Source organism: Pinus tabuliformis, chromosome 1_2, assembly GCF_031772625.1.
Source record: "Pinus tabuliformis cultivar Carrire ecotype Pingquan chromosome 1_2, CPIR1, whole genome shotgun sequence".
NCBI lineage: Eukaryota > Viridiplantae > Streptophyta > Pinopsida > Pinales > Pinaceae > Pinus > Pinus tabuliformis.
The window spans coordinates 1086207150-1086279238 of NC_142298.1; the positions used below are offsets into that span (position 1 = coordinate 1086207150).

The window sequence follows — 72089 nt, forward strand, 5'->3', positions numbered from 1 at the left end:
GTGACTGTTTTTATTTTCTCTCATATCTAGAGGTTATGAGCGATTGTTTTTATTTGCTTTCATATCTAGAGGTTAAGAGTGATTGTTTTTATTTTCTTTCATATATTTTCCTATGTGAGAGGTTATGGATGATTGTTCTTGCTTTTATTTCATGTTATGTGGTTTTGATTATTCATTTCATAGGATCCTGATTTGATAATGCACACATGATCCCTTAGAGTAGATTTCATTTCATGTAATTTCAATTCCTACAAGTGTGGTAGATTAAGATTTCATTCCTGCAAGTGTGATAGATTAAGATTTCAATTTCGAACACTCTACTATAACTTTACTATAATTTCTTTTGAATTGATTGTTGAATTAGAATAGGTGAATTTGGTTTGTTGTTATTTGGTTTCATAGTCAGATTGATCTAAATTGGAAGTTAATTTCTAGCATATATAGTGCACGCATACTTTGCAAGTTTTACGAAACCCTCGGGTTGACAATTAAATGATAGGTAATTAATTTGCCTCAACATTTTGGCGTAGTTGCTAGGGAAGTATGCATAGGAACTAGATTTCAGTCTAGAGTTTATTTTTTTCAGCTTTTTTTCCTAGATGCATGATTAAAACATGTAGATGCATAAATAATTTAGCTGCATATCATTTTTACAATCTATATATATATATATATATATATATATAACCCTTCAATCTCCTACAAGCTCATCCACCATTTATGCAACCAAGAAGAAGATGAAATTCTACATTCTATTCCATGATCCAGTAGCATCTACAACTTCTCTACATATGCCCAGTTTGTCCACTTGCTAGGTAAGTAAAGGTATGCTCTTCTCTATATTTTAATCATATAATTCCTTGAATACTGAAATTATAATTTTTTGAAAATACTTCACCATATTTCCTTTCTCATTCGAAAATAAATTGTAAATACCTTTAGTTTGTGGGGGAAGGGACATCTATTTACTATCGCATCCATATCACTTCATTCCATTTCACTTCATTTCATCCCAACATACTTGTACTAATCAATTATGGTTGCATTATGGTTCAAAAGTTATGTGATTTGAAAAAAATTCCTAAATGATGAGCATATTATATGGATGATTCAAAGATGCATTCTTAAATATGTTCAAAGAATCTTGCTGCAACAAAAAGAAACAAGGTATTGATACACAAGAACCAATACCAATTAAGATTTGGTTGTCACACAAGAACCAACCAAACATGTTGGAATTCAATGTATGACAAGGAATACTTTGAAAAAAGAAATGAAATTGTCAAAGGCAAAGTTTAAGGATAATTGATATAAACCAAGCTCATTCAAAAGCAAATCATGATTAAGCAATGCAATAGATTGCATGAGGACATGAAATAACATCAGTTGGGGGGTATGTAGAGTCTCCAAAATGTATTCAAAATATCATTCACTTTCACCTTTATCGTCACCATTTCACTCACATGTCGTAACTCCATGACCATATAACCTTTCATTAGCCTCCATTTTTATAATTATATGGGTTCCATTTTTGTTTTCCAAAAGTTAATGATTTCTAGTATTATAAGTGAATTAAATGGTTAAAACTTATAAAAATGACATATAATTGCTAATAATTAAAAGTGGCTTGAGTTTCATGACATTTGTAGAACATTTGGAAGCTTCCAAGGCACCCTTATGTGGCATCCAATGCTCAAATTCGAATTCCCTTCAAGATATGGAAGGAGATTTGGATAAAGGTCAAAGAGGATATGTGTCTCATCATAACCTATTTGAATTGTAACTCTACAAAATTTTCTAGGTATCTAGGGAGAGAATAATGGACCTCCATTATTGAGGTAGCTTATGTTTTTGTATAAATAGGAAAGCCTACTCCTTTCAAAGGCATGTGTAATGTTGGGGATACTGTGGTGTCCAAGTTAAGATTACTTATGAATGGAATTTATATTTTGCACCATTATCATGAGTGATGTTCACCTCTTTCTGGTAATGCTTGCATTGGGAGCCTCTCAACTTTCCATCTCTCATGCTTTTGGATTGGCCACCTACAATGTGTGAGATTTATTGTTTTTCATAGATTAAGATTTATTGCTTTCATAGATTAAGATTTATTTATTTCATATCTTTTGTTGTGTGAGAGGTTAAGAGTGATTGTTTTTATTTTCTTTCATATATTTTCCTGTGTGAGAGGTTAAGAGTGATTGTTTTTATTTTCTTTCATATCTAGAGGTTAAGAGCACTTGTTTTTATTTGCTTTCATATCTAAAGGTTAAAAGTGGTTGTTTTTATTTGTTTTCATATCTTTTCCTATGTGAGAGGTTAAGAGTGATTGTTTTTGCTTTCATTTCATGTCATGTGGTTTTGATTATTCATTTCATATGATCTTGATTTTATAATGCACACATGATCCCTTAGAGTAGATTTCACTTCATGTAATTTCAATTCCTACAAGTTGTTGGGTACAATATAGGGTCTATAAATGTACCAACATTTACTTTGTCAATCCAGATTGTTCGTGAACTTTGAGATGCATCACTAGAAATGCCAGAGAAATCCCCTGGCAACCTACAAAACAAATGCTAGTCTATATTGCATATTAATCTCATAAATAAATGAAATCCTTAACTAAAAGAGAATTCGAGAAACACCAATCCAAAAAATTAAATCATGCGGGAAATAAAAGGCAAACCAATGTGAAAGGAAATTCCAAGTACGAGCAAACAGAAAGGGAATCATAACTGGAAACCAAACATTGTTGATGCAATATCGAGAGACTGTAAATGCTGGAAAGAATTCAAAATCATTATGCCTGTACTAACTCTTCTTGTACTAATAGTATAATTTTATGTGAAATTAACTTGAAAGCATCGACAAGTAAATCTACTGCGTAAATAACTTATGAAGGAAATTAAATTAATATGAATCTCGCCTTCCTTGTCCCTGAAAATAAATCATGTAGGACTGTCCATAAGTTTAATGAAAAGTAAATATTATTGTTTTTAACATGATACAATTTGTTTTCATTAATATCGGCTCCACAACATACAAGTAATATATGGTTTTTGTAAGCATAGATTGATTGAATATGTCAATATCTCAAAACCATAATCACTCACATCATTTTCATGTTCTGGAATATAAATCAATTATAGCTCATCAATGCATAAGCCGATCTTGTAACTAAGAACAACTGGAGGGACACAATTTGATATGAAGAAATATCCCAAGTGTAAGCACAAATCTCAAGTATAGGAAAAATTTAATAATGCGGAAAATCAATGAAATTTAGCGCTGAAAGGAAAACATTGCAGCAAATTAAATAACATCAATCTGGAGAAGGAAAGAGACTATAAATTATTAAATAAACTTCACACAGTAAATGAAAATTTAAATGCTAATTAATTTAAGAAATGAAGAGTGGTGGTGAGTTGGTCTAGAGGCCAACCCAGCCAGCTCACACCCTAGATTAACCTAGTTCACACAACAATCAAAATTGTTAGATACAATAAATAAATAGGCAGAACATGGAAGAAAATTGCTTCAATTAATTCCCGAAAAACAATATTTACATCAAGCAGACAATGCTCAACTCCAGCAAGACAAGAGGAGCGATCCACCAGTTATGAACTGCAGGCTACATTGGGACATCTCCTCTTCCCTTCTGTGCCTTCCCCTCATGCACATTGTCCCTGGCTTGATCGATTTCCTTCCTTACTGTCTAATTTTCTAACTAATTGACTAATTTATGTTTGTTCCAGTCAATTTCTTATATAGACATTGAATTACATACTGGGCCTTTTAATTCAACCAATTAAAATATAGAATATTATTAGTTTTAACAATTTTCCGAAATAAGAATTAGTTTGAAACTGAGTGTCGAAAGAGGGAACACTTCTGGTGAATCGTTTCTCTTTTCCTGGAGTAGTTGTGGGTGGATCAACTTCTTCGTAGAATTCCATGTCTCTTTCTCATGCAACAATGCATCGTATTAGGTAATCTAGTGTTGTGGTCGAGCTGGAGTCCAATCACAGACTCAATCCCTTCCCTCTTTCATGGTACTGTGCTAACTTGGAGCTTATTCCCCTTGTCTTGGAATTCATCATGTGATTGCACTTTCCAGGAGCCAAGCATACTTTAGTTGTGAAGAAATTAACACTGTCCCACACGAAGAGCAATGATATCCAATAAAACCACCAATGTTGTGTAGTATCTACGGCAAGTTATATTTCCTTGTTGTAAATCATTTTCTCGATTTGATAGTCTCTAACCGCTTCAAATCAGATGGATTTACCAAAGCATGACAAAGTGGGCATGTCCTCTCCCTTTCAAACCATTCTGAGACACATTCCTCACAAAATATATGTTTATAACGTAATAATATGGGAGCGTGCATTTTCTCCTCGCAGATTGCGCACAAGTCTCCAGTAGCAAGAACCTCCTCTATAGTAGCATATGACCCATACCGGACTTCTTTGCGGGATAGTGCCTTCAATGCTGCAAAGAATTATTGCACCTTCTCCACAATTGATGTCAGCTTAAAGGTAAGGTACAACCCTGTTGTGAGAGATGAAAACATGCTACCATATTCTTTGTTCAAGAAGAAGCGATACCAAATAGGTGTAGGAAGCAATACATGATAGAGTAACAGAATGTATTCAACCAAAGTCAACATCTGGCCCTGATTCCGATAGTTACGGCCTCGACTATTCTTATAATATACTGAAAGACCATATTTGAAAACCATTGCGGCTTGCCACACCATTATATCGTTGACCACAATGATGAACATTGCATGCCAAAAGGGTTGTATTGTTTTTGGAGGAAGCATAACAAGTGGATATAGTAGATCATCCCTTCTATACCACTGATAAACTCCAACCACATGTAACATAAAAACCAATATGATGCCGATGAGAACTGAAAATGAGTGCAGTCCAGAAACTATTCAAAGTGCAGGTAGACATAAAATGGTGCAGACATGTAAATGCAATGGTGCAGGCACATAAATGAAATTGTGCAGGCACATCCCAAACTATAATCAAACTGATTTTAATCCTGCAACATACAAACCTTAATTAAACTCTCATTATTGCTATTTTAATCCAGTTAAAACAAAGAAGTAACAAATACTCTTCGAAAATAATCATTTAGCCCATTGACATCATGAGATAAATAAATAAAAATAAGACAAAAAGGAGACCCAACATCCCCCCATGTTGACCATATTGCATCTCCTCATGCAAGGAAATCCAGTACTGTTACTTCCTCACAAAAAAATAAAATTAGAAACATTGTAGGCGTTCAAAATGATGTTGCTACAATTTTTCATGATCACATTTCCTGCGCTAGATAAAGATTGCTCTAAAACAAAGTGTCTGTTGGACTCTTTATTTGGTTAAACTGATTTCAAGAAAACCTAAAATAAAAGCTGCCATGAAAAGCTAAATTGCACGGATGGTGTTATGACTTGAATAAAATAGCTAACTTTTAAAATTTCCAAAAGAATATCTCGGAGGCATCCCTTATCAAAAGTTTCACTTTTAATATCCTCGTTGTAAATATGAGTGACCTGTTTTTGTTTTTTAACCATAGTGTTAAAAGTGGACATAGAAATACCTTCCTACAGTGATTATCTTACCATTATCCATGTATAAGTAAAGCTCTCTTGTTTGGGCATAATGAGCTACCTGCACTAAGGGTCCCATGCCCATAAAAATCATTCCGAAAAGATATAAATCCAAGGCATAACAATAGAAGGATGTTAAAGCCATTCTGGAGGAGATTAATAGTGAGTTTAGGGAAAGGCAAAAACAACCAAGTAAATCATGGTGTAAAATTAACTTTAATGCTTCAGGCATGGCCGTGGTGCCAGCAAGCATCCATAGCCTCAACAGGGGTACCTTTTAACCTTATGAAATGATTTTGTCCCACCTATTAGATATAGATTCGAAGTTGTTTAAAAAGATTTTATTTTTTCTCCTTTTAGAAGTTAATTGAAGGCCATTGTCCTAGCTTGGTAACCAGCTATCGATAGTGCCATTCACGAGAACTAACAAGAATGAACAAGCCGACTCGCGATGAGACCTCTCGTCTTCCAGTTTTTCAACTCAAAGCCATTACCTTGGCTTGGTGACTAGTGCAGTAATGTCATTCTCCTTAGGACCCATGATCATAGTAGGTCAACTTGCAATGAGACCTCCTATCCCTCAATTAATTCGTTTATGATTTTTTTTTTTTTTGAGAAAAAAACTCTAATTATGATTAACCTCAGATGGGTTACTTAATAGGTGGGGAAGAAAATCTACTCCTTAAGAGTGTAGGATGGCGTGAAAAGTTTTTAATTACTATTCTTTACTGGTTGGTCATGCTACCCTAAGAACTTATTTAAAAAACATCTTGGATAATGACCAAAATATTCCTTGAGTTGATCATGCCAGGGTTCTTTATGAAAGCTTATTATAGTTTTGTAGGCATGGTCCATCATACGAGGTTTTTTTATTTATTCCTTCGAAGAGGACTTAAAAATATGTTTTGAATAATAGTTTCTAAGAATAGGAGAAAAGTATTACATGTAACTTATAACAATATCCTTGTCTGACATGTTAATCCATAATCAAAGTCACTTTAAAATATGGCGTACTAAGTGTAAATTAATTCTAACAAGTCTTACCATGAGAGTGCATGATAATATAAATTTCAAAAGCTATGCTTTTGGGGAATCACACGTTCAAGAGTGTTGTTATGCATATTTATTCATTATTCTCCTATTATCCTACCCTATTTTTAAAGAAAGAAATATCACCTTTAAGTGAAGGCATACTTCCAATGAAGCCATGTGCGTAACAAAATGTTGATTATACTCACACTTAGTTTTAAAGAATATACTTCAAGACATACCAATGCATGAGAAACCAGTTGCTTCATTTGATATGGTACTAAGAGATTCTGAATGATGAGGAAATAAGGTGGCTTGATGATTGCTCGAAACCAGGATTCAAGGGAATCCACATATGTATGATTCTCCAACTGATGCATGTCTTCCACAATTTGATAGTCACTCTCTTGGAGGCACAAAGGATTTGGTGAAAGAAAAAAGATAATTCCCTCAAGTTCAGGCTCAAATATTTGATTTTCAAATTGACAAGAATGGTTGAGAGAGATTCTAGGGCTTTGAGTTCCAACAACATTTTGAGAACAAGTTCCAATGAAAGATTGTTCCTCTGCTAGTATTTGAATTATATCTTCATTGGGTAGATGTTATATAGTAATGGGGGAAGTTTCCAAATTCATTCCCTTTCCAAACATGGAATATGTATCATTTCGTTCAATGGGAAGAATAGGTGTTTGAAACTACTATGCAACCTAATGGTTTAGATTAGGGTTTATGATATGGTTTGGGCTAGGGTTTTGGTCAATGCTTGGAGTAAGGTTTGGATTTGGATTGGGATTAGGCTTTGGGCTAGGGTTAGGTCTAGGTTTTGAATTAGAACTAGGGTTAGGTCTAGGGTGTAGATTAGGGTTAGGTCTAGGGTATGGACTAGGACTAGGGTATGGATTAGGGTTTGAATGAGAGCTAGGGTATGGGTAAGGATAAGGAGTAGGGTAAGGATTAGGATAAGGGGTAGGGTATGGATTAAGGCTAGGGTAAGGTTGCACATGCGGTTGGGACCATGGAGGAGGATAACTTAATGGTGCATTGGAAAGAAATTGTGGTTGTTGTTGGTGCTCATATGATTGAATTTGCATGGGAGATTTCCCTAGAGATAAGGATCCAAATGATTCTTGAGGCCATGGTGATATCTGGCTCAAGGATGAGGGCCAAGGAGAGGGCCACTACGACCATGAAGTAGGATATTTGATTGGAGGAGGATTAAAAGTTTTCCATGAAACTGTAGGATTATAAACATGTTGATGAGCCTGCTCAGGAAAATAAGAATTATTCCAAGTATCAAATGATAATGGGTTTTGAGTTATACCTGGTAGTTGATTTGATTCCTTACTTGATTTCCTAAGTACCTGCAGTAATCTTGGTAGTGATGGGAACATTTTGTTGGATGATCGTCTTCACAAATTTTGCAACTTTCCAAGCTACTAAGTGGACACTTTCCAAGGAGGTGTTTCTTTCTACAGTTGGCGCAGAAGATAAGCGGTGGGTTTTCATCCTATTTCCACTCTTCCTGCAAATCATCCAATTTGGAAATAAAAGATTTAATAATATAATTTTTATGTTCAATCAAAATATTAAATTTTTCAATTGTTAATTCTTCATTGGATGAATTGTATGTCTCTGTAGCAGCATAAAAATTCCTCATTAGATGATTCCCCAAAATACCATTTTCCTATTTTTAACAATCCAACTAGTACATTCATTAGCACATGAATGGTGTGTGTGTGTGTATGTATGTATATATATATATATAGGGTGGGGAGTTCTTTCAACATTAGATAAAATGAGAAACCTTAAAGAAATAATGCAGGAAAGAAATACATTCAAACAACATAAAATTGCAAGAGAAACTAGGTGAAGGAAAAAAACCAAATGCGGCAGATCACCAAGGTCAATCCCCTGAGCGCCTCCCCGGAAACCATGCCAAAATCTTGGGTGCAATATAGGGTATATAAATGTATCAACATTTAATTTTTCAATCCGAATAGTTCGTGAACTTCAAGGCACATCACTGAAAATGCCAGAGAAAGCCCCTGACAACCTGCAAAACAAATGATAGTCTATCTTGCATATTAATCTCATCAATAAATGAAATCCTACACTAAAAGAGAATTTTATAAACACCAATCCAAACAATTAAATCACACGGGAAATAAAAGGCAAACCAATGCGAAAGGAAATTCTATGTATGAGCAAAAAGAAAGGGAATCATAACTGGAAACTAAACAATGTCGACACAATATCGAGAGACTGTAAATGCTGGAAGGAATTAAAAAGAAATTCAAAATCATTATGCTTGTACTAATTCTATGTGAAATTAGCTTGAAAGCATCGGCACATAAATGTACTGCGTAAATAACTTATTGAAGAAATTAAATTAATATGAATCTCGTCTTCCTTGTCCCTGAAAATAAATCATGGAGAACTGTCCAGAAGTTTAATGGAAAGTAAATATTATTGTTTTCAACATGAAACAATTTTCTTTCATTAATATCGGCTCCACGACATACAAGTAATATATGTTTTTTGTAAGCATAGATTGATTGAATATGTTAGTACCTCAAAACCATAATCAATCACATTGTCTTCATGTCTGGAATATAAATCAATTACAGCTCATCAACGCATAAGCCGATCTTGTAAATAAGAAAAATTGGAGGGACACAATTTGATATGAAGAAATATCCCAAGTGTAAGCACAAATCTCAAGTACAGGAACAATTTATTAATGCAAAAAATCAATGAAGTTTAGAGCTGAAAGGAAAACGTTGCAGCAAATTAAATAACATCAATCTGGAGAAGGAAAGAGACTATAAATTATTAAATAAACTTCATATAGTAAATGAAAATTTAAATGCTAATTAATTTAAGAAATGAAGAGTGGTGGCGAGTTGGTCTGGTGGCCAACCCAGCCAGCTCACACCCTCGATTAACCTAGTTCACACAACAGTCAAAATCATTAGATGCAATAAATAAATAGACAGAACATAGATGAAAATTGCTTCAATTAATTCCTGAAAAACAATATTTACATCAAGCAGACAATGCTCAGCTCCAACAAGACAAGAGGAGTGATCCACCAGTTATGAACTACGTGAGGCTACACTGGGATAGCTCCTCTTCCCTTCTGTGCCTTCCTCTCGTGTGCATTGTCCCTGGCTCGATCGATTTCCTTCCTTACTGTCTAATTGTCTAATTAATTGACCAATCTATGTTTGCTCTAGTCGATTCCTTATATAGACATCAAATTGCATACTGGGCCTTTTAATTCAGCCAATTAAAATATAGAAGATTATTAGTTTTAACAATTTTCTGAAATAAGAATTAGTTTGAAACTGAGTGTTGAAAGAGGGAACGATTCTGGTGAATTGTTCCTCTTTTCCTAGAGTAGTTGTGGGTGGGCCAATTGCTTCCTCAAATTCCATGTTTCCTTCTCACGCGGCAATGCATCGTATCAGATGATCTGGTGTTGTGTTCGAGCTAGAGTCCAATGACAGATTCTATCCCTTCCCTCTTTCAGGCACTTCACTGACCTGGAGCTTATTCCCCTTATTGTGGCATCCATCATCTCATTTAGCTTTACAAGAGCCAAGCGTACTTCAGTTGTGAAGCAAGTTAACATTGCCTCAAAAGAAGAGCAACAATATCCAATAAAACCACCAATGTTGTGTACTATCTACGCTGAGTTATATTTATTTGTTGTAAATAATTTTCCTGATTTGATGGAGTCTCTAACTACTTTGAATCAGATGGATTTACCAAAGCACAACAAAGTGGGCATGTCCTCTCCCTCTCAAACCATTCCAAGACACATTCATCAGAGAATATATGTTTACAATGTAACGATATGGGAGTGTGCATTTTCTCCTGGAAGATTGCACACAAGTCTCGAGTAGCAAGAACCTCCTCCGCGGTAGCATATGACCCATATTGGACTTCTTTGCGAGATAGTGCCTTCAATGCTACAAAGAATGATTGCACCTTCTCCACGATTAATGTCAGCTTAAAGGTAAGGCACAACCCTGTTGTGAGAGATGAAAATAGGCTACCATATTGTTCGTTCAAGAAGAAGCGATGCCAAATAGGTGTAGAAAGAAATACATGATACAGTAATAGAATGTATTCAACAAAAGTCAACATCTGGCCCTGCTTCTGATAGTTACAGTCTCGACTATTCTTATAATATATCAAAAGACCAAATTTGAAAACTATTGCAGCTTAGCGCACAATTATATCATTGACCACAATGATGAACAATGCATGCCAAAAGGGTGGTATTGTTTTTGGAGGAAGCATAACAAGTAGATACAGTAGATCGTCCCTTCGATACCACCAATAAAATCCAACCACATGTAACACAAAAATTAATATGATGCCGATGAGAACTGAAAATTAGTGTAGTTCAGAAATTCTTCAGAGTGCAGGAAGCCATAAAATGGTGCAGGCAGCTAAATGCAATGGTGCAGGCATGTCCCAAAGTATAATGAAACTGGTTTTAATCTTGCAACATACAAACCTTAATTAAACTCTCATTATGCTATTTTGATCCTGCTAAAACAAAGAAGTAACAAATACTATTCAAAAATAATCATTTAGCCAATCGAAAACTTGAGAGAAATAAATAAAAATAAGACAAAATGGAGACCCAACACAAGTTTGGTAGATTAAGATTTCATTCCTGCAAGTGTGATAGATTAAGATTTCAATTCTCTGCGCTATACTATAACTGTACTATAATTTATTTTGAATTGATTGTTGAATGAGAATAGGTGAATTTGGTTTGTCATTATTTGGTTTTGTAGTTATATTGATCTAAATTGGAAGTTAATTTCTATCATATATAGTGCACACATGCTTCGCAAGTTTTACGAAATCCACAGGTTGACAGTTAAATTATAGGTAATTAACTTTCATGAACAATGTGATATTATTTCCACGACTAGCCCCATGTGCATGGGAAAACCCAAGGATGAGTGGATACAAGTATGGGGTGCGAACCCAAAGATGGTGGGTGGACCCAAAGATGGTGGGCAGGCCTACCCATAGTTTTACACATGGTTTCACTTGTGGTTTTTGGCATAATGGTTTTTTTAGATGGTATTTTGTAGATTCAGTCGAGGGAGATATGGTTATGTTCTAATGCAGGGTTATTGGATTAGGGTTTACGAATGCTTCGACATGTATATATATGTATTTCAACATTGAAAGGAATATAATGATAAATCAATTTGGTTATCCCGGTTTAGGTTCCAAGAGAAAATCTCGGTGTATATTTTATGTTCTCACCATTATTTATTTTTCTATTTTAAGAATTTGTTTGCACATAATATTTTTAGAGGGTTAAAACCTACAATGTCTAGCATGTTTAGCATTACTACAACAATAGAGCTTGTAAACCTCCAAATCCCAAAAAACATGCATGGGACAATGTTCCTCCTTATTACTCAGCTACTTAAACTCCTATATTGACACATTCACACTTTCTCCCCAATCCACATCAATGGATTAATCTGGGCTTCATTAAGTAGCGACTAGATGTAGCTGCCACAACACCCTCCAAAGTTTGATCTTGCACTCAAATTTTGGGGCCTTCCTTGGCCTTCCCCTTGATTGTTGCAAACACTTAAGCTCATTTCACGAGCTTTCTCCAAGTTCTTTGAACCCTTTTTCTTGTTGGATTAATTGTCGTCTTTTGGCATGTTTTATTGTTATGTCATGTTTAAAAACCTTTTCTGATGGTTTCGATGGTTGGACTTTGTGTATACGAGTTTTCCTAGCCATGTAAACATTTGGCGTACTTCTACACAAATTCTAGAGCACTATCGCACAAGTGTCGTCATAGTCGTCCTAAAGTCTATCTCAATCACTTAGAGGGTAATGCTTCATTTTTTGTTATGATGGTCTATGTTGTCTTGTTGTCGAAGTATGGTAAGTGTGTGATCACAGTTCAATTTTATCATGAGTCTATCTCCTTCCCGCACTTAGCCATTTTTGGAAAATCTTTTTGACCAGGCACCTCAATTTCATCAAGCCCCAACTGAGCTATGCATTCCATAGTCTCATCCCTCATTGATGTGACCTTTCTCCCTGGAACTACACAGTGCATAGTCACTATCCTATAGGAATGGTGTACCACACAATCCCAAAGCCCAACAACCTTCCTTGACCTCCAAAATTATGCAGTTGTGCCTCCCAGTATGCCTTGAACTATGCACTTCTCACTTTCAGTACTCAATATTTTCCCTTGCCTACTGGAACCTTGCAATACGCAAAGATCCCAACCTCCCTTGGCCTTTAGAACTGTGCATATGTGTCCTCCAGTGCCTTTCCTTCACTGAGAGCTCACTACGCTCAAGAACTATGAAGATTTGTCCTCAAGGTCTCTATGCTACCCAATCCCCTTTTGCCTCTGAAAACCATGCAGAATTGACCTCTCAGGGCCTCATCCCACATCAGCCATTTATCGCTTGAACTATGTAATCCTAACTCTCAATCGCCACTACGCAATTTTTCTCCCTAGTGGGGACTGTGCTGAAAATTTCCTCAATCAAACCTGAGATATGTTGTGTGCAATCTCAATGATTAAGCTCTCTCCTTGTCACCTAGAACTATTCAATGTGTAGTTAATGGGCCCTCCCTCCTAGCCTATCACTTGTCCCAGACCGAGTTCATGGATAATAATGCATCATCTTAGGATACAAAGTTTTCGGATTGTTGTCGTCCCGTCATGAGTGAATTGCAAGAACATATATATTATCAAGTCATGGATAGATGATGTAGAGGGAGAAGAAGGAGGGAAGAATTTGTAAAGACTCACTTGTAGTTGAACAAATGAGTGGACCTACCAAGAGAAAGAAAAGGAACACAAGTGTGCAACCACCTTCCACGATGGAAGATCATTGAAGACCCCACATCACAAGGCTATATAGAGTAGAAGAAAAAGCATATCCAAGAAGATATCTAGCACTCAACAAAAACAACGACTTGACATTGCCACATCATCAAGCTATTCCATGTCAGAAATGCCATGTGAAGTCATGTCATGAGTTCTCATATGCCACATCACTATTGTGGGCCATGTATATTGCAAATAAAATGTATTGTAAAGTGGAAGTCCAATGGGCACACACGAATATGAAGAGTCATTCAAGTTGAAAAATTCATAGGAATTTGAATAGTCATAAGGGTAGTCAAAGAGTCACAAGGGGTAAGCATCACCCTTTGGTTATATATACCCCCTCATTGTATGGGAAAAGGATTTTTCACCTTGTCTCCTCCCACAAGGCATTAGAGAGATTAGTTAGCTCTTTGAGGAGCAAGGAGTGGCTCTAATGTCCCACTATTGGGGCTAGTGATGTATAATATATATATGTGTCTTGGATCTTTTTCTTAATAATAGAAACCTTTTCAAGCTAGCACATTCTTCATGCATGAACTATGAATGTTTGTAAGACTATTATGTGGACGTATGTAATTCAGGTTTGCTTTCACATGTAGTAAGATAATTGAACTATTTCGATATTTTAGTGTCTATCTTGTTGAGAATGTGTTGTAATGCTTGTTATTGTTGTCTCATCCTTATGGACTATTCTACAGAATACTAGACAAATATTTCCTTGTTTATTGGTTATAACAATTATCACATCTGCTATGGACTATTCCGCTGGATGTTAGACGAAATCCCCTTGTTTATTGGTTGTAACGACTATAACGTCTGCTTTGGACTATTCAACTAGATGTTGGACAAGTATTTCTGGTTCATGTGTGTCTCTTCCTAGGTGGTACTATTACCCCTCACTTAAAGGCTCACTTTTCTCTCCCCCTTTGTAGTAGAATAACCTTGACATAGTTGCACTGCACACTCACCAAGCACACTCCCCTTGCTTTTCGAAGATACCATTGCATCACTCTCTTGTGATGACAAATAGAGTCAAGGAAAATATTTAAGGAATTGGGAACTAGGCCTTTATACCAGATTGGACTCCTACACCAAAGAGTGTAAGATTTGATTGGGACCTCATATATGGGAGATCCCTTGAATGTTGGTGAGTCCAACACCGTTAACATGTCTGGTGGTAGAAGGAGGGAAGCTGGTATTTTATGGTTGATTTTCCTGTTGACCCCACTAATCCATATTTTGGTCAAGGAAACAAGGTTCACTCCCTCTCCTCTACTCGTAATTCTAAAGTTGGTAACTCTTCACCGCCAAAGCCTAAACTTGAAATCCCCTATCATCAGCTCCGGTTCGTTCACCCGATCACCCATTAGTTTGCAAAAGTTGTTGGGTTGATTCTGGGAGTAATGAGTCTTCAATATTCTCAAAAGAAGAATAAGACCACCCCCACAAGAGTAGTGGTCTCATTTGTTGAAGAATAGTTTCGCGCCACTCTTGAAGAAGTATCAGACATTGTGGAAAGGGGAGAGTATCCTCCACTCTTTCAAGGAGGAGAAGGAGGTCACCCCTTACTGTCGGGCTCAACTTTCGACGGGATAGGCGGAGAGGAGGAAGAAGAGGAAGAGGAAGAGGAACCATCAGATTCAGAAGAGGGAGAGGAGGAGAACGATGAAGAAGACATGGGAGAGAAGAATATGGATTGGATGACTTAGGGCTCACTAGCACTTCTGGATGTCCTACACAAGATTTTGAGGCATGCAAAGAAGCTCTTGACAAAATATGACCTTGACAATTCAGTGAAGGCTGATAATCACTAGGACAAATTTTACCTAAATCTGCAAACACTAAAGGTACATTAAGAAGATGTTGGACGCATAATTTTTCCATGTACCTTTGTTGGTAGAGAAGTTGTATGGTATCGCAAACATCCTCCAAAATCCATCTAAAATTGTAGGGCCTTTAAAAGGATATTTTTCAAAAAAAATTCTAAAGACAAGACCCCGCCATGTTATTAAAGGAGCTGGGTAGTCTTAAGATCAAGTAGAATGAAAAAGTTAGAGATTTCAATAAGAGGGTCAGTGACATCTTGAAAAAAAAATTGACGACACAAAACCTCGTGAATCCATCACCATAGACTACTACACTTATGCATTGCCGAGAAGTATTGCACAGTTTGTAAAGAAAACTGCGAAACAAAAATTGACAGAAAAATATGAAGATGCTATTTTCGTTGAGAAGGAATTGCGTGCTATTGGAGTCATCACAGATTATGAGTCAACAAAAGACTCTAAGGACATGGCCAAAAGGTCCCATGCCTCCATGAGCAAGGCTAAGGAAAAGGAATCGAATGATCTTGAAATCCTAACTTATCTTGTGAAGTCCCTGACCAATGGAATGGTTGAACCCAAACAAAGGACAAGAGAGATTTCCATGAGCAAAAAGCCCCCCAAGTTCATGCTCAGAAGGAATTCAACTTATGGCGGTAGCAACCATCAACCGGTAAAATCTACACAAAGTTCTAATGTGGTCTTAAATATCAAAAAAACTGGCACAGATTCATATTACATGTTTCATAATGAACATCATATGGAAAAGATGTTCCCATAGTGGAACCAACCCATGAGCAGAATGGTTGTGCAGTTTTTTAACTCAGTAATGGTTGAGGAACAAGCTAAGCTCGATGAAGAGAGAGAATAATTTTTTGCAATTGATGAATCTCTAATCATTGGGCATGCAATCAACATGTACCATTGTGTTCTCACAACCCAAATGAGAATTGCTGATAGGCAGCCTCCAAGTGATGGTCTGTCCCAGAAGCAAAACAACCAACATAACTTAAGAACCTGATGGCCGACCACTATGATTGAGGTTCCAAAATAGGAATTCAAAGAAAAATTTGTTAAGAAAACTCAATCCTCTGGCTAAGTCAATGCATAACACTCAAAGAAAGTCCAGTAAAGCAGTCTCAATGAAAATTCATTCCGAGAGCAATAAGGATAGAACCATTCCCCAGGAAACCACAAACCAAGTTCCATCCTCAGACACCTCAGTCAAGCTTCCCACTGTGGATGATAACATTGTAGAGGATATGAAGAAGGACCATAAAAATATCTCCTTGTTCGAGCATACAAATATCATGAGCCAATGGGACATCCTTCTACGGGCACTTAGGAAAACCTCTACCGATAATGCTACCTCCTCAGACAAGGGATCTAGTTAGTCTCCTGATGCTCTTGCATTTGTACTCAATGCACTCACGATGGAGGAAAATACACTCTTCCCACGATTTTATCTAACATTCAAAATCTTAAAATTCAATGTACATAATTTCTTGGTCGATTCCGGTGCATCGGCGAATGTGATGCCACTATCTGCGACCAAGAGGATCAATGATAAATGGGAGAAGATCAATGCATAGATCATTCAACTGGATATAACTCATGTCCAGGAAATTGGTGAACTCAAGGATGTCATCTTTTGGTTATCATCTGACGAGCGAGTTCACCAATGTATCAATATATCGATTGTGGTCATTCCAGAAGCATACATAGTGTTACTTAGCAGTGACTGGTCAAGAAAGCTTCAAGGATACTTTTCCATAGACTGGTCACACTTATGGCTTCTGTATAGGGGTAGGAACAATAAGATCTAGGTAGATTCAAAGAGATACATCAAGCACATGGTGACTCCCTTGAATGGCCATAATGATCCAATGGCTTTCAGAAAGCTATTGTTTCGAAATTATTTTGTGGAGACACAATTGGGATGCTATCTTGCAGAGCCATCTCTAGTTCCACTAGACACAGTTGGATCTCCTTCCATGTCCAAATGGTGATAATGAACTTTGTACAATTAATAGTAGTAGTAGTAGTTGTAGTACTAGTGCAGTGAGCACTCCCTATACAAATGATCTATGGACTATGTACTTTGATCGATCCAAGACACACGAGGGCACTAGAGCTAGTTGTGTTTTAATAGATCCGTTGTAGAGAAAACATTTGATCTCTAGTCTCTTGGAATTTGAGTGGACGAATAACACTACGGTGTATGAAGCACTCATCTTGGGCTTACAGAAGGCCATTGATCTCACTGTTGTCATTCTGAAAGTGGTAGGTGACTCTGAAATCATGGTGCGTTAGGTATGTAACACTATACATTGTGCATCAACTCATATTAAGAGTTATCAACAAGAGGTATGGTGACTTATCTCTCAATTCCAAGCTTTCAATATTATTTCACTACCAAGAATGCATAATACAATAGCGGATGCCTTGGCAAACACTGTTTCTAGGATGTTACCATTACGGGATGGATTTTCTATTGAAATTTCATAGAAATCATCTCTCTCAGAAAATATAACTAACTTACACATTTTTTATGACAACCAATAGATATTGTAATTTGTGGCCAATGCTAACATATTCAAAGACAGAGCGATTGAAGAGGACAAGCATGAAAAGGCAGTGCAGGATGCATCCAATACAACTAAAGGAAACCTCATCCCCAAGGGTGTGGTTTCATTAGAGAAGTTATATGATCTGCATAATCACTTATGGGGGCCCATTAATGCCAAGACCCACATTTCCACTATGTTGCATGAGAAAATCAAGTTGGGAACTGAGAAACTTCTAAATTATGTTAATCTCACTACTTGATGCACACCAGAAGAGCAGTAATCCTTCATTCGCTTATTGAAGCAGTACCATGATGTCTTCACACGGATGTATGATGAACTCAAGACATATGACACACAAATAATCCAGTATGTGATACCAATCAAAGAAGGGGCCAAGCAATTTCAACAAAAATTGAGGAACATTCACCCAATGCTTGAGCCCCTCATACATATGAGTTGAGAAAATGTTTTCATGCTTGGATCATCTATAAGGTGCAACATTCAACGTGGGTATCAAACTTGGTTCCCATAAGAAATAAGTCAGGGAGATCTGCCTGTGCGTAGATTCTCGCAATCTCAACTGCGCCTCGGACAAGGTTAATTACCCTATGCCATCCATGGAGAAAATACTACAAACAATATCGGGGGCCGAAATTTTTTCCTTGCTTGATGGATTCTCAGGTTATAACCAGGTTTTGGTATGAGATCCCGACATATTAAAAAATATGTTCCAAAAAAAGTGGTGCACATTCGCATTTCAACGAATTCCATTTGGGCCAGTCAATGCTGGTGTGACATTCCAATGTGAAATGGACATGGAATTTCATGATCTTATTGGACAGAGTGTAGTGGTCTAGCTTGATGACATGATAGTATTTTCCAAATATAATTCAGACCACTTGCACCATAAAAAGAATATTTTTGAGCGATGTCATAAATATGAGATATCCTTGAATCCTAAGAAGAGTATCTTTGCAGTCCTCGAAGGTAATCTCCTTAGACACATCATTGCTAAAAGTGGGATCAAGGTAGATCTGGATAGGTTCTAGACCATTAGGGAGATTCCCTACCCAGTGAACAAGAAAGTCATGCAGTCTTTCTTGGGCAAGATTAATTTCCTCTGAAAGTTCATCTCTGACTATGCTCAGATTGTTAAACCAATACAGGAGACGATCAACAAGGATGCAGTATATAAATGGAATAAGAGGGAAAAGGATGTGTTTTCACGTATTAAGCAATCTATGGCAAAAACAACGACATTGTACAACCCTGACTTTGGTAAAGACTTCTTGCTCTACACTTTTGCTTCTGACACTTCTCTTCTAGTTGTGCTAACTCAGAAGGATGAGTTGAACAATGAATAACCTATCTCCTGCATGAGTGCAAGTCTACAAGGACCAAAGCTCAACTACCCACCATGGAAAAACAAGCTTATGCTGTGTACAAGGTGGTAAAGAACTTCAAACCCTATTTTTTAAAGAGCCATTGTGTTATCTTTGTTCCACCCCTAGTAGTAAGATCACTGCTCATTAGACAAGAGATGGGTGAAAGAAGGAGAACTTTATGATAGGTTTACGAGATTATGATCTAGATATTGAGATGGTTCACACCATCAAGGGTCACAGTATTTTTCAGTTAGCGGCAGAGGTAATAACCGCTAAAGAGGAAGAAGAATATCTTGCAAGATAAGAGAAAGAAATTGAAATGTACAACGTTCAGCAAGCCACCCCCACTATAGATGGAGACTCTTGGTATATAGACGTGCGCCAGTTCCTCGAGCATGGAACCATGCCCTCCCACTTCTCTACATGGCAAAAGAGGGAACTTTGACTCAAAGCATTGTCATATTAGTTGGTGCATGGGGTGGTGCTCAGAAAGAACAACAATGGAGTACTTCTCAAGTGTTTGAAGCCAAACGATTCATAAAATGTTTTACGTGATCTCCATGACGGACCATCCACAAGACACTTCATAGGCAACACTACATCAGATAAGCTAATGTGGGCTAGGTTTTACTTGCCTACATTATTCAAGGATGGTCATGCTTATGCCTACAAGTGTCCGGTCTATCAAAGGTGTGCCAATAGAAATTAGGAGTCAACAGCCCCACTACATCTCTTTATAGTGGAAGGACCTTTTCAACAGTGGGACTTGGATATCATTGGGGAAATTTTCCCACACTCATCGAAGAAGCACCGATATATCCTAACTGCTACATATTATTTCACATCGTGGACAGAGGCAGTTCTGCTAAAACATGTAAACAATCATGAAGTCATCAACTTTCTGCAACAAAATATCATCCCCAAGTTCGGCATTCCTACGTCACTTATTTTTGACAATGCAACATACTTTTCCTCATTAAAACTTTATGATTTTGCATTGGAAAATGGTATTATCTTGAAATATTCTGCTAATTATTATGGCAGTGAAATGGTCTTACTGAATCCAAAAATAAGAACCTCATCAGTATCATAAAAGAGACCATATTATCTAAACAATGAAACTAGCACTCTAATTTAGTGAATGCCTTATGGGCTGACCGAGTCACGCCTAAACCTTCTATGAACACCCCGCCTTACTTCCTAGTGTATGGAAAATAAGTCATCCTCCCATCCAACATCTACTTGCCCACTCTCAAATTATCCCAAGAATCCCAAGGCAAGCTGTGTCTTTTAGTTTAGCATAGGATGGACAATTTGCACAAGCTACAAAAATAAAGGATGAAATCTAAAGAAAAAAGGTAACATCACCAAAGTCCTATCAAGAGATGGTTTGATAGAAAATCTACAGGGAAAAATAACTTCAGTGTGGGTGATTTAGTCTTAAAGTGGGACAAAGCCCATGAGGAAGAAAGAAAACACACTAAATTTTAGTCCCTATGGATTGATCTATACATGGTTCACGAGAAGCTTGCCCAACACACGTATCGTCTTCAACCACTTGACGGGAAGATTGACTCTCTCCCTATCAATATCCAAGACCTAAAGAAATATTTTCAATGAATATCTAGGGTTGTGCAAAAAACTATGTACATAGTCTTTTATTGTTTGTTGTTTATGTATTTACTTTAGTCTTGTGTTTTTTTGTCATGTGAATAAGTGTTGTTCTTGACTGCGTTGTGGCTTCGAAGTGTGTGTGTGTGGCTAAAGTCTAAAGAGCCTTGTGACACTCCAACATTTGGCTAGCATTTTGTTTGTCTTCCTTATATTGGTTACATCTTTTGACCAATGAAGTTCTGACTGAAAATATGATCAATCTGTAAGGACATTTTGGTCTAACTTGAACCTGTGTCTAGTCTCGAAACTTCATGCCTATAATCAATTTTCTTCTTTGGTGTTTTCAAGCATATCCAACTAGTAGAAATGGAGAAGGGGAAAATATAAACGAGAAATCCTAAATCAAGGGTATTTATATGCTTCCCTAAAGGAACAACCTCTCTTTCTCTCAATAAGTCGGGATCCCTCTTTCGCCTCAACATAAATAAGTGTCGATGCACAATTCTCTTTAAATAAATAAATAAAGGCGAAAGAAGACAAAGGGTTCGGGCGTAGATAGGTGAAGCAAGCAACTCTGTTGGGGTACTTTCTAGGCTCGCTGGAAACATAGTAATGTTTGTGTTCCTATGTGACACTGGCTATTTTCTAGGCCTACTGGCAACAGAGCGACACCATAGATGAAAAACTATACTACGAAAATATTAAGCTCGCGAGCTAAACTACCCTTCACAACTTGAAACATTGTGATTGTTTTGAATCTTATGTTGTGTTCAACTAAGAAAGTATAGAGGGGACCATGTCTTCCATGGGGTAAGTGGGGAAACCAAAGTAATATGCATGATGAGTCAATACTCCCTAAAGAACCAAGGCCCTGCACAGAAGAGACCAACCAAGACAGAGAAGCTGGAACTCAACGAGTGTGCCGCCAAGTGTTGTAGTTGCTGCAACACCCTAATTTTTTTTGGCTTGCACTCAAATCTCGGAGCCTTCCTTCGTCTTTTCCTTGATCTTTGCAAACACTTAAGCTCATTTCATGACCTTTCCCCAAGTTCTTTGAACTCTTTTGCTTGTTGTATTAATTTTCATATTTCGGAAAATTTGACTGTTATGTCATGTTCGCGAACCTTTTTAGGTGGCTTGAAAGGTTTTTTTTGTGTATACTGATTTTCCTATCCATGTAAACATATGTCGTACTCATACACAAATTCTTGAGCATTGTTGCACAGTTGTCATCTTAAATTCTACCTTAAATGTCGCACTTGTTTCTTCTTGTCATGGGACAATCACTCAAAGGGTAATGCTTCATTTGTTTCTCTGATAGTTTATGCTATCGTGTCATCGATGTATGTTAAGTTTGTCATCACAGTTGAAGTTTATCAATTTGCATCTCAGCCCTCATTGATGTGGCCTTGATGCATGTAACCGCGTACTGCACAATCACTTTCCTCTAGGACTATTATTCTATGCAATCCCAAAGTGCAATAACCTTCCTTAACCCCCAAAATTGCGCATTTGTGCCTCTAAATCTACCTTGAATTGTGCACTTCGCACTTTCAATCATCAAGATTTTACCTTTCCTATTGGAACCCTGCAATGCATAGAGAGCCCAACCTCCCTTAGCCTCCAGAACTATGCAAATGTGTCCTTTGGTGCCTTTCCTTCAGCCAAAGGTCACTGCCCTCAAGAACTTCGCATATTTATCTCTCTGCTGCCCACTCCCCCTTGCCTTTGAAAACTACGTAGAACTAACCTCTCAGGGCCTCATCCTACATCAGCCACTGCTTTCTTGAACTACACAATACTGACTCTCATTGGTCACTATGCAATTTTTCTCCCTAGTGGGGATTATGCTGAAAAGTTCCTCAATCAATCTTGAGTTGCACTCTGCATAGTCTTAGTGATCAAGCTCTCTCCTTGTCACCTGGAACTATGCAATGCATAGTTACTGGGCCCTTTCTCCCATCCTATCATTTGTCCCTAGCCCATTTCATAGATAATAATGTATCATCTTAGGATAGGTAGCTTTCGAATTGATGATATCCCATCATGAGTGAATTACAGGAACATGTACATTATCAAGTCATCAATAGATGATGAAGAAGGAGAAGGAGGGAAGCATGCCTAAGGACACACTTGTAGCTAAACGTACAAGTGGACCTACCATGAACAAGAAAAAGGAACAAAAGTGGGAAACCACCTTCCAAGAACGAAGATCATTGAAGACCCCACATCACCAACTTATGCAGAGGAGAAGAGAAACCATATCCAAGAACATATCTAGCACTTATAAAAACAACGACTTGACATTGCCACATCATCAAGCCAGTCCATGTCAACAGTGTCATGTCAAGTCGTGTCATGCATTTTCATATGCCACATCAGTGTTATGGGCCATGTATATTGTAAATCAAATCTATTGTAAAGTGGAAGTCCAATGGACACGCATGAATATGAAGAGTTGTGTAAGTTGAAAAATTCATTAGAAGTTGAACAATAATGAGCGTAGTCAACGATTCAAAAGGGGTAACCATCACCCCTTGGTTATATATACCCCCTCATTTTAGAGAAAAGTAATTTTCACCTTGGCTCCTCCCACAAGGTGTTAGACAGATTAGCTAGCTCTTTGAGGAGAAAGGAGTGGCTCCAATGTCCCACTACTGGGTCTAGTGATGTACAATGTAAATATGTGTGCTGGAACCTTTTCTTAATAACAAATGTCTTTTCAGGCCAACACATTTTTCATGCATGAACTATGAATGTTTGTAAGACTATTATGTGGACATTTGTAATTTATGTTTTCTTTCACATGTACTAAGATAGTTGAACTATTTTGGTTATTTTAGTGCTTATCTTGTTCAGAATGTGTTGTAATGCTTCTTATAGTTGTCTCATCCTTATGGACTATTCCGAAGAATACTAGAAAGATATTTCCTTGTTTATTGGTTATAACAATCGTCACATCCATTATGAACTATTTTGTTGGATGTTAGATGAGCATCCCCTTGTTTTCTGGTTGTAATGACTATCACATCCACTATGGACTATTCCCTTGGATGTTGGACAAGTCTTTCTAGTTCATCTGTGTCTCTTCCTGGGTAGCGCTGGGACAGTGGGTTGAGTCGTCTCATAGAAAGCTAGTGCTCTATTGTCTAGTACTACTTTTCCCTGTCATCTCATGCCTCATGTTATCTGCCATGTGTTATCTCCACACATCTATTAATTCTATGTTGGACTGTCTATGAACAATAATAATTATAATGATGGATGATAATGGATTTGATTGACATTCAAAGAGCCCTTAGAGCATTGAAAAGTCATTTAGGAAATTTTAAAATACAAATAATAAATAGAAAAAAAAAAATAGGAGTTTTATAATGCAACATAACACCCCCTACATTAAATGTTGTTTTTCTTATATAAGTTGTTCTAATTCCTTTTAATTTAACTAGTCATTTTCCATTCTATTGTTGGACATGCACACAAAAGACTAAAAAATTTGCCTTAACAACAAATGTCTTCCTTGTGCCCATATCTCCCATAAAAAACAATTGTATTGATTCATTTGGAGCCCTTTACATTTTACTCCAGACATCTTTCAATATTGTTTTTTCTTTGTTCAACTATTTTCTCATGTTATATAATTTTATGTTTCCTAATATATGTGGTTGCTTCACAACGTGGTAAGGTCTATCAAGTGACATTTCTATCTTTTTTTCATGTTCTAAAAATGTGGAGATTGAGATCAATATTATATTGTTCGTATTACTTATTGTCATTTGAGAGAATGCCATTAGAAATTAATTGGTTCTCTTTAATTACATCTCTATTAAACACTACATAATCTCTACCTTCAACAATGCTCGATGCATCATCAAAATTACCCTATGTTATAGGCACTGTACTAGTGAAATTTTGTTCATTTTGTTTTATGGTTTCTTTCATGCCTATATAAGCATTCTCTCCAATTAAATATTAATCCTTAAAATCATGTCATCAAGTCTATATAGAACATATAACATCAATTGTTCTCTACAAAAATTGTCATTGTCATGTTCTATAAGTTCACTATATCTCACGGATCTAATCACCTATAGCAAATCACCATCTCTTTGTTTTTCACTGCTAGATGCAAATTATGCCAATAATACATGTTCAATGTTTGTAGGATGTTGTAAATAATATCAATTATTGGTGCACATGAATGCCTTCTAAATTGCCCGATTCTTGTTGCAAGCCCTTTGTTTTTTAAGGAAAATATTCATTGATATTTGGGTAAAGTACTAATAAATATACATTTTTTTTAACTTATATTCAAAGGTGGAGGAAGAACAATATATATAATTCGTTATGTAAATAATTGTTGCAAGTTTAGCTGTCGTCTACAGAATATGTACTTTTGGAAGCTTGTCATCTATTCAAAGATTAAATGCAACTTCAACGGGATGGTAAACATTAATAAATCGGTTATTTATTCCCACCACTTTGAAAATCCCCTGTCATTTCTCATTTTTCAAATTAAACCTTGCTCGGCTAAGCCTTTAATTCAACTCATGTATAGATTAAATTTTACAAAAATTTCATTCTATATTAGAATTTCTATAATAAAAAAAAAAGTCACAATAACCTTCGAGTCTTAGATTTTAACATTTTGAAAAAAATTCATAATAATCTTCGAGTCTTGGATTTTAACATTTTGAATTAGTTCTTAAAACTATAATACAGTCTTAAGTATAAATTAATCGTTTTGTAACTATTACTTTTATTTTAAAATTTAAATTCCAAATTAATTGTTATCTAATTACAAAATTAATCGTTTTTTAACTATTACTCTTAGAGGTTTACGAGGAGCTCCGGAGCGCGTCGGGACGGGAGAGCCATGTTTCAGTGTCTCAGCCAACCAGCAAGCGCCCACGCCATCAGGCACGAGATCTAAACAACCAGCTAGAGCTAGGACACGTTTCATGGGAATAGGCCTACAGGCGCCCATCCATGCAGGGAGACACCTAGTGTCTTCATCCTAGCCATTCTTTTTGTTGCGTATCTCTTCATATACCGCTTCCCGTGGGCCGTTTTCGGTTTCCTCTCTGGCCTTCCAGGCCAGAGGAAAGGCTGCAGAAGTGGGTTTCTGAACGTAATTCTTAGCTCGCATCTCCCTTTCTCGCTGGTTTTGTCAAGCTTGGTTTTTCTCGATATGGCTCCTTCGGTTCCTGATGCGCTTGCGGACTCCTCTCACGGGTCAGTTTTCCTTTTCTCTGCTGTTTTTTACATCCATTAGTTGCACTATCATGATGTTTTAAACGAATTTGGAAAGATATCTTCAGCAACTTGTCCATGTTTTTGATTCCGCTTTAATCTCTGTGAGGAATGTCTGTGCTTAAGGATGATTTAATTGTGGTTTTCTGAATATTCATGCTTAAAATATGTTGAAATCTATTATAAATAAGATTAAGGTGTCTATCTTCATCTATAGCCCATGCTCAGACATCAGATTTCATATTGGGAGATGGTGGTGCATTATTCAGATCTACTGTTGTTGTATTGATTGTCAAAATGAGCCAGTAGAATAGGTTTTACCAAGCCTGATGCCCTAGTTCGAATCTACTCGGCTCTAAATGTTTTTCGGCAGGCTTTTTTCACCGGATTTTTAATTTCAAATCTCTTCTCCGGTGTCCCAGCGGATTCATAAAGTCCTCTGTCCGTTCTGAGTCGGCCTTACAAGAGAGTATCCATCATCCTTTGCTCAGAAGTTTCTCTCCCCCATGCTATTTGACATTTTGACGGTGGGGTTTTTTCCTTCTCTGTCGTCCCTCAGCATGCTAGTTGACCATCGAATTTAATCTTCCTAGTCCTTGAAGCTTCCTTTTTGAGGTTTCGGCATCTTTTCCCTGTGGTATCTTTAATTCCATATCTAGCCCTGTCAGTCGTTATCTGACATAATCTAGGGGAAGTCTACTCGTTGTACTTTTTTCCATAGATTTCCCTTTCTAGTGATCTTTTGATCCAGGTTCACTTGCAGAACGTCCCCTTTAGGCTACGATTTCCAATTGCTTCCGTGCTGTACTTCCTTTCCAGCACCTTCTGAGCATTCCATTTGTTTCTAGGATGTCGGTTGATAGTGACTCTCCTGCCACGCAAGCTCTTTTCAGAGCTGCTATCGAGGCTGAAAATGCACGTGAATTTGCCAACCATGGTTCCAGTTGGCATGCCACGGTGGACGAGATGCTTCCTTCTCACTTTCGGGCCAAATCGCCCCCTGCCCGACCGATGCCGGATTCGGACAAAATGGATCCAGACTCTTCTAAATTTGGTAAAGCGCATGACAGGGCTGAGCACTTTAACAAATCCAGGAACCCGGTCAAAACGATCCCTCCGCCAAAGGCTGTCTCTGTGACTAGTGCTACATTGTCCGAACGCATCGATAGCCTTCAAAAGCTTGCACTGATCGGGAAATGGCATTTCCCGGAGATGACCGAGGAAGAAATGAGAACATGGCTATCCTCAAAATGGACTCCTCTGATTGGATACACTCCAGTCATATCTCGGCTGATGAAAGACTGGTTCTCCTTCCACTTCTTAAAAGCATCGGATCTTGAAATCATCCTTAATAGACCTTGGGTGTTTGGTAGGAGTTTCTTGTCATTATCTCGATGGTTCATGGGCTTTGACCCTCTTAAAAACACGCCATCGAATTGTATGATTTGGGTAAATCTTCCCAATCTTCCGCTGGAATTATGGTCGGTTGAAACCCTCACGGAGATTGGTAACTCAGTTGGTAAATTTATCTATGTTGACCCCTGGGTCAGAGGTGAGAAGGATAAAAGGATTGCTTGGATTTTGATTGAAAAACCATACAAAGGGGGTTATCTGGATCATATTGAGATAACTTGGGAGGGCACCAAAATATGTCAAAGACTTGACTTTTGGGGCATCCCCTTCCGTTGCTCCCTCTGTCATCGAACATGACACCTCATCAAAAATTGCAGTCTCCGTTTTAATCGCAAGCCAAAGCGGCACTCTCTCTATAGGGGTAGAATCTTCGGTGTTGATTCTCCTTCTGAAGATGCATGTAATCTCGACAATCACGCACCTTCACAGGTCAAGGCCTCTCGCTATTCTCAACTCAACTCTCATGATCAGCCCGATGCTCCGCTCTCATCGGATTTTGAATGTCCTCTTATCCCCGAGCCTCTAGAAGAGAATACGGTGCCCTCTCCTTCTCCCATGAAAAAAGGGGATTTTGTGGTGGGTTCTCATCCCATTCTGATAAACTCTTCGACGCCCTCTTCCGTAACCCCTCCCGCTGGCCTGTCTAGAGGTAAGGAGCCTATGCCTTCTCCTACCCCTTTTAATTCCCCGATGGAATCTCCTGTGAACAAATCAGATAGTGATATTGATCTTCTCCTCCAGAGGAATCCATCGGTTCTTGAACCTTTAACCATTCATAAGCCCTCTTTTCCTTCCATCAGCCCCAATTCTGCAAAAAATATCACCGTTCGAAAAAAGCAGAGAGGAGGAAGTCGTCACTTCAGGGGCAGAACAATTGTTTCCGATCTTGGTATCACAAACCTTTCCCTAGTAGAAGTTCCAATCTTAGATTCTACTGACTCCCAGCCGCTTAGAGCATGTATGGCTGGTCAGTCTTCAAAATGACATTCCTGACTTCCTTGAATATCAGGGGATTGGGCGCCCTCCCTAAATTTTTGGCGCTAAAAGAGATTTTTGTTTCGGCTCACTCCCATATTATTTTCATCCAGGAAACAATGCACTCAAGCAAGGTTTCTTTAGCCTTTTTCAGAAGAATGTTTCCGTCTTGGCATATGGTTGCTTCCGAAGCAGATGGTTTGTCTGGCGGTCTGGTAGTCTTGTGGGACCCATCATGGGTTAAAGCTAAAGCCTTTAAATGTTGTGCTGGCATCCTTATCTCAGCTTCTATCAGAGGTCGGCCTATGATACTAAACATCTTGAATATTTATGCGCCCTATAGGAACAGATCCTCCTTCTGGGATAATTTGCTCGCCTCGGAAATCCTAGACATTAAGTCATTATTGATTGCAGGTGATCTGAACGTCACTCTGAATTCTGATGAATGTTGGGGCAATTGCAGGAAGAATGATTCTTTGGCTGATAGACTCCGTCAGGAATTTCTAAATAGGAATCTGGTTGATGTTATTCCTGTCAAAATGTCTCCAACATGGGATAACAATAGAACAGGCCCGGCCTTCATTGCTAAAAGACTCGATCGTTTCATCATTAATGCCAGTATTATCGCTCAATGGGGAATGCCTGTTGCTAGTACAGGTAACGATTATACATCGGATCACAGACCCATCTTTCTTGAATGGAAGGATATTGAATGTAGGCTGGGCTATTCCTTTAAATTTAATAGAATTTATTTGGCCGATAAATCTTTCAACGAGGTCATAACAAAAAAGTGGGAGGATTTAAAGAAATCAGAGAAGGCTCCTTTCTCCACTTTCCGAGAAAAGATCCAATCTTTAAGGGAGGTGGCCAAGGATTGGCAAATCAAACAGAGGAAGAAGGATAAACAGGAGTTGATTGACATTGTTATCACTCAAGAAAATTTTTTTTAATTGTTCACCTCAGTTCGATTGTTTTTCAAAGGGTTGGTGTCAATTTTGGGTCTAGTCTTTTCATCTGGTTTTAGAGTCTAAATAGTTTGAATAGGAGTCTTGTTAAGAGTATTGTTGGTATGTATAAAGGGGTCAATTCTCTGTTTTAGTCTATCATTGGTCTCACATCTCACATGGATATCATATGTCCAAACTCGTTTCAAAGCTGAAATTGTCTAGGTGATTTCGTAGCGCCTGTAATCATTTTAAAGTGGTTTCGCAGCACATAAATCCTTTTTATCAGTTTCGCAGCGCAACATGTTTTAAGTGATTTCGTAGCGCATAATTCATATTTTGTACTCGCTGCGCTATGAAATTGGGGATTTGTCCTAATCCCTAGCCAATCTTACACAGCTGTCATATCCATCAAAATCCATTATCAGTGATCAGCTTATACCCTTTGCCTGTCAATTCGACCGCTTATCCTTATCATTAGGTCATTAGGTGTCGTCGTAAGCTCAGATTGCAAGTTTCAAAAGAAGATATAGAATCTCGAAGCCTCAAAGTTCATGTAGCTGTGAGTACATGCTCACACGTTGGTGGTCAGAGCACGATATGCAGATGTTGAACTAAATGTATACAATTACGCTAAATGATAAGTTTCATTACTTCAAATGGGAATCCAGGAAGGTGATTGACTGAGTTTCAGAACAAGGGGTATAGAATTCAGGTAAGCAATGAATTTGACTGCAGAGCGAGGGGACAGATACGGTGGTTGAGACGGACAGGTATGATGTTGCACAAACATGAGGATTGCCATCTGCATAACACATGGGATACCATGATTGCAAGATATGCCCGGCTGCGCCACTGCGAGGAGGCTTTGAATCTATTCATGCAAATGCAACAGGCTAGCGTGAAACCCAGTAAGTTTACATATGCGAATGCACTATCTGCATGTGCTCACCTTACAGCTCTGGAATGGGGTATGCAAATCCATGCTCATATCATTCAAACTGGGTTCCAGTCTAATGTAATTGTTGGGAGTGGCCTTGTTGACATGTATTCTAAGTGTGGGAGTATAGAGGAAGGTTTCCAAGTGTTTGATGGAATGCCAGAGAGAGATGTAGTTGCCTGGAATGCAATGGTGGCAGGTTATGCTCAGAGTTCTCGAGGTAGGGAGGCCATAGAAATATTTCGCCAAATGCTGCCGGTGTACAATAACTTGGACCACATCACCTTTGGTAGCATTCTCAGTGCATGTGCCAGTGTAATGGACCTGGAACTGGGCAGACAGATCCATGCTTATGTCTTCAGAACTGGATTTGAATCAAATGTTTTCATAGGAAATGCCATCCTTGATATGTATTGTAAGTGTGGGAGCTTAGAGAAGGCACGCCGAGTGTTTGACGAAATGGTTGAAGAATAACCTCATTGCTTTCTTCTGGTTCTATAAATTCTCTTTCGTACCCAGACATATTACGATAATAGCAGAAGCGAAAGGGTATTATTGTGTTATTGTTATTGTCGGTCGAGAGAAAAATGCAGTCGCTCCAGCAGAAAGCCGCAGAATGGAGCGGTGTGGCTCCAGAGGATGCATTTGCTATAGACGGCACTAACTTATATCTGAAGCTTGGGCACCAAACCTTCGTTGATCTCTCTACGGGATTCTACAACAGGGTCTACGCAGATGATCAGCAGTGGTTTCAATCAATCTTTTCCAACTCAAGAAAAGAAGATGCCATCCAAAACCAATATGAGTTTTTTATTCAAAGGATGGGAAGTCTGCCTCTTTATTCTCAACGGAAAGGTCATCCAGCCCTTATAATGCGTCACAAACCATTCCCTAACACAAGAGAAGCAGCAGAAAGATGGCTTCAGCACATGGAAAAGGCACTAGATAGTGTTTCCAAAATTACAAGATGTGGTTTTGTGGAATGCTATAATAGCTGGATATGCCCTAAATGGGAGTAGCGAAGAAGCCCTCGAACTGTTTGAACACATGCTACAAGCTGGAAAGAGGCCAGACTACATTACATTCATCGCTGTCCTTAATGGCTGCATCAAAGAAGGCCTCGTTCATGCAGGCTGCCGCTATTTTGAGTCAATGGATAGAGATCATTATATCACCCCAAGAGTGGAACATTATGCCTGTATGATTAACCTCCTTGGTAGTACCGGGCACATGGATGAGGTAGAGAAATTCATCGACAACATGCCATTTGAACCCAATGCTATTATGTGGAAGTCACTGCTTAATGCTTGCAGAATTCATGGTTGAATAAAGCGGCTGAGGTGATCAAAATGATGAATCAGAGGACGTAAAAAGGTACAAAGAATGCAGCTTGGTTAAAGTTTAAGGAAAGGGAGCTTGCATTTGAAGTGAAAAGATCACACTTACAGCCAACCGAGGTCCATGTAGTGCCTGAAATGCGTGCCACAGGTCCTAATGATGGTTTTGACAATTGTAACAGTTACATTGTCTCTGTATGGCATTTTGGCAGAAGAAACATTACACACTTTTCTCAAGTGTGATGGTTCAGTGAATTCCAACTTTGGACCTAGAACAACAAAATGAAGTGGCCCAGATTCTGGCATGTTTGGCTCACTGAGAAATGGTTGTTGGTTCTAAATATGTATATTTTGTGATGATGATACCTCTAGAATGGAACCTTGGACAGGAACTATGTCAGCCATTGTATTTTTCTATGAAGATTAACTGCAATACCTTTGACGTGTGTTTCTACTCGTATATCTCCTACAAGAAGCTCAAAAGAATTCACAAATTGAACACTCCAGAGGAGATTGCATTTCCAGGTAACGTTACAGAATGTAAAAACAGTCAAGGTTCAGGGAAAAACAACTGAATTTTGACTCTGATATAAGAGACCATGTCCAATGGGCAGGGAGTGATTCACCTAGGCAGGTTTCTGGAATTTGGGAAATGTCATATGCTGACCACAAGTTTACTCTCAAAGGGCACCACAAACAGGTGGAGGAAACATATATTCAAAACCAACTCTAGACTTTTGTTCTAAAGTGATCACATTTACTACAGTTCAAAATATGTCAAAACAGCTTAAAAGAGTTTTTGCCCTTACACATAAAGGAGGTGGACAACACATCAAGGACGTGGCCATCTGTTACATTTTGGATAATCAAAGATAAAGGACATGCCTCTTTGGATTCGAAAATTGTAAGGCAAACTAAAAACCGATGAGCAAGGGTAGTTTCCTATGTTTCAGGACATTGGAAAACATGTGCCATTGAAGACAACCATGGAGCCTTGAAGACCATCACAGCTAAACTAGAAGGGAACCAGGTGTCAAAGAACGAGGATGATTGTAGACCAAGGCTGTTATGGAATTAGAGTCCCACTTGATTTAGATGTCTAGAAAGGTCTGGTGGAAGTTTGTTACATTAAATAGGCAGTTGAAAGCATAGAACAGAGGCAGTTTCCTGTTTCTCAGCAAAGGTAAAAGGATACGACATCAAAGTCCAGCAAGCAGCTACAAACACCTACCACATCCAAACTAAAAGGGACCACTTGTCAGGGAATAAATCTTGATTGTAATAAATGCTATTGTTCAGCATCATGTAGAATTAGAATCCTAATTGTTTTAGGTTTCTAGAGCTGTCAATTAGTACTCAGTTGTATTTATTAGTTAGTTAAAAGGTAAATAGGTGTCATTAGAAGTAGTTTTCGAATTCCCCTCATGCTTGAGGAGGAATATCGATCAGTTAGAATAAGAGCCCTATATATAGCTAAAACAATAATGTAAAGAGGGTTGGAAATTTTATAACAGAGTACTGTTTTGGCTTATGTAAAGACAGAGTTTCAGTAATATAATTTGGCTGCTTTTCTTCTCAGGATTCATGAAGGATTTCCATGTTCAGAATGTGTGATTTTATTCTTTCCTTAATGTCTTTTACAGTTGCATAGATGTGTAATCACTCAGAATTCACTGATTGTGCTCTGATTTCCTGTATGCATTTATGAACTGTGGTTTTATATGAGTTGTGTTCTGAACATCCAAATGCTAAATGCCCTGACTTCTATGTAAAGGCAGTATCATTGTTTACTGAGGTGTTATTGACTCCATAGGCCCAATGGAAACCTGTTTAATGTATTTCCAGCATTCATTTTTATCACTGTTATTTCACAAGAGTTAGCCATCTTATTCTTAATCAAAATCAATAACCCTATGAGAGAGCCCTCTCAGGCTAAGGAGGCTAAGCCTTAGTCAAAAGATTGGTTTGAAATAGTTACTTGAAGTCTTCCTGGTCTGCAGCCTTCCAGGGCCTGATTTTGAGATAACAGACATAAAAAAGGAGATAGGTATCTTCTCAGCCTCAGTAAATTTTGACTGCTTGTCTTTTGATAAAAAAAATCATATCAGAACTTTGGAAAAAAAGAAACAAGCGTTGCTGCTAAAAGAAGAAGCATCCTGGAGGCTCAAAAGCAGAGCGACCTGGCTTAGGGAGGGTGACCGAAACTCAAAGTTTTTTCATAATTTTGTAAATGCATGAAGGTGTAAAAATTCGATCTGGAAGATTGAGGATGGTAATGGGGGTTTCTTTTACTCACAGCATGACATATCGGTGGAGGCCACAAGATTCTTCTAGAATCAATACCAGCGACGGCGAAGTGAGATAAATGACATTTTCTGGGTGGTTGACCTGGTGCCTGTTATGTTTGACGAAGATGCAAATGCAGAGTTTTTCAAGCCTATTACGGAAGAAGAACTACATGATGCTATCAAGAAATTCAAAAAGGACAAAAGTCCTGGGCCAGATGGCTGGCCGATTGAGTTCTTTTCTCACTTCTATGATATGCTCAAAGAGGATTTGTTGGGGATGGTGGATGCTACTCGTATATCTGGGAATATAAATAGCGCCCTCACTGCTACTTTCTTAGCTCTTATCCCCAAAAAGGATCATTCAGAATTGTTAGCGGATTACAGGCCTATTGCATTATGCAACATTCTTTTCAAAATCATCTCTAAAATTATAGCGGAGAGGATGAAACCTGTTCTCAACTCCTTCATATCCAGGGACCAGCATGCATTTTTAAAAGACAGGAACATTCTCGACGCAGTCGCCATGACACAAGAATGCTTATTTTCAGTTTTATCAAAAAACATTGATGCGGCTATTCTAAAGATAGACCTGGAAAAGGCGTACGACTGTGTCGATTGGGGGTTCCTCAGAATCCTACTGGCCAAAATCGGCTTGAGGTCTCAGGGAATAAACTGGGTGATGGCATGTGTTGAAAATGTTAAATATTCAGTTATCATCAATGGTATCCCTTCATCTTTCTTTCAGGCGGAGAGAGGACTGCGCCAGGGATGTCCTCTCTCCCCTCTCCTCTTTATTCTTGTCATGAATACTCTCAGCACCCAGATCAATAAAGCAGTGGCCGATCAACGATGCATGCCGATCAAGATTTGCAAGAATATATACCTTTCTCATAATCTGTTTGTCGATGACATTCTTATCTTCGCTATGCTATGCAAATCAAGTTGGCTCTGCCTCAACGAGATCTTTCAAAAGTTTCAATCAGCTTCGGGCTTGGTCATAAACAGGATCAAATCCATGTTGTATCACAACGACTCTAATCAGGAGATGGCTCAATGGATTGTCGCGTTGTTTGGCATCAATCTGGCAACAATAAAGGAAGGCTTTAAATACTTGGGTTTCTTTCTCAAAGCAAAAGGGAACCGTAAACAGGACTGGTTATGGCTGATTGATCGTTTCTATAACAAAATTTCAAGATGGGAGATGCGTTTCCTATCTCTGGGAGGCAGATTTATCCTGGTTCAGACTGTTCTATCACAACTTGCGGTCTATTGGGCCCATCTTTATTTTCTTCCCGCCTCTATTATTAGCAAAATGGTCTCTTTAGCCGCTAATTTTCTATGGGGAGGAAGATCTTATCATTCCAAGATCCACTTAGTTAAGATGGATTTCATCTCAAGACCGAAGAAGGTGGGTGGATGGGGCCTTTTACATATGAGGTCTTTTGGCAAGGCCCTCCTTTGCAAATCCCTCTATAGAGGTATCTTCGGTGAGGGCAAGTGGAGCAACATTATCAACCAAAAATATCTGAAAGGAAGGAGCTTGGTGTATTGGCACAGGAGGAAAACTCTGGGCACAAAAAGGGGGTCAGCCATCTGGCAAAGCTTCAGAAAGATTCAGGCTTTCTTCTTGGGATTCTTAAGATGGCGAATCTCTACTGGCTCTAGCATCTATTTTGGTATTGATCCAACTGTGCATGGATTGGAATCGTGCTCACTCCCGAACTGATTTTCTTCTTGCACTCAAAAGGTCTCTTTACTTGGAACAAACTGATAAAATCTTGGTCCTCATCTTCTCCAATATGGAAGGATGGAGATGATTTATGTCTGCCTCTTTCTCTTCGTCCCATTTGGTGTTCTGCTGTTAACAATCTTGCAGGTAAAGGTATCAAGCAAACAGGTACAAAAGATGAGCTGGTATGGTCTATGCGGAATTCAACTCAGCCTGTTCGTGTCAAGGATCTATACGCTGCTTGTTCTACTAGCCTTTCTCCGCTTCCCTCTCCCATCTTTCCTTCCAAATTCTGGAAAGCGTCGTGTCCACTCAAGACGATTTTATTTTCATGGTTAATCTTTACCAACAGGAACCTCACATGGGAGGTTCTTCAAAGGAAGGGATGGATGGGTCTGGGAAGATGTCCCATGTGTTGTCAGGCATCCGAAACAATGCTCACATGTTCTTTCAGTGTGCTGCATCGTCTCAAATCTGGTATGATCTGTCATTATATCATGGTTTTCCTCACCGGGTTTTCTCATCTGTACAGGAGGGCTTCAAATGGTGGAGTGAACAGCGCCCAACATGGCGATCTTTATTCATCCTTACATGCTGGTTTCTGTGGAAATGGAGGAATGCTCGCATCTTTCAGGAGTCCAAGCTGCCCATTGCCACTGTTCTGGTCCATATATCTGCTGTGCTCGAACCTGTTGGTTAACCTCCAGTCATGGTTTTCTCTATTTTTCTCTTATCGTTTCCATTTTGGTTTATGTGGATCCTTTTTCACATATGATCTACCTCTCTATTTTTGGATGGTTTTTAAATATTGACTTATCATGATATATCTGTAGATATCTAGACAGTTATTTTTGTTAGAGCTCAGAACTTTTTGTAGTATCAGTCCTATCTGTTTTATCTCCGGGATGAGATGGCCATATTATGTATCAGATCTTTATATTCTCTTAATATAATCCATGATGCTTTTCTCTCTGAAAAAACTATTACTCTTATTTTAAAATTTAAATTCCAAATTAATCGTTATCTAATTACAAATTTTATTAACCAAATACCATGTTTAAACATCACAAGTTTGTAACTTTTAAAGATATACATTTTAATTAAGCCTCCCAACTACTATAAATCAACAGTTCATTCTACAAATTCATTTTATATAAAAGAGTGTGGCAATAGTCAAACTTAAAATAATACCCATAATGTAGAGGATAGAATATGAGTATTTGAGATTACTTTTACTATGTTTAAACCCCATTTTATATATAAGACATTTTAAAATGCTACACTATATATGAACATTTGAGATTATTTTTACCATGTCTAAACCACATGTTTTATATATAAGACATTTTAAAATGTCACACAACAAAAATATGAATAAAAACAAGTGTTACATAGTAGTTACTCCTTGTCATTTAATTTAAACATAGTTGAATAAAGTAAAAAACAAGATTCAGTTTTAGTATGAGTATGTGACATATTGATAAACTTATAATATGTATATCATTTATAATGGTTTTGAGAAGTTCTCTAATTTTTTTTCAATTATTTATAAAAAATTAGATGTAAATTAGTCATTTATTATTTAAAAGTCTCTTTGTTATTCATGGCTGTCAATATTTAACTATATATGAATATGGTTGTCCATGATAACCATGGAGGAGCATTGTGTCCATGATAACGATGGAGGAGCATTGTGTCCGTGATAACCATGGAGGAGCAACTATTGTTGAGGTGGTTTAAGGATGGATGAATATGGTTGTGTTGTTGCCCATGATTGAGTTTATTTGACCATGGTTAATTATAGTCAACCATGGTTGATTATGGATGAACATGGTTGGCCATGGGTGACTATGGGCTAATGTGGTTGAGTATAGTTGTTGATATTTAACTATAGATGAATATGGTTGACAATATTGACTATAGTTGATAATGGTTGAACATTGTTGAGTTTGATTGACCATTATTGAGGTGGATTGACCATAGTTGACCATTGTATAGTTTGACCATTATTGGGCTTGTTTGACCATCGTTGCCAACATGTAACTATAGATGTATATGGTTTACCATGTTGACTATAGTTGATTGTGTTTCCCATGTGAACCATGAATAACCATGGTTGAATATGATTGAACTTGTTAACCATGTTATACTATAGTTATGACCTCATTGATATACGCTACATAAATCTCATCAATAGAAGTAGAATTGATTATGTTGGGATTTTGAAAAAATATTTATTTTTGTGCAAAATAAAACCTAATAAAACTTTAAATTTAATTATATTAAATTTAAAATTTAATAATATCAAATTTTATATAAAATAAGTTATTAAAGTTAAATAAAAGTTAAATAATTACATTAATTATAATTATTAATTTTTTTCTTCCTGAAAAGATCATTATTAAATTATTATCACATTATGATTATTAAAAATATATTTTATAATAATAAAAAATATAATATTAAAATTTATTTTATAAAAGTAAAATTATTTAATTGTTGAAACTAGACTACCAAACATATTTATGAATTTTGTATGTGATTGACCAAAACTTAAAAAAATGTGACACATTAAAATTTGTAGACCTCAATCTGCAAGGCTTTGTATTTTCCTAGGCTGAGCATGGGCAAGTTAAACAATATATGGAACTGTTAGGATTCCAGGAAACTCTCCTAGGTTGTAGCTCGAAGATGCCTGGTAACATATAAATTCAACTTATTGTTGCAAATGGATGAATAGAAGGAATGATGCTTGTCCAAGCCAGATAACCACTTCTACTTTTCTTGACTCCAAACATGCGTGAACACCCCCAGACTACAAGGATTTAGACCACCAACTACTCACAGTTTAAGATTGGGTGAATATGGAGAATACTGACCACACCAGCAGATGCACAAGACCATGTGATGGTCGGCTGCAACCAGTAAAGAAGTCTGCAAATCTAATCTACCAATGCACAGACAGGATGATAGCTCTTTGGCACCAGATGAAGAGAAACCTGAATAACTTATTCAATGATACATACAAGACTTTAACACAGAGATAGGATGACAGCTACTCTAATGCTAAACATCAAGAGTTCAGGAACACAACATATCAGGCACAGCTTGGAAGAGAAGATAAATGGAAAGTGAGCAATTAACAGCAAAAGAAGCTTGTATTAGCTGAAAATGAAGACGAGACGTTGCAAGTGTCAAAATAGTTACAGTCTCCAGAAGTTGAACCTTACATCAAAACATCAACCATCAACCCTAATTACATCTTGTTTGTGGGTATATATAGAGTTTCATTACAAAGGCACTTGGCCATTTCAGGTATGGAGGGGTCATAATTGACCACCAACTGCATTTAACTACCTGATGGAGTCTCTGAGTGCGTTTACTTGTCTTAGTGGGTGAATCTGATCTTCTCGGGTGCTCTGTTGTCCTCTCAGGCAGCTGGAGTGTTCGTATCCATGAAGTTCCATAACTGCTAAATGCAGTTACACGCTCAAGCTCTGTCCTTTTCCTCCTCAGCCATACTGTCTGTTAAATGTGGTTGTTGAGGAGCAACTGCAACTGGTACTAGTGAGTTGATCGCCTTCGTCCTTCAAGTGCATGGAACGATCAAGGGACGTGGACTGCGTGGTGGATGGACGAGCTGGATGAGGGAGAAAGGTCGGCTGTCAGATCGGGAGGACAGACGGCGGAGATGGCTTGGCGAAGGGTATCGGAGGAGGTGGAAGCGAAGCGAACGTGGGCCATTGGATCTCAGGCGGACAGATCCAACGGTGGTCGGGCGGCGAAAGCGCACGGCGGTTATCGGGCAGGGTCATGAGGTGAAGCGATAAGCGGTATCAGTTGCACCGCCTTTGGGGCGTTGGGCGGTAAAGAGCGAGGGAGCGCGATTCCATTCAGCGCGTGATGCGTGGCGGCGGAGGAGAGAGGAAAACCACTCTCCATCGCGTGTTTATGTTTCATCGCTTTGTGGACGTGGGGAGAGCGACTGTCGTTGGATCTCCGGTGGGGATGATCGAATGGCGAGGATTCAATCGCGCGGGTCTCTTTGTCGGGTGCGACAAGAGCCGTTGGATCGACGAGTGGAAATCAACGGCTGAGGCTACGATGACGAGCTTACGAAGGTGCAAAGTCATATTGGTGCTGTTTTATGAGGTTTTGGGTTTTAGCGCTCGGGGCTTAAGAAACAGGGGTTTTATATGGTTTTTAAGAGAAAAGCATGGGAAAGGGAGATGAAGGGAGGATGAGCAGGGTAAAGGAAAAGGCAAGAATGACCATTAGGAGCTCGTTTGAAGCATAATCGAACCAACCAAGCTTATTTTTGATCCTCCAATATCAAAGATATGTAGCAGAGCTAACAGGAGCAATGCTTGCTTAGGAAGCCAACTTGAATGAAAGACAACATACATTTATTGATGTTATGGTTCAACACTCATATTGCTTCGCTCTTGCGGGTTTGCCAAGGCATTTGGCAATAATATGTTAAAATGAACCACCAATCCAATAATAGATAAATAAAAATAAATTATTTCACAAAAATTAGAAAATATTTTTTTAAAGTTGCACTTTGCACGGTTAATAATATGTTAATGTAAAATTTATTACTTTATTTGCCTTAATAAAAAGATATTTATTCAATTATTTTATATTAGTATATTGATATAAAATTAAAATTTTAATATTAATAAATATAAAATCACTTGATATGAAATTTGTATATATTCCATCCCATCCCACGATGCAAATATTCTCTTTTAAGCTCCAAGAAGTATATGTTCATCATTACTCTCTCATAAAGCTCATAAACATGTTTGTCTGATATGATTGAGAAAATTGGTTTTGTTGTGCTAAAACTCCTTTTCAGAATATATTAAAAGCGCTCGAGGATTTATGAAATTATTTGCAAGTTTAAACATGGGTTTTTGAGTGTTTTTATGTAAATTTTATGTGCAAATTAACATAAACAAATGACTGAACAACAACATATAACAGACATAAAAATCACCATAAACAATATCACAACAACATATGATGAAGGAGTTCACCCCTCCTGGGCTACGTCTCCTTGGTCCAACTTCCAATGGCTTGGTCATCTCTATTATGCTCAAAAGTGCGAATACATTAGTTTACGGTGCTCAGAAAGCTCTGAAACCTATTCCAATGGGTCCAAAATGCCCAAAAATGCTTGTGTAGCCTCTTTCTACTCCTGATTTGGTAAAAAACTAAAGAAGTTATGACCTTTTCCAATCCTATGTTAATTGCACCGCAAATTCCCCAAAATCCGACACCATCCTACAATTTTTCCCCAAAACGCGCTAACAGAGTGACAATTTCACTGAAAGTCGGGTGAAATTGTCAGAACCTTTAAATATCTGCTAACGCCTGAATTCTAAAAATCATGGCCATGTGGGGGGCTAAGGCTAACAACCCGCCCCCGCACTGCTCTCCGCCGGTGGTCATGTGTTGTTAATGCGACCAAGGGCCGACCCCCGTGGGTTGGCCCTACCCCCAAATGGTGTGCAAGTGTAATTCAAATGAAACCTGCGACTATAATGGTTAGGCAACACTTGTGATGGTGTATTATCGAAGACTTTGGACTTGTGTTGGGAGGTTGCGGGTTCGACCCCCACTACCTCTGCCCGGACTTGAACAATAATTTTGGTGGCCCCTAGCTGCCACGTGGCGGCCTCCAGCTGGGTCATGTGTCAGCCCTGTGGTTGGCCACCAATCCGACCAATCAGAAATCGTCGAATTGCACCAATAACAATATGCCACTTGTCAGCACCCCATTCGTTGAAGGAGCTTGTTCACCAGTAAACTGCCACATACTCTTGCCTAGTCAGCGCCACGTCAATAGTACGGACTGCTGACTAGGCTGTCAATTTTTTTGAAAAAATCGCATGTTTGGGAAAGTGAACAGAACATGATTCTGGGAGCATATGGTGTCTGTTTCGTGCGAAACAAGTTGTGCCAAATTCAGGATGACGAGCACTATGTGGTCATCCAAGTTCCATACCAATCCAACAACTTTGATTTTGAGCTATTTTTTTGAGCACCTGATCATTCCTCCCCACTGGAAGCCTTTTGGACCCCAAAATATTACTTTCAATTGTCCAACAGGTGAGGGTACAGTTCCCTCACCTTTCGAATCTCGATCCTTTCAACACCAACTTGGAATTTTTGATCTACCCGATGCTTGTCGTGACTTGATTTGTACTTGCCTTTGCTCTTTTCAAGCTAATCTTCCACTGTTTGATGTACCATTTGGAGTAGTTCAATGGACTCCTTGGCTTTGTCCATGTTACCATCAATAGCAACATCCTTCTTACCAAGATGATACAACACATTATGATTTAAATGGTAAACAAATTCCTCTACTTGATTCCTTTGACTCAAGCTTGAATGTACATCTTGAAAGTATGTATTTTGTTGATCATAACTTTCATGTAAAACAAAATGATGCTTGAGGAAAGTAATTACACAAACAATAGGACTAGAAAGTACATCAACAAACTTGTTGCTTATACCTTTCTTATTCCTTTTGACCAAGTGGAATAGTAGAAGAAAACCCATCCAATGAAAGTGCTTTTGTCACTGGAACTTAATCACTGCACCATTGAAAATTTCTGAATGAAATGAAATGGGCTTACCATGTTGCATAAGGATTGCGCCCATGGCATAATTGCATACATCAACCTAAAACTCAAATGAATTTTTCAAGCCTAGAAGAGCAAGTATAAAAGTTGAACTGATCTTTTGTTTCAAAGCATAAAATGCCTCTTGTTGTTTGCCTCCCCACTGGAAGACCTTTTACACAACTACCAAAGAATGCAAATGAGATACAATAGAAGAAAATTTAACAAAAAATTTCCTCCAACATTGAGTCACTCCCAAAATACCTCTCATCCAAATGACTATCTTGAGCATTGACCAATCCATAATGGCATCAATCTTGGAGAGGTCTAACTTCAACTCACCTTCTCCAATATTATGGCCCAAGTACATCAAAGAAGTTTTATCCAACTCATACTTTGACATCTTCAATAACAAATGTTCTTGACATATGACATCAAGTATTTTTTTCTCACACATGACATGTTCATAATGAAATTTTCTGAAAATGAAAATGTCATCCAAGTAGACTATCATGTCTAGAAATGGCTTCAATACATCTTTCTTCATATGCATGAAAGTATAAGGAGCATGGCAAAGACCAAAAAGCATAACAAGCCATTCAAACAAACCTTGCTTGGTTTTGAATGTCGTCTTCCATATGTCTCCTTCAACAACTCTACTTTGATGATAGCCACTCCTTGAATCCCATTTAATGAAATGCTTTCCATTCTTCTTGGACACCAAAACAATAGGTGCACCACATGGTGAAGGAGATGGTCAGATGATCCTTTTGTTCAACAACCCTTGGATTTTCTTTGTTATTTCTGCACTTTCCCTTCTTGACATCCAGTGCATGTCAATTTTAGGAAGAAGACACTTTTGTTGTAATGGTATTTCATGTTGGATTCTCCTCTTGGGAGGAAATCCCTTTGTTTTATGAAACACCTCATCATCATGGTTAACTACATCAACCAAATCAATTTGCAATTTTGAATTACAACCATCAAATGTTTCATAATCAACATCAACATTGGGTTTGATCATAAGAAGCACTAAATTCTTGCTTGAATTCACTAGTCTTTTCATTTTCCCTGCATTAACTAATGAAAGGTTTAGTTTCTTGCAATGAGCTCTCACAATATACTCCACACCATCTTTGAACAAGTGGTACTTGTTTTCATGACGATAAAAGATTGATTTTCTATCATAGAGGCAAGGACTACCCAAAACAATTCCTGAAATATCAAGTGGTACAACATCTATTTCAACTTCGTCACTGAAGTTTGTTGTGATTGCAAACCGAATAATACATTTTCTTGTAACCTGTAAGTTTGTGTCCCTGCATATCCAACCCAATGGATATGGCTTGGGATGTAAAATGGTTTCAAGATTAAGTTTCTTGACTAAGTCATCAGATATCAAGTTGGCTTGAGACCCACTATCAAATAGTGCGTTGATTTTTGTATGTTTTGAGATTACCCTCACATGAAATAATTCAATCTGTGTTTCTTCATTTGGAGTGCTAGTGTGACAATTTGATATACTAGTGCTAGCAATGGATTCTTTTCCTTTTATACCCATGGCTGTAATTTTAGTTTCATCACCCGAATCGGATCCCAAATCCTCTTGAATGATGGCAGTTGTCTTTTCTTTTCCTTTGTTGTTGAATTTCTTAGGCCTCATCTCAGGATGAAGCTTCCAACAATTAGCTTCATCGTGACCCTCTTTGGAACAATGTTTACATATTGTTTTCTCTCCTTCCTTTTTAATGGATGCATTTTTCTTTCCTTTGAAACCCTTTTCTTTTTCTTTACCCTTAAATGGCTTTTTACTACCCTCTTTTGGAGTATTTTTCCCTCTTGCCTCAAGATGAGTGGCTTGCACACACACCTCATCTAGATTATTGGGATTAAACATAAGGATAGTATGCCTAAGGTAACTATATAAAACCCCCCATACACTTCAACAACATGTCTTGTGATTGCAAATCTACACCTAACACTAGAGACCTTTTTCTGAATTATTGGGTGTAATCTTGTACATTTTGACCATTAAGTTGTCCAAAGTTTTTCAATTCATGATGACTTTCTGCATATAAGCTAGAGGGTAGAATTGTCTTTTAATTGCAACAATGAAATTAGACCAAGAAATTGAGATCTTACATGTTTTTTTATCTCTTCTTGTGTCTTCTAGTGTTGCACCCTCCATCTTCAAGGAAGCTAATTGAATCTTTATGTCATCCTATTGAAGGTTTTTAATTCTATAATAGACCTCCAACTGACGAACCCAATTGTCAAGCTTCTCTGCATTCACTTCACCATTATGGGCAGTTCAAATTTAACTTCAAGTTTTAATAAGGGTGATTAATCAGTTCCTTTTGAGGTATGTTGATGAGTACGAGTAAGGGTTGTGTTAGTGGAAGATGGTGAAGATGCTTGTGAAGAAGAAGATGAAGAATATGGTGGAGAGGGTGGATCTTTACCTCCATTTCCATTACCGCCTCCTCTTGAATAACCTTCTCCTTTGGGAGGTTTGGAGCTTTCACCCTGTAGTTTGGTATTCCCCTCTTCATAGAGGACCTTCACCATATCTGTCATATCAAAGAAAGCCTTCTTGAAGACCTTCTCATCCTCTGTCATGCTTGTAGGTTCTCCTTCATGAGACATGCTTACTGGAGTCTCAACTGCAACTTGAGGAAGAACTGGTGGTGGAGATTGTGGCAACCTTGACCTCCTTCCCCTTGACCCAACTTCAAGGCTTTCAACCAGCTTCCCTTTTCCTCTCTTGAGTTTCAACCTTGTAAGCATGACATTCACTTGCAAAACAGTTAAATCCTTCTTGCACAAATAAAACCAAGAGCTCTGATACCAAACTTGATATGATTGAGAAAATTATTTTTGCTGTGCTAAAATTCCTTTTCAGAATATATTAAAAGTGCTTGAGGATTTATGAAATTATTTGCAAGTTTAAACATGGGTTTTTGAGTGTTTTTATGTAAATTTTATGTGCAAATTAACATAAACAAATGACTGAAAAACAACATATAATAGACATAAACATCACCATAAACAGTATCACAACAACACATGATGAAGGAGTTCACCCCTCCTAGGCTACGTCTCCTTGGTCCAGCTTCCAATGGCTTGACCCTCTCTATTATGCTCAAAAGTGTGAATACATCAGTTTACAATGCTCAGAAAGCTCTGAAACCTGTTCCAATGGCTCCAGAATGCCCAAAAATGCTTGTGTAGCCTCTTTCTACACCTGATTTGGTAAAAAAAATGAAAAAGTTATGGCATTTTCCAATCTTCTGCTAATCACGCCGCAAATTCCCCAAAATTTGGCACCATCCTACAAATTTGCCCCAAAACGTGTTAACGGAGCAACATTTTTGCCAAAAGTCAGGCGAAATTATCAGACACTTTAAATGTCCGCTAACGCTTGAATTCCGAAAATCGTGGCCACATGGGGGGCTACGTGCCCAAGGCTAAGGCCAACGGCCCGCCCCCGCCAGCCAAGCCCTTGCACTGCTCTTCGTCAGTGGTTGTATTGCTAATGGGGCCAAGGGCCGACCCCCCTGGGCTAGCCCTACCCCTAAACGACGCAAGTGTAATTCAAATGAAACCTACGACTATAATGGTTAAGCAACACCTGCAATGGTGTATTGGTGGAGACTTTGGACTTGTGTTGGGAGGTCGCAGGTTCGACCCCTGTTGCCTTTGCACGGACTTGAACAATAATTTTGGTGGCCCCGGGCTGCCATGTGGCGGCCTCTGGCTGGGCCACATGTCAACCCGTGGTTGGCCACCAATCTGACTAATCAGAAATCATCGAATTGCACCAATAATAATATGCCACTTATTAGCACCCCATTCGCCGAAGGAGCCCATTGACTAGTCAATTGCCACATACTCCTACCTAGTAAGCACCACGTTAGCAGTACGGACTGCTGACCGGGGTGTCAATTTTTTTGAAAAATTCACTTATTTGGGAAAGTGAACATAACATGATTCCGGGAGCATACGGTGTCCGTTTCGTGCGAAACGAGTTGCGTCGGATTCAGGATGATGAGCACTACGTGGCTGTCTAGGTTCCACACTGATCCAAAAACTTTGAATCTTGAGCTATTTTTTTTAGTACCTGATCATTGTCTATGCATATTCACAAAATTACTGTAAGGATTCTATAAATTGAAGTTATTATCATTATTTTTAAAGCTAAAATAAATTTCATTTACAATGGGAATGTGTGGGCCCTAGATTTTAATAACACAATATACATTGGTGTCTCTACATGGTCTATATATAGGTTTTGAAAAACAAAAAATTAATTAAAGAAATAAAAAATAATGTTTTTCTTTAATCTATGTACATAAAGAATTAATGTGGCGTCATCAAAGAGAGATATAATATTTAAAAGAAATTTGTCGAGGATATTGCGAGATGGACGAGTGAGATAAATGCTAGGAGCAACAAAAAAAAATTGACATCATAGGATATGCTATGTGGAATGGTACGTCAGAACTATGAAGTCTGGATCATTGTCATCGAGACTTGTGTCCTATAATCTATTGTACGTGATAAACTATATTCACAGCTTTTACATCTCAGATTGGTTGTTAGCATTAATCCACAAAGAATAACATTTAATGTTTCCTGTGTGTATAGTGACGCATCAAACTTTGTTCTTGAGATGTGCACCTTGCCGCCATTTATAAATGATAGGTTATGGTATATTACATCGTCACATTTTATAACATGTTGTGTTTGAAAATGCGGTGATATATAACAAGTACATCATCATTATTGCAAAGGTTCATTAAACGAGGCAATCAAAAATAACATGTTCAATTTAACAACCAATCAAATTAAATAATTTTTTTTTTTTTTTTTTAAATAATAAATTCCAATTTGTAATGTTCAACTATAGAAATTTTACAAATTTTTTTGGTCGAACCCAAACTAATATGGGTTTGACCAAAAATTGAATGCAATATCCCCTGGCCTACTGCAGAGACTAGTTAAATTATGGTGTTAATAAAAATTGATTGATTTTTATTAATAAGTATGTGCATTTATAGAGTGTAGATTGAAGTGTGTTTTTATATGAAAATGTATATTGGTTTTTCAAAAAGATTTTATAACTTTTAAAAATATACATTTTAATTGAACCTACCATTTACTACACATCAACACTTTATTTTACAAATAAGACAATAATCCACTTAAAATGAAAACCATATTTTACAAATAAAAGAATAATCCACTTAAAATGAAAACCATATTATAACATAATAATCCATTTAAAATGGTACCATTTACTACACATCAACAATTTATTTTACAAATAAACCAATAATCTACTTAAAATAGAAACCATATTATAACCAAATAATCTACTTAAAATAAGACCCATATTATAACCTATAGAATATGAGTATTTGAAATTACTTATACCATGTTTAAACCAAACCACACAGGGAACAAACCACACATGGAATATTTTAAAATACCATTGAGTATTTGAGATTACTTCTACTATCTCAAAACAAAATATTTTAAAATACCATTGAGTATTTGAGATTACTTTTACTATCTCTAAACGAAGACATGTTAGATGTAAAAAAATTAAAATACCATATAATAAAATATTAGTAATTGATTAACACATTTTAAATTTAATTCTATGATATAAATATATAATTTAATTTTCAAAACAACAATATACAATTTCATCCACATTTTACTAGCCATCCTCATATGCACTTTTACCTATTGAAAAAAAATGCACTTTTACATAATTTTCATTTTTCACTTTCTTAACGTAAATATTTATAAAAATATAAATTTTTTAATCTTTACCTATGCAAAAGAAGATGACTGGTTAAAATTATATAATGTTAACATTTCAATGTCTATCACTTTATCCATTTAAAATGATTTTTTTCAAATTATATATATTTTTTCTTCATTTTCAGCAACAATAAAACCAATAGTTTCATAAAATATTGGGCTACTAAAAACAAAACATACATTTATATCAGCAATGTAAATAAATTTGTAAGAAAATCATATTATCAACCATTTTGAGAATCCCAACCACAATATTGATGAAAAATAAGCACAATTAATAAAGTCAAATGATTCCGCTCTTCCTCTTAACAAGTGAAGGAAATCTGAACACATGGATATACGGTGGTATCAAGATAGCCACACAGTCTGCCCTTTAGGGTTATGTTCGCCTACATATAAGATTGTCGGCAAATTCCGCTGAATTGTCAATGAAATCTGCGTTGCAGCTTGCTGGACATTGAAATGGCAAATTCCGCTGAATTGTCAATGAAATCTGCGTGGCAACGTGCTGGACATTGAATTGGCCAGAGAATTCTAGAATAGCGTGAAATCGACTCCACCTAATGAATCCCCTGTGAACATATCACATAGATTGCACTAACTGACAATCACTTCCCCATCAATCCTAATGGAAGAATTGTAGACATACGCCTCCATAAGCGGAGGTCATTTCTGATCCACACGGCCATTCCTATGGCCACGATCATCCTTCAACCAAACAAAGGATAGACAACTCCAAGACCACCATTGCCACATCTTCAAAGCAGATTTGCTCCAGGATCACCATTGCCACACCTTCAAATGAATATTTTTCCTCATTATCCATTCGATTATTGACCCTAATTACGTATTTGATCAAGGAATCCCGCCCCAGGGCTTTGAAAATCGTTCCTATTTATTCCCAAGGGCCTCTGTTGCTTTCTATTCCTTTTTGCATCAGGAGGGGTTGTACTTCTTAGCCTTAGGCCTTTTGTAAGGCCCTTCAGCGCAGGCACTTAGTGATAATCTTCTTGGGTGTTGTTGTTTTGGCTAGATAGTACGTAATTCGATAAAAATAATCTCTTTTGTGTGGCTATTCTTGACAGGATAGCTGAATTCAGGCCCATTTGAATTGCAGTTCCTCGTTGTTTTTAGGTTATATTGATCGCTATTGTTAGTATTTCTCTGTAATTTCAGTGCTATAGCCTCTTACAATGGCTTCTTTAACCACCATAACAGCGCAGAGAATAACAAAACGGACAATAGATTTCAATAGCCAGACCAATAGGACCGTGTACTCTGTACAAGGGCTCTCAAATTCTTCTCTGAACGTCTTGAAACCGAACAGGCCAAAGCATGCGGGCAGAAAATGTCAATTGGGTATAAGGGGTCCAGCTTTGAATTGTAAGAGAAATTGGGAAACAAGATCATTAGCAGATGACCTAGATGTTATTCCTGTAAAAAGCAATGATACCGTGGACCAGCAAGAAGGTGTTGGGTTCATGTCTCAGGAAATGGAGAAGCGGCCCACAAGCCAGGTTGGAGGATTCAACGCAGACGGAGGGTTATCATTAGAAACCGCTGGTGCCCAAATGCAGATTGGCTCGGGTTCTCCAGTTTCTACGGCGGAAAAAACGGAGGAGATGACGCATATTGACAGGGCTATCAATGCCGCCGTTGTATTTGCTGCTGGATCTTTTCTTGTCACCAAGATGCTCACCATAGACCATGATTACTGGCATGTGAGTCTGATTCATCCCCGCCCCCCTTTTCTTTAAATTTTGAAAAGTTTATCGCTGAATTGCTTTTTGGATTCGTCTGAGTGCTTTGTTCTGGAGTAAATTTTATAAATGGAAATTATGAAGTTCTACGTCATCCTAATATATGCAGACCAGATTGGCTTATTGGGATTTAATTTGGCACTTCGTAATTACTTCTGTGAATGACTCACAACTTTGCTTTTCTGGTTGTTTTATTTTTTGATAAGTAGTTATTTGGGTTTTTCCTTTTTTTGCAATTCTAAATTTATTTCCCTCGGTTAATCGGTTGGTTTCACTTAGTGCAAAGCATTGCTTGTATTTGGTGTATTTGGTATTATCTATTGTTTTTTGTCGGTGCGGTTTACTTTATTCTGATATCCTTTGTCCTCAATTTTTGAACGCTTTAATTACATCCCCTTTCTCTGTAATCATTTGTGAGTTGTACTGCTTTCAGATTTTTGTACTTAGTTTCATTATCGGACTGTTTTCTTGGAATATGAGATCATCTTGTACAAATATTTTGATCCGCTCCAGTCTTGATCATTTTTGAGGTCTGGTCTTTTTAAATTTGAAGAGGTTTTATGCTATGATTAGTTCTGTTTCTTCATTCTATTGCAATTTAATTTGTCTGCTCTTCCTAGCCCAGATTGTTAACTACAATTATAGATGCATTGTTACCTTCTCCTTTTCATTCTTGGCTTGCTGTGTCTAATAAGCTATCTTGATTTCTGATCAGAGGACCATAGCTCCTTTGCTGCTAAATTCAATAGCATTTCGATACATATTATGATTGCTGTACCTTTCCTAGAGAATTCGACTTCTGTTGCTTAATTTCATCTATTAATATTGTTTGTTTTGCATATATTTTTCTTTGCATGACCGTTTAGTGATTGAATATCACCTTCAAGTTTGAATGTTACTCTTCCGATTCTCATATTAGTCTTTGGAGTTTATATTATTCTCTTAGATGCTCGTCAACTCGGTATTTGGTACTTTTTCTTTTCTTTTACAGTTGTGTTATATTGATTGAATTTGAGTGCCTAGTAATTTGCAATTATGTTTATGGGATTTTATAAAGATTTGTTATTTCTGTTTTATTATTTTCTTTTCTTCCTAGTGGTCATTCTTGCTGTTGACATCCATCCTGATTCATTTTTGAGCTTGTTTATTACCCGCTAGTCAAGTAATGACACTTGATTTCATGGCTAATTTCCTCAATGATGAGTGCAGCATATAATGATTTTGATAGGGATTGCCCATCTTTTTTGTAAGTATGAAAACTGCAACCTAGAAAATAGTTCTTTGATTAAATAAAATTCTGGATGCAAAAATCTGCATTTTCTTGTCTAAGGAAAGGAGCTGCTGTGTGTAGATTTCTTTAGTTATAAAACACCAACAATTCTTTTGTTTGTGGGAATCTGTATCAATATCATTTTTCCTCATCAATGGGAGAGATGGATATGTGCATAAGAAACTGAATTAAAGAAGGGCTGCATTACATGGAAGCCACAAAGGACAAAAGTTCTTCAGTTTTTGGGAAGTGACAAATGAATTTCTCTCTTCTTATATAAAACCTCAAAAAACAAATGATTACAAAAAAACAAGATGCCATAGGTAAAATACTAAAAGTATATAGGTACAAAAATCTACAGTTTGTCATCCTTGTAGGGGGCAGTTCATTTTTCCTTTAGGACCAGATATGAAACGTAAGGGTTCAAAAAAAGAGAGACTGCATTTAGAAGTGAAAATTTGAACTTTGCAAATAGCTAAAGTTTGTGTTTCTTATGAGAAACAAGGAGTTTTCCTTTTCATGAAATATCAAGATACATTACAAATCCTGAAAGGGGATGCCTTGTATAGGAGTCATTAGTGATTTGATGCCAAAGATTCTGTTGTTTTCAAAGGCTTTTCTAATGTGAGGTGAGATTTGAAATGCAAAAATAAAGTAAGAGAGAAAATTCAGATACTATCCTCACAATATGCAGTTCCTAGTAATACAGTGCTCTTTTTCTCTTGCGAGGCCACTTTCTTTTTATTGGTAAATACTTGCAGACACTAGCATTGGCCTATAGTAAATAATTGCCATGATAACATTTTATCAATGTTATTTACAAATCATTATATATCATGTGTTACTTTCTTGATAGTGTGTTCTAAGCTTCTTCTCCCCCTCCAAAAGCTTCTTATTTTACTGGGTTGAAAAATAAAATTAAGTACTTCTACATATTTAATGTGAAAGGGCTGATTAAGCTGATCAAGTTTTCATAGGTGGTACTTTCTTGGGGGTAAATATGATGCAGGATATAAATTTTAAAAATTGGCTTGGGTCCTAACCAGCAAGAATATGCATGGCACAGACCCAGACACATAAATTGTGGATGATCATGTCACACGTATTCATATGTGTGACTTGCATTTAGCAGTCCATCCACTTGAAGTCCTCTCCCAGGCATGTGTAACACATATAGAATAACTAGAATAATTGTAAAACAATATTGAATGTTGTTCAAATGATATCAGAATGATATACATATAATCAACAGTGTTCCACGGGGATGCGTCCCTTAGGGCGGGGAGCACGCCCCCACACTTCCGGGACAGGGAAACTCCTAGAGAAACATTTCCCCAGGTCCCCCTTTTGGGGAAATGCTGGGGAAACTTTTCCCCAGTGAGGAAATGTGTTTCCCTTGTAGGGGGGCAGGGGACGCAGGGCGACAACGGTTTTGTCCATTGCTGCGAAGGACCCTTTGAATGCAATTTTTTTTTGAAAAGACAATGATTTATGATAGGGGAAACCTAGTATTTGCCCATATTGTCTTACTAATGCTATGCAATTCATGGTAATGTTAAATTCTTAAAGTAAAAGTATCATTTTACTTAAATTTTTAACATTACCATGAAATGACTTAGGATGTTTGAGAGTGGCTTTGACCTTACTGGATTTCATATGGAGAAAGTAGAATTTGAAATCTCACTCAAAATCCAGCAAGCTTAACAGTTTTCCAGGATTTTAGGATTGGGGGGATTGCAACACTCGATTCGATTTTGTCATGTATGAGGGTATGGAACTAGTATTTAATCAAAAGCACCAAGCCCTCTATGTACCTTGATGCTAGTGGCATTGGTTGTAGAACTCCTCTATTATGAGCCAACTAAAAAAAGTACCCATCACCCAAACAAAATCTTGACTTGACATGCTATGCTTTTTCTATCTTATTTTAATGCTTAGAGGGTGATAATTATGACGAACATCCCAATATACGCAATGATTTCGATGATATGTAGGTATTTGTTGTAACATAGTTTTTTTTGGATGCTAGTGGACATTTGGAGCTTGTTTGTTGATGTATTTTTGGTTTTAGAGATGTATTGCACTCGGTGCTATTTAGGTTATGTGCACCCTTACATGATCTTATTTGTGTATAAATGGTTTGGATTCATATGGATGCACATGACTATATATGTCTTTTTTAAAAATTTGAAATTTTATGTGTTTTTGGTTAACCAGTTTTTTGGTCCAGTTTTTTTACCGCTTCCTAGTTCTACTGGTTCGATGACTGGTCTGGTTCTATAACATTATTTTAGACTTCAGCATAATGTCATTGTCATGTGGTGAATTTACTTTTAGATGTGCATTGCATAATTTCAATTGTCAAATGATGAATTTAATTTAGATGCACCTTGCATAATGCCAAATGATGAATTTAGATGGAACACTGCAGAAATGATAATTCATAATAGTCTAATGTGAAATGATGTATTTTAATTTAGATGTACATTTCATAATTATTGAGATTTACTATTTAGTTATTGACATATTGTTGGGATCTTTTTTTTAATAATTTATAAAATTCATGACTCCGATGTCCCCCCGTTTCCCTGAAATTTCCCTAGATTCTGGTTTGCTTATATATGTCCCCCTTGTGCGTATTCCCACTCCCATGCTTCCCCATCCTGGAAACTCGGCGGAACATTGATAGTTAGAGAATAATATGTTAATTTGATAAATTAAAAATGTTATATCCATGATGTCTTGTTGTGTATGCATCTGTGAAGTCTGTGTATGTGTGTGAGCGCATGTAGTGTTTGCGGCAAAATGTCAGGGCATGTAGTGAAACTTTTAGAGAGAGAGAAGACTAAGAGATGCATGCATAAAGTAAAAAATAAGTTCTAATTTGTACAACGAAAAGCAAAAATATCCAAAAAAATCTGAGAAAACATTATTTTACATGAAACCCTTGAATACAAGTTATGTTTGTAGAAAACAGTGTTTTAGTGCAACTGTGTTCCAAAAAAAGCTGAGAAAACATTCTTTTACATGAAACCCCTAAATACAAGTTATGTTTGTAGAAAACAGTTTTTTAGACTTTTAGTGCAACTGTGTGTTTCAATAATGGAATTTTGGTTCACAGTCAAATAACATCCTTGTGCATATGCATGCTGAAGTTCTTAAAGGATCTGTAGCTCTCTAGTGCTTGTGTAGGTGAAGTATTGGAGGACTGTTACAAATAATGTTTGTTTCTTAGGGTGGATCTCTCAATGCTGTTATGTTACTTCTAACTTTCATGAATAGTGCAAGAGATGAATCATTTGGCATTTTTTACCCATAACCCACTACAGAATAAGCCCTTATCTTTTTATGAGATGCCAACCAGTAATCTTCAAATTTGAATATTAGTATCCCAACTGGAAATCAGTAGGAAGTGAAGGTGCATGAAATGTAAGACATTCACATATAATTTCTAGTTATGAGAGTTGCAATGAACAAGCAAAATGGTTCTATAGGAGGTATACTATTGACTCTTGAGGATGAAAAAATTTGCATGGCTGACGGACACCTTAAAGTTTCAGACTTGCAGCTTTTAGAAAGTTGATTGAGAAAAGTAGAAGAGTAAGTTATCCGAATAACTTTTATTCTGAATTTAGTGTTGGAGCATTGAGGTCAAAGTTTATAATTTGGCCATAAACACATTTCCAGAGAGGAAATGAAGTTGATGCTGAATATTACTGAAAACAAAGGGGTTCATATTCAGAAATACTTTTTTCTTCAAATGTTTTATTGGAGTATAAATTTTGTCCATGTTCTTGCAGTCCTTTAGGTTGGTGAGATATGTATGAGGCATTGAGGGATGTTTGATATTGTATGTATGAGGCCTTGAGGGATGTTTGATATTGTGTGGATGCTGCTAATGGTTTTATTAGAACTCCGACAGTTGTGGCATTATGGAGAAAACTCTTCATTACAAGTATTTACGTAATTATTAATGAACATGTTTTTCGGGAGATTCTAAAGCTCTTTCATATTAGTGGTGTGCGTAGTTTCATTGCAAAGTGGCAATAAGGAAGTTAGTATTGCCATGCTTATCTACCCTCCAGAAGATGACATAATCTGTTTAGCTGTTAAAAAAATAACTTTGTAATTTCAGTCCCGACATGTTTAAAATTTTTATATTTTTTTATAGCATGTTATTTCAGTTCGATAACTATATTCCAAAAGAGCAAGATGACTCCTGACATTTTTTATATTCATTTAAACTATGCCTGTACGGTACCTAGGGATGATGAATAACATAATATTAGGGTACTTAGGGAGGTGGTACCAAAGGGGAATAATTAATGTAATGTGGCCATAAGCATTGAATAGGCCCACTAGGTAGTGAGTGGGGATAATAATGAAGGGTAGTTGGCATAGACCCCAAGGTTATTTATGAGAAAGTATATATATGTGAGTATCATTAATTTGGGTATATTGACAATTGTATTGTAGCAAGCATACCTTGTAGAGTGATTCCTTCCATAAGGAGTAATTGATGGTGTTAACCCAACCTTAAGTGCTCTCTCTAAATTCTTGTGTTTATCATTGTGTGGATGCATTTTACTATTCTGAAGTTAAGGGTTTATCTTTCATCTTTTATCTACTAGATTCACTACAATGCCTGTTGTTTTCTGCCTTAAGAAAACATTGTTTGATGGTCCACTTTGCTTCCTCAAATTAGATATTTTCATGTTCTAACTGATTTGATATTGTTATTGTTAGGGATGGACCCTCTATGAGATTGTCAGATATGCACCTGTGCACAATTGGACTGCTTATGAAGAAGCCTTGAAAACCAATCCTGTGTTGGCAAAGATGGTGATAAGTGGGGTTGTTTATTCCTTGGGAGATTGGATTGCTCAGGTAACAGATTATAAATATATTTGCATCTTAAGTGACAAGCAGTAAGGAATTTTGTAATTGGTGCATTCTTCATATCAAACTTTTTGTCTTGTAGACATACATATTAGAGACTAATAATTGTCTTGATGTATTGATAGTGCTATGAAGGCAAGCAGCTTTTTGAATTCAATCGAATCCGGATGATCAGATCTGGCTTTGTCGGGTTTTCCCTTCATGGCTCTTTGTCACATTATTATTACCATCTTTGTGAGGTAAGACCTGCTTCCATCTTTTGACATTCTCACCAGGTGGCACTTATTTTAATTTGAATCCTTTTTTTTGGCCCTTACAAACAGGCGTTTGACAACCCTTTATCGTTATACAGGCCCTCTTTCCTTTCCAGGGTTGGTGGGTAGTTCCCGCAAAAGTGGCATTTGACCAAACTATATGGGCTGCAGTCTGGAACAGTATTTATTTCACAGTATTGGGTTTGCTGCGGTTTGAGTCGCCAGCCAATATTTTTGGTGAATTGAAAGCTACCTTTTGGCCGCTTTTGACAGTAAGTGATAACCTTTTTACCTTTAAGTGCAAGTTAGTAGATATTGTCTAGTATTCTTAAGTATGAAGCCTATTACCCTCTGGCATTTTGCGTATGGGTTTAAGATAGATATTAATATTATTATACCCACTGTTATTTCTTCTCTTGGAAGGTTAATACAGTGGCACACATTTTGTGTCATTTAGTAAGCTGGAGCTGAAAATGATTTGTTTGTTTGACAGGCAGGTTGGAAGTTGTGGCCTTTTGCACACTTAATAACGTATGGTGTTGTACCTGTGGAACAAAGGTTACTGTGGGTGGATTGTGTTGAACTTATCTGGGTTACCATCCTTTCAACGTAAGCTTCTAGTATCATTTATAAATAAAACAAGCATTTTTCCTTTTTCAAAACTTATTAGAAGGTTTTATTATTTATACGTATATCTCATTGAGTCCACTGCCTGCAGTTATTCTAATGAGAAATCAGAAGCCAGAAGTCTAGAAGCCTCGTCTGAAGGGAAACCTGACTCTGTTTTGAAATCTTCATCAGATGTCTCTCAGGTATTGGGATTGTGTTATTCACCATCTAGTTAACAACTTAATTCTTCCTTTCTCTTTTCACTTCTTATATAAATTATATTAAATGCTTTTATGTCATTTACTTGTTATTGATTAGGGACAGAGATAATGATGCCATTGTCGGAGACAGCAGTCGATGTAAATTATGCAGATCTTAGGAGGAGACTTCCATGTGGAATGTGTGCAATTCAGACGCCTTCTAAATGAACGGCATAAATGTGGATGGTATTGCATATATTATGCTTGAAAGGGTATCAGTCCTGTCACAGTATTTTCCTTGTACCATAACCGTTGGATTCTCTTTGCAGAGTTCCCGAACAAACCTAATTTTGTAGTTACGCTGCTGATAAAGATAACCAATTTCTTTTCAAGATCTCAGACTATCATCTTTCATGTTGGTATTATTCTTGGTTGAATGTTGCTTAAATCTTGTATACATCAATTTTGTGGATACGCTCACACTCACACTTTTCGACACTTGGACCATAATATCAGCTAGATAATTTCTTACATATCAGTTGAGTGCAAATAGACCTGGAGGCTGGAACGGGAATCTTGAGAAGATCAGTGAGATAATAGTTGTCGAAGGTAGATGGTAATTCCTGCCTTTAGGAGTCCTCTTAAAGATGAGGAATAAAGAAATAGAACTTGTCAGAAGTTATTAAAGTTTGAAATACGGTTCCCTAGGGTTACAGATTCAGTAGATGTGAGGCAAGTATTTCGTCTAATGTTCTCATTAATAGAGGGACTAACGTTTGAATATGCAACTTATACAGGCTTATAAGCTACATGGTGGTACATTGCCTCCTGGGACATAAAATTTAGTTTTATGAATAGCAGCTCCTTTTGTTTATTTTGGCATTATGCTTCAGCATTTTCTAGCGCCACAAACTGATACTATCCTTTTGGACTTACTGCTTGGGCTGTAAACTTTGGAAAATTTCAAGCTTTCATTGTTGACTAGTAGATTTCTAAAGAATACACCCCATCGAGGTAGCTGAAATGAGGGGTTATCTGATACATCTATATTATACACTGTTGTGAGTTATTATATTAAATATACCTATTTTTCTCTACTCTCTCCACTTTCTATGCACTTATTAGGTGCCGAGGTTTGCAGTGTCCATGTTGGCGTGCCCACGTTCTCTTCGAGGATATTGGCTTATGTATAATAATGAATACTATTTGTAACTTGGGACATGTTCCAAATTCTCCTCTCCAGTGAGGATGAACCAAAAAAGAGCTGATTAGCTCATCTCTGCCCATGCGGAAATGATAGGCCCTGCCCATTGGAAGTGGTAGTTCTTAGACTGAATGTGTTTTTACGGTGGATATCTCATCTTCTGAGATAGGGCTGAACAATTAAAATGTATTTTAGAACGTTTGTCTTTTCAAGAAGTTTTAAATTTTTTGAAGGAATGGTAAGAAGCTCGCTCGTCGATATGGCTGGCAAGATTTGGATATTGGGAGCCGCTAGAGGGGAGGAAGGCATGAGAGAAAAGCGGAGGAATGTATTAGAGAAAAACAAAGAAAGAGAGAGGAAAATTGACACATTCTTCATTGATATATATGAACAAACAATATGATTGGAGTTTAGGAATACATTCGCGTGTTGAGGAAAATATATTGATTAGTAATTTTAGTTGGAGTTGTCTTTAGTGCGATTTTTTGGAAGCTTACAGTGGGTTTTTCTGGTCAAATTTCTCTAAAATCTGGCAGGAATTTATTGAAGTCACAAGCTTGATGGGTAATCCTGTGCAATTGAAGTGCTTTAGGGTTTTCCAGGGTGCTGAATCCATATATACAGTGAAAAAACTAATTTAAATAACACAAATCAAGATTTCACCTCAAATTTGTCCACTGGATTCTGACATCGGAAAGTCCAAAAAGTCACGCTAAAGACAACTCCATTTTAGTCAGTGTAGCACGAATTTATAAAACTCGTGAGTACCCGCGGGTTTTGACAAGTTTATAGTGAGGCGGGTCACTTGGATAGAACTCATGGTTTCTACCCATCCCTGCCAAAACTTGCATAAAATTTGGCTACCCTCACTGAACTCGTGAAACATTGTATATGACCTGCATAAGACCTGTGGAGGCTCAAAATTTGATTTTTTTTGGGAGATCATGCGGAGTGAAAATTTGTATATGGCCCGCATAAAACCTGTGGAGGCCTCAAAAATTGATTTTTTTTTTTGGAGATCATGTGGAGGGAAAGGGAAAATGGAGGGAAAATTTTGTCGAGTCTTATACGGGTTGTTGATTCAATAGCTAGACGAGTCTTATATTTTGTCTTTGAGGTTTCTGCGATCTTCAAATTTGTGTAGATTTTTTTCCGGATTCATCGTATTAATTTTCTTTAGATCGACGTTTCGAACCAGCGACGGTAGTTCATCTTCAGGATGTGATAGTCTTATATTAGTAATTTGAGCCCTTGCCCTGGTGTGTAATTGGTGATTACAAGTTCAATAAAAATATATAAATGATATGTTTAATACGGGTTGCCGATTCAATAGCTAGACGAGTCTTATATTAGTAATTTGCGCCCTTGCCCTAGTGTGTAATTGGTGATTACAAATTTAATAAAAATATATAAATGATATGTTTAAACTTGCAAGATAATGAAACTCGAATAAAAATGTCTAATAAGGGATATGGTTGAAGTTTAGGAATACATTCTGATTTTAGTTATTAGTTGTATTAATTAATAATTTTAAATTTATATAAATGATGTGTAAGATTATGTAAATGAATGGAAATGCATAATAAGGGGTCTTGTAGTTTAGGATTACATCTTGATTTTAGTTATTGGTTGAATTGATTGTTAATTGGAATTTTCGGTTTGATATGTAATTTGTGTCCATTAATTTAATAAAGTTAAGTTGTACACATTAGATGTTTAAATTTAGAACAATTCCAAAGATGTTTTAGCTTCTGGGGTATAGGTCACTTAGCACACATTATATGTTTAAACTTAGAACAATTTCAAAGGTTACGTAAAACAATATAAGTATTTAGAACAATTCCAAAGGTTATATAAAACAATATAACTCTTTATTTTAGCTTCTGGGTATAGATCACTTAGCAAAGCATGTTATATTAAGATTATGAGGTCTTTGGTTCAAGCCCTTACTTATCTATGTGTCTATGTTAGGGGTAGTATGGTGCACTTAGTGGTTATAGTGGTAGTGGCATGGCATGGCATGAACCCTATATCACTCAAGTATAAAACCAACCTATTTGCCAATTTTACTAATCACAAAATAAATAAATAAATATAAACATTTTCTTTAGCATGTAAATTGCCCAGTTTAATAAAGTTGTACAAATATTATGTTAAAACTTAAAATAAAAACAAAATTACAAGACATGAATGAAAATTTGAAAAAGGAAATCGAAAATGGTTTTATACATGTCTCTTAAAAGTATTTTTACAATATAGAAAGGTTTATGTATTAATTTAATAGGTATAGCTAAAACTTGGTTAAGATCATAGAATAATCTAAGATTCAATATTCATGTGATATGTTTTAGAAGGGATTTATTTCCTTTTGGGGGCTATGTAGCTAAAATTTATTGTTTATTGTTTATTTTTTGAAATCGTGAGAATCACACATGGTCTTCATAAAACACCAATTGGCTAGAGAGTTGTAAATGGTTTTCATGAAGCATTCACTGGGAGTTCATTAGTGCCATTTTCAGAATAGTTTAAGTTGTACATTGTCTTAATCAAACATTTTTTGAACATTCATTTAATGCCATACTGAAAATGGTTTGAGAGTCACACATGGTCTTCATAAAACACCTAATGGCTAGAGAGTTGTTCATGGTTTTCATGAATCACTAACTGAGAGTTCATTCACTGCCATTTTGAAAATGGTCTAAGAGAGTTGTACATGGTCTTCATCAAACATTTATTGAGCATTCATTTAGTGACATATCGAAAATGGTTTGAGAGTAATTTATAAAATTGTTTGTTTATTTAGGTCTTTAAATAAACACAATTTTAGTGAGACCTACAACTCATTAAAAGACTTGTCATCATGATATATCAAGAATACACAGATCTTGGATACTATTCATGAGGTATACCAATCTTTATGCTTTGGCATTACAAGTTATATATCATAAATTTATTGTAATCCATAAATTGCTTTGGCAATACAAACTACATTTCCTAAATTTATTGTAATATATAAACCAATTTGATTTATAAAAAAAATTGTTTTCTTTTAATAAATGTGTGATGCAAATATTCTTATTTAAATACTCATGCACAATCTCATAATGCACTTAAATCAATAATGCACTTAAATCAATATCAAGTATTACTGTAGCTTCAATAATGTCCTAGGGAACTAATACCCGTTAGAGCACAATAATGTTCTAATTAAAACCAATGAGTTCTTTGTGCTATCCTTTCATCGATCTCTGATAGGATGTGTGGTGTCTATATTGTTGGTAGAAGATAGGGTATAGTTGCTATGTTTGTCTTAGCATCATTTCCATTCTTTCAACCTCGATACCTTAGAATGCATATGTGCATGTAGGGCATATCATCAAACGCTGAGTGCAAATGTTGTGCTAGGATTATATCGTGGACAAAGTTGTGGCAGTGTGTAAGAACACACTGCATCAAAAACAACGGAAGCAAGATTGGTCCCATCGAAACAAGTAATGTGTTGAATGCTACTCTTTGGTTTAGTGCAAGTTGTGCCTAATATACGCTATATTTTGGATAAAAATTCCGACGTTGGACTTGTTAGCACTCCAGGAAACTCTCCTAGGTTGTACCTCGGAGATGCCTGGAAACATATAAATCTTCAATATCGTTCTCTGAACTACTGGAATGGATTGGGGTTTCGATCAAGTCAGATGACTGTTTCAACTTTGTTTTCACTCAAGACATGCATGAACACCCTGAGCTTGACAAGGCTTTCAACCACTAATGCTCAATAGTCTATAGATTCAATGAATAGATGGAGAATCCTGATTGTACCAACATATACATACATAAACACATATGAATGGCTAGCTACAAAAAGTAAATGAAGCTTGCCAATCTAATTTATCAACGCAGAGATAAGATGACAGTTATCTGGCATTAGACACAGAAGAAAACGTGAATAACTTATTCAAGTGCAAGCTTAAAATAGAGGAGAAGATGGCAATTGAACATGTAACAGCAAAAGAAGCTTGTCTTACTGGAATGAAGATGAGACGCTGGGAGGAACAGAGTATCCACAGTCTCCAAAAGTTGAACCCTATTATCTCGAATTTTCAGCGATTTATAGGCTTTTTACATACTCTCCAACTCTCTGAGGCTCCAGATGTCTTAATCTATCCCCTTTGTCTTCTAACTACTTGATGCCATAACTAGACAAACATGAGCTTAGAGAGCTCTGTTTCTAACAAACACGGTAATCAAATTCTGGTAATTTCGCCGCGTTGTCAGGTGGTTCGCTCGTGCCAGCGATGTTCCATGATCATTTCTGTTGGTTCGGCTGCATCGTGCTGTTGTTTTTCCCCTTTCGGCCATGCATTCTGTTATTTCAGTTCAACTGTCTGACTGTCAAAAACACTGACAAAGCCAACAAATTTCCTCCCTAGGTGACTGGTGGGAAGTGGGGTACGGGGGCCGTTGGATCAGGAGGAATGGGCGGAGGAGATCAATCGCCAGAGGCTTGAAGTCGTGGCAGGAGCGGAATAAGTCCGAGCCGTCAAATCTTAGATGGGTAGATCGAACGACTATCGGGCGGAGGAGGTGCTCGAAGGATAACGCCTGGGAGTGGTTTACTCGAACAGAAATGGTTTATATCGGGCGGTCATTGGGTGGTAAGTGGTAAAGGTTGAAGCCCGCCTGATTCCATTCATCGAGCGCCACGTAGCAGCGAAGGAGAGAGAGGAAACCGCTTTATCGGGAAAGTATCCCTCTCTCTTGTTTGCCCGAGTAATATGCGCGATCGCTGTTAGATTTGGCAAAAATGATCTAACGGTGGTGATTGGTCGAAGCGGGTGAGTGTATAACGTTGGTCGGATGAAGTGTGGACCATCAAATCAGTGGGAAGATCGACCGCGGGGGACACGAAGGGATGGGATGACCTCGAGAAATGTCCAAAGGGGCGCATATGGACGAAAGATATGGTTTTTAGGGGCTTTTGCGCATTAGTGCATGTGTTCATGTGCTCTGAAAATAGACCATTTCCCTCCTTTAGTCTTCAAAATAGCAGCACTGCACCTTAGAGCTAACACTGGCTCCTTTTGGGGATGAAAGCCTCTCTGTGAGGTTTCAAGAATTGCAGATTACTGCCTGTCCAGTAACAACCAAAACAAGCTTATCTCCTAGTGTTCCATTGGACATGGAGTTTATTTGTATAGAAAACAAAAACTAAAAAACTTATTACAATATTAAGGCCTTAAAGCCTCATATGAAGTAAAGTTTCAAAAATCGGCCATTGATTGGGCCATCAAAAGCACCTTCCCCTCCAAATTGTGTAGAATGAAAGTATTGTTCATTTGAACTTGAACAATGACAAATGGTCCTGTCCATAAAGCATCAAATTTACTATGGTTGCCCTTCTTTTCCTTGAATGCATCCCATTTGAAAACCCAGTTACCAACCTGAAAACTGTCCATTTTTGCCTTTCTATCAAAGGTTTCTTTGATCTTTTTCTGATGAATTCTTGACTTCTCAACCAGTTGTTCTCTGATCTGCTGTAATTCAACCAAGTTACTTATTCTCCTCACCATGTCATTCTCTTCACCGTGTTCTTCTTGCAAGAATTTGGCCACAAAGAGAAACAACTGGATAGGAAAAATAACATTAGCACCATAAACCAGCATAAATGGAGAATTTCCTATGGACTTCTTGTTGGTAACTCTGTCAGCCCACAGTGCAAACTTCAACTTGGAATGCCAACTCTTTTTGTTGTCCTCCAACAGTTTTTTGATTATCCTCACAAGACCCTTGTTAGATGATTCTGCCAGGCCATTGCCTTGAGGATAATATGAGGTAGAATGCACCAATTGAATGCCTATGGATTCACACATGTCCACCAATTCTTCTGCCCTGAAAGCTACTGCATTATCAGTGACTAGTTTGGTTGGGCAACCAAATCTAGTGAAAATATTCTCATTCAAGAACTTTATGATAACCTAATGATTAGCATTTTTAGTGGGTATAGCCTCAATCCATTTGGTGAAATAACCAGTGGCGACCAAGATTCATTTGTGTTGGGCACTAGAATGTGGATTGATCTCACTTATGAAGTCCAAGCTCCACTGTTGGAAGGGACCATTGGCGTGCACTAGCTTCAAGGGTAGAGATTTTAGCTGTTGTCTTCCTGCAAACCTCTGACATTTGTCACAAGACTTCACAAAAAAAAACACATCAGAGAACAGAGTAGGCCAATAATACCCAGCTCTCAAGATCTTGTGGGCTGTGGTTTTCCAATAATGATACCCTCCACAAATGCTAGAATGGAACTGTTGCATGACTTCCACAGATTTTCCTTTGTCTAGATATCTCAAGAGGATCCTTGATGGGTCTCTCCAATAACGTAGGTTTTTATTAATGCAGAATTTGGTTGATCTGAGCTTAATGGTCTGGGCTTGACTTGAGCTAAGCCCTGAAGGGACTTCTAGCTTCTGCAAAAAATGAACTATATTGGAATACCATTCACAGGTGGCTAGATTTTCAGCGAAAGACTGATTCTGCTCTTGCTCTTCTATTGCTTCTTCTGTCCGCTCACCACCTGAATTTGAACCCATGCAATTGATGTCTAACAAACTGCAGTTTTCCTCAGCCATAAGCTTAGCCAAGCCCTGGCCTTTGACAAGCTTGGTGGGCTTCACCTCTACGTTGAACTCTATGAATTTTGCAATCCATTTAGCTCTCTTTCCATCAATATCTGGCTGAGATAGGACATCTTTTATTGAGGCTGAAGGTACATACACAACCATTTTGGAATACAGAATATAAATTCTGAATGCCTTTAAAGATTTTATGAGAGCATAAGCTTGTTTTTCATTAAGGTCATACCTTAGTTCAACATCTCTAAGAGTTTTGCTGAAAAGGGCCACAGGGTGCTCTACACCTTCATCATTTTTCTGCAATAGAACAACTGCAAGTGTATCATAAGAGGCAAAAGAGAAGATATAAAATTCCCTGGTATAATCTAGACTGATTAAAGTGGGAGCTTCATGATAGCTTGTTTGATGGCTTCAAAAGAGCTTCTTGCACCATTTGTCCATTTTATCTCTGATCCTTTCTTTAGCATGGAAGTGATGTGCTTCACTAGCTCTGCAAAGTTTGGAATAAACCTCCTAACAAAGTTAATCTTACCCAGGAAAGATTGAATGTCCCTTTTTGACCTTGGGATGGACAATGTCTGAATTCCCTGAACTCTTGCTGGATCGATCTTCACACCTTCAGCAGAAACAATATGTCTCAAAAGTGTGCCTTCTTCTAGAGAAAACTGTGACTTCTTTGGGTTCACAGAAATTTCAAACTGTCTGCACTTTAGAAACACCTTCTTCAAATGCTGCAAATGGTCCTTGTGACCGCTGGAAAAGACTGTTATGTCATCAAGGTAAATAAGGACAAAATTGTCCTTCTCTCCCACAAAGGCTATGTCCATGGCCCTCTGAAAAGTAGCCCCATCATTCATCAGTCCAAAAGGCATCTTAGAGTACATGAAGTGCCCCAAGGAGTAGTGAAGGCGGTGTTTTCCTGATCTTCTGGATGTACAGCACCCTGATTGTAACCTAAAAATCCATCTAAGAAAGACATGACTCTAGCCCCTGAAACTTTTTGTAGCAAGTGTTCCATATTAGGCAGGGGGTAGTTGTCTTTTTTAGAGCATTTGTTCAAATTCCTGAAGTCAACACAAAGCCTGATTTCTCCATTCTTTTTTCTTACTACCACAAGGTTAGCTATCCATTTTGAATACCTTAGGGGACCTATGATCTTGGCATCCAACATGTTTTTGATTTCCTTTTCAATCAAAGGCAATAAGAGAGGGCTGATAGGTCTTAATTTCTGCTTAAAAGGGATGGTGTTCTTCTCCAATGGAATCTTATGCTGAATGATGTTGGTGTCATAGGTCCTAAGATCATTGTACTCCCAAGCAAAAATATCAGCAAATTGTTTCATCAGGGTGCAATACTCGGAACTTTGGGCAGAAGACAAGTGAGTGGACAGATTTATGTACTTTGGATGGGCTGGACTCCCTACATTATGTCTATGAACTGCAGACTCGTTTTCTTTTTTGGCAGGCTTATGAGGTACATCATTATGATCAAACAACTTCTCTATGGGCACCAATCCTTTGGGTATATGGTTACTAGGCAGCTGAACAATGCTATCTTGACCAATCTCGTCCTTTAGCTTGGACTGGTTGCATTCTTCAATGGTTTCGTTTTCTTGGTCAATGTGCATTTCAGAAAATTCATCAATGACTTGTAAAAACCTATTAATTTCATCATCATCTTCAAAAACTTTCCAGTATTTGACATTGTCAGGCAGAGATGGTCTATATTTCACTTGAACTTCATAAGTCAATTTAGGAGGCAAAGGAGGAATAAACGTGCTAGCAGACACAGCAAGGGAATCAGCAAGCTGGTTCTTCATTCTAGGGATGTAAGAAATGTTGAAATTATTAAAAGAACCCTTGAGATTCCATACCTCATCTCTGTATGCTTTCAACCTCGGATGCTTTGCTTGGAAAGTTTTGTTCACCTATTGAATGATAAGGTCTACATCTTCAAACACCTTCAGACTTTGGATGCCCATTTCTTTAGTAGCATTTAAGCCTAATATCAAGGCTTCGTACTTTGCTATGTTATTTGTGACCTAAAAAGTTAACTTGAAAGATAAATGAATGCATTCTTGTGTGGGGGACACCACGACTACACTTGCCCCTGCAGCGTCCTTAGAGCAAGCTCCATCAAAGAACATGTCCCAAATTGTGGGCCTTATTCCTCTGTGATCTGGGAAACCGGTTTCCTAAGTTGCATGGAGGCCAACTGGGATTCTTCAATGTGAAGAATACAGGTTCCAAAATTGGTGTCGACAGCATAGATGGGATGATTAGTGCGATTCCTTTCATCACTGATAATATAAGCCAACTGAGCTTCTCTGTATAATCTCCTACTCTCACCTCTAAAAACTGGGACAATAGCACAGGACAAATCATTTTGCAATGTTCCACCTAATCTCTTGATCCAACCTCTGGAAAGCAACATGCCAAACTTGGGGGGTACATTTGCTACCACAATATACATCATCATGCTCTTCATGGGCAGCTGAGACAAGGTGATGGCTAGGTCTTTGATTAATCCCAAACATTTCACTTTTCTAGAGTCAAAAGAAAACAAGTCATGATAAGACTTGGTAATGTCAAGACCCAACTCACCCATGACAGCCTTGGGCATTAGATTATTGCTGGCTCCTGTGTCCAGAAGGCAGTTGTGAAGGATTTTGTCATGCGTAGTCAAAGAGACATAGAATGATGGGGTGATGTCATCACAATTTTCAATCATTGGGCTGAGAACAACAGCTGGTTTGTCGTCTTGCAGATTTACATAGTCAATGGAGGCTTGGATGGCTTTAGGCTCAAGGGCCTCGAGGATAGATCTCTTGAAGGACTCATTCTTCACTAGTTCAATCAGAGGTATATGTATTCTTAGCTTTTGAATTTCTGATTCAAAACTGAAAGGTGAATGAGACTTGTCAAGGCCACTTACCTCGTGAGCTGGAGCTTTGAAGATGATGGGATCAACTGCCAGTTGTTTTTGCTTATTAGCTTGCTGTATTGCAGGGACAGCAGCTCTCTGAACAAGGGTTTCCTTGGCATTATTCATCTTCGACCTCAGTTCATATATGTGATGATCATTAGTTTGCAGAACAGCTCCACCATCCCACTCTTGGCTGATCTGGTCATTGAATAATGACTTTTCATAGGTAGCTAAGGTCAAAAAGGAGGCACTGCCTTTGTCTTCCAGACAATGGTTCTCATCATCTTCTTCAAACTGCTCTTCTTCCATGACTACATTTTGGAAAGGGATCTTCACGCTTTGGTCTTCATTGGCATCTTTGCTTCTTTGCAGAATCTGCAATTGCTCATTAGCTCTTCTATATGGATTTTTATTTCTAGGAGCAAAGGTATTAGGAGCTCTTCCTTTCCCAGGGTGTTGCTCAACCTTTAATTTGGATATTTCAGAGGTTAATGACTCTATCATCTTGGTCATTTTATCTATCTTGGGATCTGAAGGTGATGAAGGTTCGCCCCTCTGTCTCCTTCTATCAACATTCCCCTTGAGCTTCTCTGCAGCCATGACGTTTGATTCTACTTCCAAGGTTGCATCCTGCATATCAGCCAAGGTAGCACATCGTCTCTCCCTCAACAGTAGACAGAAGTCAGAATCGAAGGCACTAGCATAGGTGAGTTTAACAGAGGTAGTGGTGGGTTTTACTTCAGCTGGTATCTTGTTGTACATGCCGTTAAACCTCTTTTTAAAATAAGACAACAACTCACCATTTTCCCTCTTTAAGTTCCCAAACTTGGTGTGGTAGTAGAGTAGATCCTTCTTATCCCCCCAATGCTTTAGGAATGCATCATCTAAAGCTTCAATATCTGCTATAGACCTTGGGGTCAGTTTTCTGAACCATTTTCTAGCCTCTCCATCTAGACTTTGGACAAAGACTCTCATCCATACATCAACTTCACTAATGTCCAGGTTATCAGCATAGCTATAGAATGATTCAAGATGTTCCTCAGTGGTAACACCTTCAGTCCCAGCGAACTTAGGCATATACTTATGATATTCTCTAGTAGGCATGGCATTCAAAGGAGTGGGTAGTACTAGAGGTCCATACCTAGCAGACCATTTTGGTAGATGCTTGCGATGTTGCCATAGCTGTGGTGGTTATAAGGGCACTAGAAGTCTGAATGACAGAGGGTCGAGGAGTGACTGATAGGACTAAAGGAGTACGATGGATAGGAGGAGAGGATTCCTTTGGGCTTACAATGAAAGAAGAACTTAAAGAATAAGGAGTTCTATGAATCTCTGAGATTTTTTCTTCATTGCTAGTATTAGATGTTATACTCTCAACATGTATTTGTTCTATTACAAGATTTTCTTGAAGAGATATAGAATATTGTTTAGAGCTACTTGAACCTGATGCTCCTTTCTGCAACGCCTTTCTTTCTTTGATGATTTTTTCAGGGTCAGGTATTGGGTCAGCTCGTGGCTTCTGAGGATTTCTCCAAGTATGCCTCACAAACTGAGCCAGAACTATGGAGTGGAGTTGCCAAGAGGTTCATCCTCCAGTAGAGTCGCTAGATAGATGACTACAACCCAAATAGTGTCCAGGCTTTGTCTATCATCAAAGCTGGATTTGTTTTGTCCCCCAGGGAAGCTGAACTTCAATCTCCTCTCCCCAGCAATGACGCCAATTATGTTAGCACTCCAGGAAACTCTCCTAGGTTGTAGCTCGGAGATGCTTGGAAACATATAAATCTTCAATATTGTTCTCTGAACTATTGGAATGGATTGGGGTTTGGATCAAGTCAGATCACTGTTTGAACTCTGTTTTCACTCAAGACATGCATGAACACCCTCAGCTTGACAAGGCTTTCGACCACTAATGCTCAATATTTTATAGATTCAATGAATAGATGGAGAATCCTGACTGTACCAGCAGATACATACATAAACACATATGCATGGCTAGCTACAGAAAGTAAATGAAGCTTGCCAATCTAATTTATTGACGCAGAGATAAGATGGCAGTTATCTGGCATTAGACACACAAGAAAACATGAATAACCTATTCAAGTGCAAGCTTAGAATAGAGGAGAAGATGGCAATTGAACATGTAACAGCGAAAGAAGTTTGTATTAATAGAATGAAGATGAGACGCTGGGAGGAATAGAGTATCCATAGTCTCCAAATGTTGAACCCCTATTACCTCGAACTTTTAGCTATTTATAGGCTTTTTACAATACTCTCGAACTTTTTGAGGCTCGAGATGTCTTAATCTTTCCCCTCCGTCTTCTAACTACTTGATGCCATAACTAGACAAACATGAGCTTAGAGAGCTCTATTTCTAACAAACACGGTAATCAAATTCTGGTAATTTTGTCGCGCTGTCAGGTGGTTCGCTCGTGCCAACGATGTTCCATGATCATTTTTGTTGGTTTGGTTGCATCGTGTTGTTGTTTTTTCCCCTTTCGACCATGCATTCTGTTATTTCAGTTCAACTATCCCACTATCAAAAAACACTAACAAAGCCAACAAATTTCCTCCCTGGGTGACTGGTGGGAAGTGGGGTACGGGGGCCGTTGGATTGGGAGGAATGGATGGAGGAGATCAATCGTCAGAGCCTTGAAGTTGTGGCAGGAGTGGAATAAGTCTGAGCCGTCAAATCTTAGATGGGTAGATCGAACGGCTATCAGGCAGAGGAGGTGCTCGAAGGATAACGCCCGAGAGCGGTTTACTCAAGCGGAAATGGTTTATATCGGGCGGTCATCGGGCGGTAAGTGGTAAAGGTCGGAGCCCACTCGATTCCATTCATCGAGCGCCACATAGCAGCAGAGGAGAGAGAGGAAACCGCTTTATCGGGCGGGTATCCCTCTCTCTTGTTTGCCCGAGCGATATGCGCAATAGCCGTTAGATCTGGTGGAAATGATCTAACGGTGGTGATTGGTCGAAGCAGGTGAGCGTATAACGTTGGTCGGATGAAGTGTGGACCGTCAGATCAGTGGGAAGATCGACGGTGGGGGACACGAAGGTATGGGACGACCTCGAGAAATGTGCAAAGGGGCGCATATGGACGAAAGGTAAGGTTTTCGAGGGCTTTTGCGCATTAGTGCATGTTTTCATGCGCTCTAAAAATAGACCATTTCCCTCTTTTAGTCTTCAAAATAGCAGCACTGCACCTCAAGGCTAACAAAACCAATAGTAGTGTTGTTAGAACAAATGTTTGAAACAAGTATATTCCATATTTCAACATTGATTCGGTAATGACAATATTACAATATCAAATCAGAGGGAAAAGTTGAGGTTGGTCTATTGGTCCTCTGTCAGGACATGTGGCAGTGCTTCATGACATCATTTTTTCTTTATTGACATCATAATTCTGAGGTCATTGCTATATATAAAGACGCTGGTAGGACATCAGAATTCTAGCATCCACTGTGTCAATATGTTGATATCCAAGGCCTTTCTTTTTAAGTATTTTTAACATTTCCTCCTGTTGTCTTTGTAGGGATTGGGAAGGTTAGGCTAGAGTGCAATATTTGATCCATGTGTATGTATGGAAGAGTGTTTGTATTTTCTCGAGTCTTCAACCTTGCATCCGTGCAATCAATTTGATGCTACATAAGCAAATAGAGTATTGTATAAATACTCATTGGTAAAACATGATTAGTTCACTTTGTGTAACATAATAATGGATACATATAAACATGGCAATTTAATTGAAATGGATAACATATGAAACGATTTATACTACAATATGAGCAGTGCTCTTTGAACACAACGATATATGCATTATTACTTAACTAGTTATTTAAACAGAATATTTTTGTACCATGCAATTCATTAAAGATAGGTTCTCTCACAATTGTACTCAACCTCTGGGAATTTACACTATGTATTCACCTTTGGCTTTAAGTGCAGTGCATAACAAAATCTCCTCAACTTTATATAATTTTGTAGCATGATTTCCAAATGAACTAGAGACTATTAGGAAAAATATATTTTACCCTAC

The 72089-nt window shown here is 37.7% G+C and overlaps 1 protein-coding gene and 4 pseudogenes across 2 annotated transcripts; 3 read left to right on the plus strand and 2 right to left on the minus strand.

Annotated features, from left to right (window-relative positions):
• Positions 1-4240: 4240 nt before the first annotated feature.
• Positions 4241-10289, minus strand: LOC149209946 (uncharacterized; annotated as a pseudogene).
• A 113-nt stretch (positions 10290-10402) lies between these two features.
• On the minus strand, positions 10403-25944 carry LOC149209947 (uncharacterized; annotated as a pseudogene).
• Positions 25945-30368: 4424 nt separating this feature from the next.
• Positions 30369-30956, plus strand: LOC149209948 (putative pentatricopeptide repeat-containing protein At3g13770, mitochondrial pseudogene; annotated as a pseudogene).
• A 113-nt stretch (positions 30957-31069) lies between these two features.
• LOC149209949 (group 2 truncated hemoglobin 3-2 pseudogene) lies at positions 31070-31501 on the plus strand (annotated as a pseudogene).
• Positions 31502-48765: 17264 nt separating this feature from the next.
• LOC149209950 (uncharacterized) lies at positions 48766-57684 on the plus strand. 2 transcript variants are annotated; one of them, XM_089396558.1, is made up of 7 exons: positions 48766-50021; positions 56077-56217; positions 56355-56468; positions 56582-56755; positions 56977-57092; positions 57202-57295; positions 57417-57684. In XM_089396558.1, exons 1-7 carry the CDS (start codon positions 49494-49496, stop codon positions 57420-57422), a joined length of 1173 nt encoding a protein of 390 aa, XP_089252684.1. In that variant the 5' UTR covers positions 48766-49493; the 3' UTR covers positions 57423-57684. The 2 variants fall into 2 exon arrangements, with proteins under 2 accessions (XP_089252684.1, XP_089252683.1); XM_089396557.1 differs by having other exon boundaries at positions 48769-50021; positions 57411-57684.
• Positions 57685-72089: the final 14405 nt, after the last annotated feature.

What these genes read in the sequence shown, in the direction of transcription:
- LOC149209950 (XM_089396557.1), top strand. Translation starts at nt 49,494, where the DNA reads ATGGCTTCTTTAACCACCATAACAGCGCAGAGAATAACAAAACGGACA. An exon ending in TAGACCATGATTACTGGCAT is followed by an intron (nt 50,022 to 56,076) that starts GTGAGTCTGATT and finishes TGTTATTGTTAG; the next exon opens with GGATGGACCCTCTATGAGAT. An exon ending in TGGGTTACCATCCTTTCAAC is followed by an intron (nt 57,093 to 57,201) that starts GTAAGCTTCTAG and finishes CACTGCCTGCAG; the next exon opens with TTATTCTAATGAGAAATCAG.